Below are 72,089 nucleotides of genomic sequence, written 5' to 3'. Positions count from 1 at the left end.
GAGATCGGGAGGTGGAATAGAAGTTGGCGGTTCAGCGAAACAGGCAGAAGTGGGGCAAGGGAGGGGGAGAGGTTGCTCAGTAGCAGGAATAGTGGTGGAGAAGTTTGACTGACAGGGTGTGGAGTGTTGCGCAATGCTATCAGAATTTAAAGAGGGGAACGGTCGAGTAAGCGGCGGACGGCCCCAAGAAAAAATAGTGCATTTGTTTGTGCATTCATAGAAATGTGTGCGCTCGTGTCAGTATGTCGTTTCGCACTTTGTCGATCATGTTGCCGATTATTCGAGTATTATATGTGTTGATGTGAGTGCGAGTCTGTGTATATTCAAGGTACCTATTTATCCAGAAGGGGCTCTGTGCGATTCCATATATGTTCGGTCAGAGAGTGATATTAATTGATAACTATGCAAACGTGAGAGATACGGAATGTGGTTGAAGGTACGTGTGTGAGATGGGGAATATGGAATCTTCAAAGTCCAAACTTTGAAAGAAAAATGTTTAATCGGAGTACATACATGTCACCACATGCAACCCTGAGATTTTTTTTTTCTATGGGCACACTTAGCTAATCTATAGAATAGTAACAGAAACAGGATCAATGGACAACAAACTGTGCAAATGCCGATATAAATAAATCTCAATAAACAACGAGAATGAAATAAAAAAGGTGTATTTCAATTAGAGCAGTTATCCCTTTTTGTTCAAGAACCTGATGGTTAACTGGTATCAGGCGCTCTTGAACCTGGTAGTGCGAGTCCAGTAGTACTTGCACCTTCTACCTGATGGTAGCAGCGAGGAACGATCACGGCCTGGGTGGTGAGAATCCCCAATGATGGACGCTGCTGTCCCACGGCAACGTTTTATGGAGATGTGGTCAATAGTTGGGAGAGATCCAGCCGGAATATACTCGACCGAATCATTCCCCCCGACGGATTTTCCGCTCAATGGCATTGCTGTTCCCATACCCGGCCGCATTCAATGCAGTCAGTCAGCACACCCCAGACCCCACGGAAGTTTTCCAATGTTTTTGATGACATGCCGAATCTCCGCAGACCCACGGGGACGCAAAGGCGACGCCGCGCCCTTTTGGTATCATACTTGTATGATAGGTTCCGGACCGGCCTTCGGACAGGATTTTAATGTTTATTTTTGAATGAAGTAGAGGATCTGAGATTGGATATGTGGCAGGCTGCGTGTAAATAGGTAACACGAAGAAGGTAGGAAACAGTGTATATGCCTGCTCGGGTAATGGGGTGGTCACTAAACACAGATGAAGGTGCACGAGAAATGGCTTATGTGTGCAGGAAAACTGGAAAGGGGGCTGAAAAGAGTGGTAAAATGTATCTGTTATTAGATGGAGAACTTATGAATTTACGCCCCGCTCCCTAATCAATAACTCAATCAGCCCATCCTTACCTACCTCGCAAACTCATGCTCTATCCCGACGTTCTAATACGACCAACTCTGCACTCGTGTAAAGAAGGAGTTAAGTTTGATTCCTGTTTGAAATATGCCAAGACATGAACAAAAAACATCGATCTTCGTAAGCCGTTCTTTTTCAGTCTGTAAAGTGGGAATGTTTTACAAGAGTACACCAAAGACTATTGCAGAGTGATATTTTGCAACTCAGTGTGAGTACGAGTTTATAGACCGTAGGTGTCCATAGACGCACTTTCCTGATGTTAGATACAGGAATCATAATTTATTTCATATGGACATGTTGTCCTGTTTCTAAGTGTTGTATCTTGGACCCGTTCCCGAGAGATACGATGGTACAGACTCTGATGGGGTAATCCGTATTTCCCGGAAAACTATTAAAACGAAGGCTCGTGCAGTGGGAAACGGGGGGGGGGGGGCGGACGGCAGTCTTCGAGAGAGAGTGAGGGAGAGAGGGAGAGGGATAGAGAGAGGGAGAGAGAGGGAGAGAGAGAGAGAGAGAGAGAGAGAGAGAGAGAGAGGGAGAGAGTTTATTCCGTATATCCGTGCATTTCAATATAAAACCTTCACTCCTGTATTGATCATCCTTTTCGATCTTGTCGACCTGTTACACCGCAACTTATTCCACTCTTGTCGTTTTGCCCTGTCACCTGTCTGTCCTTCCTGGCCGTCTCATTAACCACTCCCTCTGCTTGCATACCTACTGCCCTATCCTGAGACCAATCAGTCAGCTACCCATACCCCTATGATATTCGCCTGTAACCCTGGAAGGGTACATACTATCGCAGTGGCTCGAATGCATCCACAGAATCTGATGTCTACTTCTCTTACTATGCAATTCCCGATGACAACTGCATTCCCCTTCTCTCCCACCCCCACCCCCGTCCCGTCTGAGCAATTGTGTCAGATTCAGAGCCAGAGATCCGATCGCTGTGGCTGCACTGGTAGTTCGTCCTTCCCTGCAGTCTCCAAAGTGGTATACTGATTACTGAGGTTGATCACGGTTGTAATCTACACCGGCTGCTCTGTTCCTTACAGCTGCTGACACTCACCCAGGTGCATGCCGCCTGAGACTTTGGGGTGATTATCTTCTTGCAGCCTTATCTATCACCTCTTCAGTGTCTCTTGTAACGCGACGATCATCAAGCTGCAGTTCCACTTCCTTATTGACTTGCGTGAAGAAATGCCGCTCGGTGCACCTGCTGAAGATGTCATTATCCGGGAGAATATAACGGAATATCTACATCTCATAAAAAGAGAACAAAATTGCACCAGGACCATTCGCACTGACAGAGGAAGAATGAAGAATAAACTAATCAGATACTTGCCAGACAAAGCTTGTTCTCGGTGAAGCCTCTCCACTCTAACAAGGGAACATCTGCAGATGCTGAAAATCCGAGCAACACACACAAAATGCTGGAGAAACTCAGCAGATCAGGCTGCATCTGTGGTAAATAAAAGTAGTCGACGTTTCGGGCAGGACTGGAGAAGAGAAGGTGAGGAGTAGATTTGAAAAGTGGGGAGAGGGGAGAGAGAGACCCCAGGCGATAGGTGAAACCCGGATGAAGCATAAAGCTGGAATTGGCCGTAGGAAAACACCGCAAGACCGTGAGAGCAGCTTTATTCTTAATCACCCTTACCGTCCCGAGAGTAGCCGCCTCTCTAAGTCCCAATTCAACTGGGCCACAGGACAAAGCGGAAAGCCCTCGAACTTTCCTTTCGTAATCGCACTCGCAGGCCTGTGAATTGTCTCCTCTCCCGCTCCCGATTGGAGTGGGCTGTCGGAAAAGTGAAAACACACATATAACTCCACAGAAACCATGTATGCCTCATGGAAGTATCGTTGTCATAATACCTCTCAGCTCAGTGCAGTTTGTTCAGGAAGGGTGGGAAAATTTGAAGACACAGCCTTGACCAGGCTGCCTGACAAAGAAAGTCGCCGGAGAGGTATGACCGCCAGGGCGGCCTCTGTGACGTCACCAGGCAACCTGCTTTAGTGGCTGCAACTGGAAATGAATTTCCTGTCCTCACCATCAGAGCAAGAGTATTTATGAAAAGGTAACAATGAAGAATCCCCGGCATTTTTTTAATGCTCACCAGTACACGTGAAGACTTTGGGGAGGATAAAAAAAAACAGACGGCGAGAGGCTGGAGAGAGAGAGAGAGACTGGAGAGAAAGGCGAGGAGAGTAGGAGGGAGAGAGACTAGGGGAGCATGAATGGCAGACGGTTAGAGATCGAGGGGGAGAGAATGGAAGAAGAGTGGGATTATGGGCTGAGAGAAGACGGGCAGAGAGCGATGCTGGAGAGAGTGGCTAGGAGAATGGGAATCGGGGAGAGAGACTTGAGGAAGACTGGGAATGAAACTGGAAGATAAGAGACAGGGGAGAGAGACACGGGGAGAGCGAGATTGTGGTGATTGGGAATGGGGGAAGAGACACTGGGGAGAATGAGAGACACGGGAAGAGCGAGAGAGACCGAGAGAGAGACGCTGAGTAGACAGTGAGACCAGGGGGAGAGAAACTGGAGTAAAACTAAGAGAAAGAGAGAGTAGGAGGGAGGAGAGTCTGCGTGGAGAGCGATCCAGCGGGGAGGGTGTTACGGGGAGAGACCCGTGGGATGGTGCGAAAGACCGGGGTTGGGGTCCCGGAAAATTGACTGTGGGAAGAGGGGAAGAGAGAGATTGTTGTTTCCCCTCAGCTCACTATGTGTTTGCCTGCATCTGTGTTGGTTGCCTCATTGACTAAATCTCCCGGAGGATTTAACCACCTTACTGCTCTTTGACCTAAAGTTTCCTCCTCTTTGTTATCCACACGTCTGAGAATACATCCATACCCGCCTCCTGATATAATTCGCTCTATCTGTCTCTCTCCTGCTCTCACTCGCCTGCTGTCTCTCACTTCGGCTCTCTGTTGCGCTCCCTCCTGGCGCTCAATCACCGCTCAATTACTGACAGCAGTTAAAAGGTATGTACCTTTACGGTATCTTGCTAGATGTTGTGAGGCTATGCACCCTCCCGCTCTGGCAGCGGCTGTAGTAAATATCTGCATTGTTACGGCACGGCGCTAGGTGTTCTAAAGCTCAGTTAAACTTCTCTAGCTGTAAGACAGCTGAAGGTGGCAGAGGGAATGAGGACCTACCGTTAGGGAAGGAGGAAAAAAAGAGCGTGTCGGTAAAGACGGGTCACGACGGGAGCGGGAGTGTTTGATACAGACGAAGTTACACTCGCGGATCAGGCTATGTTGTCAAAACCGAGAAGCAGGGGTAACAGGCTCACCTGAACTTTCAATTTATTAAGAGAGGGAGGATTTGTGCAAAGCTAAATTCTGTGGAAAAGAGTAAACAGGGGCCGACACCATTCATCAGGACTCTGAGTTTATGTGTGTTGTTTTTGTAATTCGAGGATCTGAAGATTTTCTCATGTTTGTGTTATATCTCTGTTCATCACGTGGTTTGTTTTCTAACTCTGTTCAGAAAAATCAGATCCAATGGGTATTTCACCGCATTCTTTAGTTCCTCTCGGAATTTGCTCTGAGTCAGTCCGTAAATACAAGTGTTGGTGCAGGAACTGAGAACCTGCAGCATCGCTGAAACCTCATCTGCGATGTAACGGGGATCGGTGACAGAATAAACAAAACTCAGTGAAATCCGCTGACAGATATAAAATACCACCTGTGTTAAACACAACAATATGAAACTACCGGATACACTGAAGAGCAAAATTATGGATTTGCGACGGTTCTCCATCTCCCGGTCCTTATCGTTCTCTCCACTCTTTTGTCTCCGAAGCTCCTTACGGGCTCGACTGGCCGCTAGAATTCGCCTGACAGTCAGTATATTGAACAGTAAAATCAGAAAGAATGGGGCACAAGGGGTTAAAATGCGGTGAAACAATTCAAATGCGGCCCATGCGGGAGAGTTTTCGAAACTCGATGTAAGACCGCAATACCAGGGAACATTATCAATCGGTACCATAGGCTCGTATGTAAACCCCCACGGGACACTCTCCAAACAGGTCAATACACTCACTGTCCCGATAACCACAGTCGCCGTTCCCTCGGTGCAATATTTTGTTTTCAGCTTGTCGTAGCAAATAGAAACGAATCGATCGACGGTGAAAGCAACAGTCAGCCAGGCAGAGGACGCAGTGCTCGCGAAAACCAGCCATCCACTGAGACTGCACACAGGAGTGATGAAAAGGAATGATCGGGGGAAATAAAACGATGCGGTCCACCTCAGCAGCGGATCCGAGATAACGACCAGTAGATCGGCCGCTGCCGTTCCCACCAGGTAACGAGTGACACATTTGGAGAGACCACACTTTCCCCGGGACAGAATCACAATCGCCATCAAGTTCGCTGGAAGAGAGAGAGGGAACAGCAAGTTGAGAAAAATAACTCCTCAGATTTGCCAAATTGTTACTACCAAAAGATAGTTTTATTGTTACACCTAACTCAACATCCGTTCAAATACAACTGCAGACAATCAATTCGTTTAATCTCAGCGGGATGTGTAAACCCAATATTCCCAAATACAGGGCAGCAGCTATAAGACCAAAAGCACAGAAACCTGAACATCACATTGTTGAACACAAACAGCTGGAAGAACGCTGCCTAACCCGTTCAAATCCACAAATGTTGGCCGATTCGCTAAATTACTGCCGTAGTTTGTTTTCGATCCGGATCCCAGAATACACAATCCCGGTGTTTCCATTCTATCCCTGAAATGCAGGACACCGGGACTGGACATGTGACAGTGGAAACCAGCGACAGGAGCGATCACAATATCACAATTAACCTTCAATTTCCACCAACGGCAGTTGACACTGCGGCCTACCGGGAATTCCAAAGGCTGAAATAAAAGGATAGTAGACGAACTCTATCTGACAGATGAGAGGATAATCCATTTCAGTGAGAATGTGTGAATTCTGTTACTCCCGAATCCACAGCTCGGGCAGACACTTTGAGCTGATTTCGTCAAAACGGCGCTGATTTATACGAAGTAGCGGTCTCCTGAGATATTCTTGCATCCCTGACTAACCTTCTTAGTTCCAGCTACTTGAACAAACACTTTAATCAAAACCATTGTTTCTGATGAAAGTATCCGGCCGATTGAAGACAATACGCCAAAATTCTTGGGTATTGTCTCAGCAGTGATTCATCTATTTAAAACAATGCGGGAGCTCTAATGACAAAGACTGACTTCATCACGGAACAGCCACATTTACAGATTTCAGGGTTTTGTTGACTAATTGTACATCTGTAAACGATGTGCACCCACGCCACCCGACCGAACCTCTGCCCCTGCGGTTTCCCATTTTGAACTGCCCTTCAGTGCTTCAACACGTTCCTGGCCAACACAAGCTTGCGCACACACACATAGACCCACACATAGACCCACACGTACACACACAAACACACACACACACATACAAACACACACAGACACACACACACACACACACACACACACACACACACACACACACACGCACACACACACACACACACACACACACACGCACACACAGAAACACAGATACGAACGGAGATACAATAGACAGATCAACATCGGACAAATGGTCACGTTGCTGATGTACAAAAACACGAAAACATCTGCAGATGCTGGAAATGCAAAACAACACACACAATGTTCTGGCAAATCTCTGCTGAGTTCATCCAGCATTTTGTAATTTTGCTGCTGTAATATAATTGTATACACATCTGAAACCTGTCAGAGGTCAAACGAAACTGAGAAGAGTTATTTCAAGCTGCAAATAACTGGGCAGACGGGAAACTAATTAAAAATAGTCTCTCCCACTATAAGAAGCATCCGCTCCAAATCCTCTTTCTCTAAGCTGTTCAATATTCGATAGGTTTCAATGAGATCCCCCTTCATTCTTCTAAACTGAAGTGAATACAGGCCCAGAGCCATCAAATTCTCCTCATAGATTAACACTTTTATTCCCATGAACCTCTCTAGACCATCTCCAATGCCAGCACATCTTTGCTTAGATAAGGGGCACAAATTTACTCACAGTGCTTAAAGTGTGGTCTGACCAATCATTATAATGCCCCTGGATTACATACTTGCTCTTATATTCTAGTTCTCTTGAAATAAAAGTGACCACAGACTCAGCCTTCAAGTTAACCTTTAGATAATCCTGAGCAAGGAATCCCAAGTCGCTTTGCACATCTGATTGTTAAATTTTCTCTCCATTTAGAAAATAGTCTGTGCCTTTAATCCTTCTACCAAAGTGCATGACTATATATACACTTCCCTGCACTATGTTCCATCTGCCCATTCTCCCAGTCTGTCTAAGCCTTCTGCAGATACTTTGTTTCCTCAACTCTACCTGCCCCTCCAACTCTTGCTGTGTAATCCTGAAACTTGGCATAAAGCCATCAATTCAGTCATCCAAATCATTGACATATAACGTGAAAAGAATCGGCTCTGACAAAGACCACTGTGGAACACTACTAATAGACTGCGGCAAACCAGAAAAGGCCCCTTATTCTCATTCCTTCTCTTCTGCCAGTTTGCCAACGTTCAATCTATGCTATTATCTTTCCTGTAATGCCATGGGCTCTTAGTTTGTTAAGCATACTCACGTGCGGCAACTTGTCAAAGCCCTTCTGAAAATCCAACTAATCAACATCCACTGATTTTCTGTTGTCTATCGTCATTGTTATTTCCTCAAAGAATTCAAACAGATTTGTTCGGCATGATTTCACCTGAATGAAACCACTCTGACTTTGCCTGCTTCATCATGTGCCTACAACTACATCAAAACCTTATCCTTAATAATAACTCCAACAACTTCCCAACTACTGAAGTCAGGATAATTAGCTTATTTTGCCTCCCTCCCTGAAAGTGTGGAATGATATTTGCATGTTTCCAATCTTCCAGAGCCATTCTCGAACCTAATGATTCTTGAAGGATCATGACTAATGCCTGCATAGTCATAGTCATAGTCAGACTTTATTGATCCCGGAGGAAATTGGTTTTCGTTACGGTTGCACCATAAATAATAAATAGTGGAAAAAACATAAATAGTTAAATAGTAATATGTAAATTATGCCAGTAAATTATGAAATAAGTCCAGGACCAGCCTATTGGCTCAGGGTGTCTGACCCTCCAAGGGAGGAGTTGTAAAGTTTGATGGCCACAGGCAGGAATGACTTCCTATGACGCTCAGTGCTGCATCTCGGTGGAATGAGTCTCTGGCTGAATGTACTCCTGTGTCCACCCAGTACATTATAGAGTGGATAGGAGACATTGACCAAGATGGCATGCAACTTAGACAGCATCCTCTTTTCAGACACCACCGTGAGAGAGTCCAGTTCCATCCCCACAACATCACTGGCCTTACGAATGAGCTTGTTGATTCTGCTGGTGTCTGCCACCCTCAGCCTGCTGCCCCAGCACACAACAGCAAACATGATAGCACTGGCCACCACCGACTCGTAGAACATCCTCAGCATCGTCCGGCGGATGTTAAAGGACCTCAGTCTCCTCAGGAAATAGAGACGGCTCTGACCCTTCTTGTAGACAGGCTCAGTGTTGGTTGACCAGTCCAGTTTATTGTCAATGCCTTCACAACCTCCGCTCCTACCTCTTTCAGAGCCCCAGAGTGTAGTCCATCTGGTCCAGCTGACATCTAACATTCAACCTTTCAGCCTCCAAAGCACCTTCTCCTTGGGAATAGCAACAGCACTCAATTCTGCCCCCAATACCTCTGGATTTTTGGCATATTCCTGGTGTGTTCCACAGTGAAGACAGACACAAAATAGGCATTAAGTTTGTATGCCAATTCTTTTCCCCCATTACTACCTCTCCCGCATCATTTTTCAGTGGTCCAATATCCACTCTCGTCTCTCCATTACATTTTATAGTTCTGAATAAAAAATAGTTTTGGTATCATCTTATTATTGGCTAACTTATGTTTATATTTCATCTTTTCTCTCTTTATGAATTTTCAGTTGCATTTTGTTAGTTTTTAAAAGTTTCCTACAATTTTTGCTGTATTATTTGTTCTCTCTTTTCCCTCTATGCTGTCTCTGACTTCCCTTGTCAGCCACTGTTACCTTATCCTCCCTTTAGAATACTTGGGGATGTATCTATCCTGCGCCTTCTGAATTCCTCCAAGAAACACCAACCATTGCTGATCTGCTATCATCCCTGGCACTGTCCCCTTCCAGTTAAATTTGGCCAGCTCCTCTCTCATGGTTTAGTTACAGTAACCCCTTTTTATCCACTGAAATCCTAATATATCTGACTTCATCTTCTCCCTCCCAAAGTGCAGGGTGGATTTAACATATTATGACAACTGCCTCCTAAGGTTTTCTTTACCTTAAAGTCGCTAATGAAATCTGGTTCATAACACAACACTCAATCCAGAATTGCCTTTCGCCTGGTGTCCTCAACCACAAGCGGTTGTAGAAACCCGACTTGTACGCTTTCTACAAATTCCAACTGTTGGGGATCGGCACCAACCTAAATTTCTCAATCTACCTGCAAATTGAAATTCTCCATGACTATTGTAACATTTCAATTTTTATATGCCCCTTCTGTCTCCTGTTGTAATTTGTACCCCATCTCTAGGCCACCGTTCGAATGTCTGGATATTATTCCCATCAGGGGCTTTTTACCCTTGCAGTTTCTTAACTCTACTCACAAGGATACTCCATCTTCCAATCCATTGTTTCCGATTTCTAAGGATTTGATTCCACTTTTTACGAACAAATCCTTTCCACCCCGCCCCCCCGCCTACCTCTCTGTCCTTTCCATACAATGTGTCTTTTGACGTTAACCTCCCAACTATGATTTTCTTTCAGCCACGATTCACTGATGCCCACAATGTCATAACTGCAATCTCTAACCTCTACCTTATTGCATATACTGTACAGTGTGCATTAAAATATGACACCTTCAAACTTGTATTCCTTACCCTTTTCGATTCTACCACTATGTTAGATTTCAACTCATCCCAGTCACTGCAACTTTGCTCTATCATCTGCCTGTCATTCCTCACAGTGTCACTACACATTGAATCTACTTGTATACCAACTGTCCCGTCTTCAGACCTATCATTCCAGTTCCCATCCTCCCTGCCTAATCAGTTTAAACCCTCCTCCACAGCTCCAGCAAACCTGCCCACAAGGATATTGCTGTCACTTGGCTTCCGGTGTCACTAATCTTTTTTCTGCAGGTCATAACTTCCCCTTTTAGGCTATTAGTTTCAAGAATATTAGACCATCATTGTTTAGAGTTCTCATGGGTTTCATAACTAGGGTAAATCAATAGTGTTAGGCCACCATTAACATGGTTCTTTAGCATTCTGTTTTGAAACACTTGTTGTTGATCTGACGTAACTCAGTCCCAGATTCTTCTCTCCCTCCTGGACTTTGCTTCATTTCTACTTCTGACTGCAAGTTTATTGGATTGCATGGTTGTTCCTCCTTTAGGTGAGGGATAATTATGTGTATCTGTTTTTCTTGCGTCATTTCTGTAGGCAATTGGGATTTCTTGTGTTCATATAGTTTTTGCTTTTAAAGCACGTGCACTGAAGGGAACCAAGGGATCAGAGGTTTCCCATCATTTTATGTGCATAAAGGTGGACCAATGCAATGAAAACATGTTTGCAATGTCGGGCATCAACACCGTCATTCAGTTAGGCACTAGTAACTAACTATTAATTCATACTTAGTTGTACGTACAAAAAGTGATCTCTGTGTTTCCTGTTTAAAAATTAATCTCTCAACAACAATCTTGAATTTTTTTTTTTACAGCAGATGGTCTTGCGTGTTCTTGATGGTGAGACTTCAATTAGAAATCCTTTAATGCTTGTTTGCTAATATTTTCTCCTTTTTCTCTTATTTTCTACGTTTAGACCGTTTCAGTGCTAACTCAAAGGGAAAGGATGGCTAATTCAACACAGGCAAATGCATCTCTCAGCAACCTAACAGACATTGAAAGAGGAAGCGCTTACAAAACAGTTGGAGTAATCTTCATTGTGACTTCAGCATTATCTTTGAGTCTGGTCACCATTATCGGAAACATTCTGGTTATGCTTTCTATTAAAGTAAACAGACAGTTACAAACAATTAACAACTATTTCATTTCCAGCTTAGCCTGTGCTGATTTGATTATTGGTGTGTTCTCTATGAACCTTTACACCACTTACATCGTCATTGGCTACTGGCCCATGGGCCCAGTGATGTGTGATTTATGGCTGGCTCTAGATTATGTTGCAAGTAATGCATCTGTCATGAACCTTCTTATCATCAGCTTTGACCGATACTTCTGTGTGACAAAGCCTCTCAGCTACCCTGCGAAGAGAACCAGCAAGATGGCAGGGATGATGATTGCAGCTGCTTGGCTGCTGTCATTTATCCTGTGGGCTCCTGCTATTCTCTTCTGGCAGTTCATTGTAGGTGGGCGGACAGCTAAAGAGGGTGAGTGCCATGTACAGTTCTTCTCAAATCCAGTTGTCACTTTTGGCACTGCAATAGCAGCTTTCTATCTACCGGTTATTACCATGACTATTTTGTATGTGCAAATATCCCGTGCTAGCAAGAGTCAGATCAAGAAGGATAAGAAAGAGCCCGAGTCAAACAAAGACACCATTTCTCCCAGTCTAGTGCGGGTCAAAATAATGAAACCGAGTAACAACAACGTTTCCAGTGCACCTGATGGGTTGCAGAATGTCAAAGTACAAAATGGCGAGGCAGCTGGGGAAGTAATGACGGATCATTGTGGCCAAGGAGAGGAAAAGGAGATCTCCAATGACTCGACTTCGCTCAGTGTGGTCCCTTCCATCCAGGAGGAGGAAGGAACGATTGATGAGAGCACACAGGTCTCCACTGCACAAAGGCATTTTAGCATCGGCAGCTCCAAGCTCTCCAGCATAAAGGTTGTCACTAAATCCCAAAAGAGTGAGTACTGCGCTACCACAGTTGAAATAGTGTCAGACAACAGCACCAAGAATAGTAAAGACAGAAAGCTCACCGCAGCCCACAAGATTATTAAAATGACAAAGACCCCTGCTAAGAAAAAGAAGGGATCTGTTACCCGGGAGAAGAAGGTGACCAGGACCATCCTGGCTATTCTGCTGGCATTTATCATCACCTGGACCCCATACAATGTCATGGTACTCATTAACACTTTCTGTTCAGTCTGCGTCCCTAACAAAGTATGGACTATTGGATACTGGCTCTGTTACATCAACAGTACTATCAACCCAGCCTGCTATGCACTATGCAACACTACCTTCAAGAAAACCTTCAAACATCTTCTCTTGTATCAATATAAAGACATTGGTGCATCAAGATAAAATCAGCAACAAGCTCATCTCCATGAACACTATATACATGTTAAAGATGACTTTCATAATGTTTATCTATAAATGTATGTAAGTAAATGTTCAAAATGCAAATTTATGGTTCAAGTAGACATTATATGTAATATGGTGAAAGCACACGAGTTATGTCTAATGAATTTCTAACATCTGCTTAAATGAAGAGTGTTCTGATTATTATGATGTTTCGGAGTGAAATCGTAAATGAATCTGCCTAAATTGCAAATACAATGCGTTCCAGTTAATTGGGGCACACTGGGATTTGTACATTTTGGCCCGATTACATGGTTGCCCCAATTAGCCGAACTTTCATGGAAATAGTTAACAAAGTATAAAAAAGACAAATTACCATTTAAATAAGTAACACATTATGTATTGAAATGAAATACAGAATAAATTAGAACACAACCAAAATCACCACAGTATATAAAACTGTATTAGCTCCTAATTATTACGCTGGAATTCATTAAGTGTACCCTGACGTGTTCTTTTGATTGACTGTAAGTAAACAACTTCATCACAGACACCAAGTGCAGATAGTGGACAGCTTTCAAACAGTGCTTTCGATGATTGGGACCTCCAAATCCTCATTTTAATTCTAACATTCAACATGATTGCTGATACCTTCAAATTGATCATAGTGCCTAACTTGTTGAAGTATTGAAATTGTTTCATTTCACCCCAGCCGTTCTGGCGTCCGCAAGTCTGAATGTTTGAAACCGCAGTGAGTAAAACAGTTCCAAACTGTCTTACCGTTTATCATTTGCCTACGATCAATGACAAAAAATCACTGCTTTTTGAACACAAACACACAAGTAATGCTATTTAAAACGGTTGTTTTAATTACGGCATAGTGTATAACGGCCACATAACTTTCATGTGACTGACGCTAGTTAGAAACTGTTTGGCAACAGATTCCTGCCCCAATTACGAGGCATAGCTTCCCAAATGAACAAAGGAATCCCATTTTTTCCGTTTTTATTTTCATTAAGTATTGTCCTAAAACAGCGGCTGCCCCAATTAACCAATGGACCAATTAATCCCATTTCACTGAATAATAAAAGTCAACATAGACACATTCAAGCGGTAACGTTCATTTTTATCATATTACTCAGTATCAAAAATTGTATCTTGTCCTTTTATTAACTTCGTGTTTCTAATGGATACACACTTCATTACATTTTAGTTGGTAGTTGTAATTGGTTGCTTCGAAACTTAATCACTTGTCATAAGGGAGCCATTGTTGGCGGACCCAAATGCAAGACACAGACACTGAAGTACTAGGAACAGGGCTAGTTCTGTCAAGAAAGCAAGGGAAGACAGGAATAAATGACCCTTGACATTGACACAGGCCCTGGACGAGAATAGGATTCTGGGCCTGGGCTAGGACTTGGACGAGAGACAAGGGACCCGGACGTGGATCTAGGAACTTGGAGCCTCAGCCAGGGCTCCGAGCCAGAGACTGGACAAGGACCCGAAACCTGGGTCTTGACTTGGGCTCGGACCCCAGTCTAGGCGAGGACAAGACGTGGCTACAGGACTGGACGTGAGACTCCAGGACAGGACGAGGGAACTCCAGAACTATGGTTTCAGTCGAAGCAAGCAGCTGAAGAAGGGAGTGGAAGAAATCGAGTAGAAAAAGCAGTTTTTTTTAAACACTGCTCAGGGAGAAGGGTCTGCATTGCGCAGGCGCGTGACGTAGCGCGCCAAGGTTTAAAAGCAGACCACCTATACAGAGGCCATCGTCGGAGTGGACTGAGTCAGAGTGGGATGGCTTTGGCTCAACAGGCTTCGGCGAGAACGGGCAGAGGCCAGGGTAGGCTCCGATTAGTTTTTTTGTTCAGATTGTCTAGCGTAGAGAGAATGCCAGGCAGGATGTTGGAATGCTCCTCTTGCAGGATGTGGGAAGTCAGGGAGCCCTCCAGTGTCCCTGACAACCACACCTGCCAGAAGTTCATCCAGCTGCAGCTCCTAACAAACCGCGTTAGGGAACTGGAGCAGGAGCTGGAGGACCTGCGGATCATTCGGGAGAATGAGGAGATTATAGATAGCAGCTACAGGGAGGTAGTTACGTCAAAGGAGCAGAGGACAGGAAATTTGGTCACTGTCAGGCGAGGGAAGAGGAAAGGGCAGGCAGAGTAGGGTTCTCCTGTGGCCATTCCCCTCAACAAAAAGTATAATGCACAGGATACTGTTGGGGGGGATGACTTACCTAGGACTAGCTGCAGTAGGCGGATCTCTGGCACTGAGTCTGGCTCTGCAGTGCAGAAGGGAGGGGGGAAAAGAGGAGAGCGGTAGTGATAGGGGATTCGATAGTTAGAGGTACAGATAGGAGGTTCTGTGGTCGTGACATCGAATCCGGGATGGTTTGTTGCCTCCCAGGTGCCAGGGTCAAGGATGTCTCTGATCGATTGCATGACATTCTGAAGTGGGGGGGGGGGGTGTTGATCAGCCAGATGTTGTGGTGCACATCGGCACCAATGACATAGCAAGGAAGAGTGAGGAGGTCCTGGAGTGTGAGTATAGAGAGTTTGGTAGGAAGCTGAAAAGCAGGAACTCGAGGGTGGTAATCTCAGGATTGCTACCTGTGCTACGTGCCAGTGAGGGTAGGAATAGGATGGTGTGGAGAATGAACAACTGGCTGAGGAACTGGTGTAGGGGGCAGGGTTTCAGATTTCAAAATCATTGGGACCTCTTCTGGGGCAGGTAGGACCTGTACAAGAGAGACGGGTTACACTTGAACTACAGGGGGACCAATATCCTTTCAGGGAGGTTTGTTAGTGCTATTGGGGAGGCTTTAAACTAGATTTTCAGGGGGATGGGAACCAGAGTGCCAGAGCTGACAGTGTGGCTGGGGTGAAAGCAAATGATGTTAACAGTTCAAGCAAATCCGCTAATAGAAAGGTTGTGAGTGGTGGTAAAAATCTTCTGAGGTGTATATATTTCAATGCTAGGAGTATTGCGGGGAAGGCGGATGAGTTGAGGGCGTGGATTGACACGTGGAATTATGACGTTATAGAAATTAGTGAAACTTGGCTACAGGAGGGGCAGAACTGGCAGCTTAATATTCCAGGGTTCGAGATGTTTCAGATGTGATCGAGGCAGATGAATGAAATGTGGAGCAGTAGCATTGCTTGTTAGGGAAAATCTTACAGCAGTGCTCAGGCAGGACAGATTAGAGGGCTTGTCTACTGAGTGCTTATGGTTGGAGCTGAGAAACAGGAAAGATATCGCCACATTAGTGGGGTTGTATTACAGACCACCCAATAGTCAACGAGAATTGGAAGAGCAAATCTGCAGAGAGATAGCAGGCAACTGCAGGAAACATAAATTTGTGGTGGTAGGGGATTTTAGTTTTCGATAGATTGATTGGGACTCCCATACTGTTAGGGGTCTAGATGGTTTAGAGTTTGTAAAATGCGTTCAGGAAAGTTTTCTAAATCAATATATAGAGGGAATGCAATATTGGATCTCCTGTTAGGAAACGAGTTAGGACAAGTGACGGAAGTGCGTGTAGGGGAGCACTTTGGTTCCAGTGATCATAACACCATTAGTTTCAATTTGATCATGGACAAGGATAGATCTGGTCCTAGGGTTGATGTTCTTAACTGGAAGAAGGCCAAATTTGAAGAAATCAGAAAGGATCTAAAAAAAGCGTGGATTGGGACAGGTTGTTCTCTGGCAAGGATGTGATCGGTAAGTGGGAAGCCTTCAAAGGAGAAATTTTGAGAGTTCAGAATTTGTATATTCCTGTCAGGATTAAAGGCAAAGTGAATAGGAATAAGGAACCTTGGTTCTCAAGGAATATTGCAACTCTGATAAAGAAGAAGAAGGAGTTGTATGACATGTATAGGAAGCAGGGAGTAAATGAGGTGCTTGAGGAGTATAAGAAATGCAAGAAAAGTCTTAAGAAAGAAATCAGGAGGACTAAAGGAGGACATGAGGTTGCCTTGGCAGTCAAAGTGAAGGATAATCCAAAGAGCTTGTACAGGTATATTAAGAGCAAAAGGATTGTAAGGTATAAAATTGGTCCTCTTGAAGATCAGAGTGGTCGGCTATGTGCGGAACCAAAGGAAATGGGGGAGAACTTAAATAGGTTTTTTGCGTCTGTATTTACTAGGGAAAGTGGTATGAAGCCTATAGAATTAAGGGAAACAAGTAGTGAGATCATGGAAACTGTACAGGTCGAAAAGGAGGAGGTCCTTGCTGTCTTGACGAAAATTAAAGTGGATAAATCCCCGGGACCTGACAGGGTGTTCCTCGGACCTTGAAGGAGACTAGTGTTGAAACTGCAGGGGCCCCGGCAGAAATATTTAAAATGTCGCTGTCTACAGGTGAGGTGCCGGAGGATTGGAGAGTGGCTCACGTTGTTCCGTTGTTTAAGAAAGAATCGAAAAGTAATCCGGGAAATTATAGGCCAGTAAGTTTAACGTCGGTAGTAAGTAAGTTATTGGAGGGAGTACTAAGAGACAGAATCTACAAGCATTTGGATAGACAGGGACTTATGAGGAAGAGTCAACATGGCTTTGTGCGTGGTAGGTCATGTTTGACCAATCTATTGGAGTTTTAATAGGAGGTTACCAGAAAAGTGGATGAAGAGAAAGCAGTGGATATTGTCTACATGGACTTCACTAAGGCCTTTGACAAGGTCCCGCATGGGAGGTTAGTTAGGAAAATTCAGTCTCTAGGTATACATGGAGAGGTGGTAAATTGGATTAGACATTGGCTCAATGGAAGAAGCCAAAGAGTGGTAGTAGAGAATTGCTTCTCCGAATGGATGCCTGTGACTAGTGGTGTGCCACAGGGATCAGTGCTGGTTCCATTGTTATTTGTCATCTATATCAATGATCTGGATGATAATGTGGTAAATTGGATCAGCAAATTTGCTGATGATACAAAGATTGGAGATGTAGTAGACAGTGAGGAAGGTTTTCAGAGCCTGCAGAGGGACTTGGACCAGCTGTAAAATGGGCTGAAAAATGGCAGATGGAGTTTAATACAGACAAGTGTGAGGTATTGCACGTTGGAAGGACAAACCAAGGTAGAACATTCAGGGTTAATGGTAAGGCACTGAGGAGTGCAGTGGAACAGAGGGATCTGGGAATACAGATACAAAATTCCCTAAAAGTAGCGTCACAGGTAGATAGGGTCGTAAAGACAGCTTTTGGTACATTGGCCTTTATTAATCAAAGTATTGAGTATAAGAGCTGGAATGTTATGATGAGGTTGTATAAGGCATTGGTGAGGCCGAATCTGGAGTTCTGTGTTCAGTTTTGGTCACCAAATTACAGGAAGGACATAAATAAGGTAGAAAGAGTGCAGAGAAGGTTTACAAGGATGTTGCCAGGACTTGAGAAACTCAGTTACAGAGAAAAGTTGAATACATTAGGACTTTATTCCCTGGAGCGTAGAAGAATGAGGGGAGATTTGATAGAGGTATGTAAAATTATGATGGGTATAGATAGAGTGAATGCAAGCAGGCTTTTTCCACTGAGGCAAGGGGAGAAAAAAAACAGAGGACATGGGTTAAGGGTGAGGGGGGAAACGTTTAAAGGGAACATTAGGGGGGGCTTCTTCACACAGAGAGTGGTGGGAGTATGGAATGAGCTGCCAGACGAGGTGGTAAATGCGGGTACTATTTTTAACATTTAAGAATAAATTGGACAGATACGTGGATGAGAGGTGTATGGAGGGATATGGTCCGTGTGCAGGTCAGTGGGACTAGGCAGAAAATGGTTCGGCACAGCCAAGAAGGGCCAAAATGCCTGTTTCTTTGCTGTAGTTTCTCTGGTTTCTATGGCTTCTAACCGGGCTGGGTGAGGTACTCCTGGGCTGGGCGGGGCACAGGGACAGGACGAGACACCTGGACTGGACGAGCACACGAAGCGGCCGCACTGGGAGCACTGGACGCAGTAAATCTCATCAGTTGACTCTCAGATGAAGTGTCGCCTCACGTGGAAGGACTGTCTGGGGCCCTGAATGGTGGTGAGGGAGGAAGTGAAAGGGAAGGTGGAGCACTTGTTCCGCTTACAAGGATAAACGCCGGGAGGGAGTTCGGTGGGAAGGGATGTGGGTGGGCGGGAACGAATGGAAAAGGGTGTCGCGTAAGGATCGATCCCTGCGGAAAGCAGAGAGAGTGGGGGGGGGGGCGGTGGGGAGGGTAAGGTGTGCTTGGTGGTGGGGTGCTCCCGATGCAGCCTTCTATATATTGGTGAGACCCGACGCAGACTGGGAGGTCGTTTTGCTGGACACCTACGCTCTGTCCGCCAGAGAAAGCAGGATCTCCCAGTGGCCATATATTTTAATTCCACGTCCCATTCTCATTCTGATATGTCTGTCACAGCCTCCTCTACTGTCAAGATGAGGCTACACTCAGGTTGAAGGAACAACACTTTAAATTTCGTCTGGGTAGCCTCCAACCTGATGGCATGAACATTGACTTCTCCAACTTCCATTAATGCCCCACCTCCCCTTCTTACCCCATCCGTTATCTATCTATCTATTTATTTATTTATTTATTTATTTATTTATTTATTTATTTATTTATTTATTCATTCATTCATTCATTCGTTCATTCATTCATTCGTTCATTTATTCTATTTCCCAGCTTTCTCTCTCTCTCTCTCTCTCTCTCTCTCTCTGCTCTGTCTGTCCCTCTCACAATAACTGCTTGCCTGCTCTCCATCTTCCTCCGGGGCTCCCCTCCCGCTTTCTTTCTCCCTAGGCCTCCTGTCCCATGATCCTCTCCCTTCTCTAGTCCGGTATCCCTTTTCCCAGCTCTTAGCTTTATCCCCTCCCCCTCCTGTCTTCTCCTATCATTTCGGATCTTCCCTCCCCTCTCCCTCCTTCAAATCTTTCACTATCTTTTCTTTCAGCTATTCCCGACGAAGGATGTCGGCCCGAAACGTCGACTGTGCTGCTTTCTGTAGATGCTGCCTTGCCTGTTGCTTGAATTTCCAGCATCTGCAGATTTCCTCGTGTTTGCATCAGACATCCTCTGTGCCCCACTGTCGCATTAACCATTGTCTCATTGATCACTGCCTGCCAACCAGGTTCATAACTAGCATTCATACACTCAGTAACACAGTTGAACATGTAGTAAGTCTCGTATCTATTGTTCATAGGTTGCACACAGTTCAACAATAACAGACACAATATTCAAATAGTCTTGTATAAATCAGAATAATTCATTCTATCTCATTCCATCCGGGACATTAGACAGGGAGCAGTGGTTAGAATGGCTGAGATATTCTATCACATGTCCTCAAACAGAGAGGTGCTGCTTCATGTTAGTGGGACAAACTTATTGGGTCAATGGTCAACCCACGGCTGAATGGCTAACCCTTCCCAAATTCTACTTTTCCCTTAATCCACAATTTCTCCTGCTTTACAAAATGCATGTGACAGGAAAATGCATATTTTACATTCGCCCGTGTCCCTCAACACTTTGCAGCATCCGTGGGATCCATTTCAGCTGGACAAGAATAACACTCTAGTAAAGTGGTGATGGAACGGAATTTAACTGATGGCACAAATTCACTCAGTCTGTAACCAAACCAAGTGCATTATTTAGAGATGGGCTCAGCGGTGTATCTAGCATGTGGAGTGACCCTGGGCACGCACCTTGGGCAGGGTATGTACGAATAATTCAGTAGAATACAGACAGGTTCTAGAAAAGAGGGGTTAAGTAAGGACTTTCGTAGATAAGAAGGATAAAAAAGGTGAAACTCTTGATTCTAGAAAACCTGTGAGTAATGTCAAAGAGCATGGAGGAATCCACGTCAAACTTGCAAATGTATTGGAGCCCATCCATTGATTCGCAGAAGCGCTGAGAACTTCATTTTGGGTTGAAGACCCAGTGCCTTGCAGCTGATATCTCAGATCCTGACGCAGCACAGGCGGACTCCAACCAGGTGTATGTGTGTCGATGTGGAAGCTCAGATTTTCACTGACTAAACTCAGGATGTGGCCAGCATACTGGGAATACTAATGTTCAAAAGAGATGACAGAATGTTGTAACAATACAATATTCTCACCTCGTTCACAGTACTGGGGTAGCTGGGCTGTCGTGTGGAGGGAGCAGCGGTGACGTTGTGCAGTAAAGACTGCATTCATTATCCCACCATTATCATTCTGCCAGTTATCTTGTCATTATGAGAAAGGATATCCAAGCCTAACAGGATAAGCAGAAGCCCTTCTCATCAGAAATGATGCTAATCCTGATGGGAGGATACAGTATAAAGACAGCCTTCCAGAGACATACTTGCACACCAAAGCCATTTGCAGTCTCCTTCACTAAAGTTCCTCGACCAGGCTACATTCAGTCCAGCCAGCCCTACCGCTGATTTTGCTCTGCATGAATCTCCTCCCAACTTGCTTCAATAATTCCATCAAAGGTTCAAAGGTCCAATTTAATGTCAGAGAAATACGTACAATATACATCCTGAAATGTTTTGTGTTCGCAAACATCCACCCAACCAAAGTGCCCCAAAGAATGAACGACAGGTAAACATAAGAACGCCCAAGTCCCCACCCCCAGCTCCCCCCTGCCGTGCAAAAGCGGTTGCAAGAAACAATCCCCCCTCCCGCCACCGACAAAAAAGTAAGAATCGGCACCGCCACCAAGCAGACAAGTGTGAGTAAAGCAATTGCAAAGACACAGACTTGAAATGACCGCAAACACTTCGAGTTTCACCTGGTCTTCGACATACCACAGGTTCTCTCTTTCCTTAATATGGGAAAAGGAGGTGTCTCGATCAGCAGACAAATGTATTTCCTTCTTCACAAACTCTATTCAGTCTCCACTTAAGTGTTTCTGTATTATTTACTTAAGACACCTCCTGTCATGGCAATTTTGATTTCTACCTTCTTACCAATCTTTGGATAAGTAAGTGAGATTTTTTGGAGACTAACTTGTGTTGTTGGCCTTTGTCTCCCCCAGCTGACCAATGGAGCATTCTGTCGCCATCCACTTAGGTAAAGACACTAAGGGTGAAAAAATGTTCTTATTCCACTTGCCAAGATTGGATTGATAAAAGCGGTTTGGAATATTTATTTTGTTGTTTTGTATTTCGTGTTGCAGCTAAATACATTTTTGAAGAACAGTGAATTAGGATCTGCTTTACTGCTGCAGTTGGATGAATTGGTACTGTAACTGGGCGAGCATTCAACCTGGCCAAGCATGCCGCTACTTTTTCTCTTTCATCTTGTTCCCTTTCTGCTTCTGAAACCAACCCCCCCCCCCCCGGCCAAACACACACACACTTTTTCTGAGTGTCTAGCTGCTTCACACGGAGCTGGTTAACAAAAAGCAGAGCCCCTGCAAAGGGAAGCCTGTGTGGCACACTGCGGAATTAGAGCCATAGAACCATCAAAAGACAGCACAGAAACAGACCCTTCAGCCCATCTAGAGGGGCCGAAAATTCTTAAACTGCTTACTCCCATCGAATGCACCAGGACCATAGTCCTCCATACTCCTACCATCCATGTACCTGTCCAAACTTCTCTTAAATACTCAAATTGAGCTTGCATGTACCTCCTGAGCTGGCAGCTCGTTCCCCACTCTCACAGCCCTCAGAGTGAAAAAGTTTCCCTTCATGATCCCCTTAAACTTCCCCCTTTTTTCTTCTGCTGTGTATTGCAGAGCTCCTCCTGGGTGGTGGAAGCTGTAGAATCTTTGTTGCAGCTGAACATTTCTTTGCTCTTTTACAATTTTGTTTGGTAACCACGTGGCATTTGTGTGTGCAGGAATCCCTGTATTGCAGACCATGTTGTAGGCATTAACCCTTGAACTCCCATAACTGCGTTTTGGATAGTTGTGGTGGTTCAGCTGCAGACTGCAGCAGACCATTACAGAACACAAGCATCTTCGACAGCTCCAGGCACCAGCATTGATTTGTGTCAATTCACTGATTGGTCACGCACTGTCTTGCCACCAAGAGGGTGTTTATTCCTTTTGCTCAAGTTGCACCAAGATCGGGGGTCCCCAGCCTTTTATATGCCAGAGACTGATACTATTAAGCAAGGGGTTTGTGGTTGCCAGGTAGATATACAGAGCTTTAATGTGGCATCTGCAGAGTTGTGGTCTGATCACCCTGCACAGTGAAGAAGCTTGCACAAAGCTATTCACGAATTCCATTCTTGCTTCTCTGGCATTGGAGACTCTCACTTAGGAAAGTGACAGCCAGTACATTGCCTCTCCAGGTTTGAGCTTCTAATTATGGCTGGAGAAGGTGACAATTTTGAGTGAAAGAGTCTTTACTGAACCATCAACGCCTGGTAGATTGTTCTCTCACTGAGTTTCAGAGAAATGTTCCTGAAGATTTTGTGTATGAGAGCCCTTCTTCCAAGAGAATTCCCTCAGTGTCCCCCGCAGCTTCCTGTCTCATCAAACAGCTTGTCCTTCTCTCTATGCTCTCTGTTCATTCTGCATGCAAGAAGAATACCTGCTTGTCCACGCCCCCGTCCCCCATGTCTGGGAGAAACTGGTGCCTGCAGAAACCTTGAAGTCAAACCAAAAGCTTAGTGGCTTGGCACATCATTCCCTGTACACTGCCCAAGTGTAAATATTAGAAACAACCGAAACTTTGTGGATTTCCAGTTCACCAATCAGAAATAAATCAAATCTCTCAGCGTAGTGTCAACTAACCTGAGTTTTTCAAAAAAAATGTATGAGTATTTCAAGGTAGCCTGCTGTGCTAAAAGGGGTAGTGTTACCACTGCAAGTTGTTTGGGATAAATAGGAATGCATCACAACACTGTATAGACACGTATCACAATGATGAAAGAATTGAAACTTTGTATCGGTAGAACTGTCTAAAGGAATGAAAGATTTTATGATTACCATTGCACATAAGGATATTTTGAAATAGCTGTACAGTTTTGAAAAGGAAAGTCGGTCCTGAGGAGTCTCAAAACTGTTGATTGATTTCTGCTTGCTGTGAATAGGATGTCTCAGGGGTTTGTTTGTTTCTTGAATTCCTAGACTTGGGCTAGTGCACAGGGATTGGTGTGCCTGTGCTTTGTCTTTTATTTATGCAGAAACCAGTTTATCCCAGATATGACAGGGATTTGGGGCCATTCTTCTCTTGTGATGAAGAATGAGGTGAGGGCCTGGAGAAAGAGGGCAAGCAACTCAAAGAGAGAGAGGAAGGAATGAATACTAAGGAGCTTTGATAAGAAGCAATTCATCCACCTAAACATCAATAAGAAACAGTGTATCAGACGTCTGTGTATCAGGAAGGATTTTCTCTCTAAAACCTGCCACCTGTTCCAAATATGGATAAACTAGTTATTGTTTTCAGTTGGCAATGAAGGGACTGTAGGTTTGTCATGCTGCAACTGGCATGGAACTTTAATTCCCACATACATTGGAGCTCATTTTACCAAACCCCAGGAAGAGATGCCGCATGCAACATAAAAGAAAACAGTTGTTATTTTTTTAATAAGTAGATTCCAAAAAATAAATACCTTAAAGACTACGCATTTAATTTGTCTCCTTCAATAATATTAAGAAAGAAAAATCTGTTTTGTTTCCAGTAACTTGACTATATCCTTACTCAATATCCAGCTGAGATTTATGATCTAATAGAGAATACCACTGTAATTTGCTGATTATGTCTTGTTTTAAAATATCAAAGACAAAATATCTTTTGAACTATTATGGTTTTTAGAAATTCTCCAGCTTGATTACCTCTGATTTTGAACGCTGGAAGCTATGCTGAATTATAGCTTACAAACTTCTCAGTACAAATGATCAGCACGCTCTTAATATACGTAATTATTGATTCCTCTATGATTACTGCCTTGCTGTTAGTCAAGGTCATTTGCAGAATGCTTATTTTATTCAAATATGTGTCAAAGTGGAAATGTCTTTCCTTCGGGTCAATGCCAGTGAATCATTAACCTTACCTTACAATACCTTACTATTAAAATTTCATGGGACAATGGGGCTAAAGTAAGGTGCCTGTTGCATCTTACATTCCGCATCATTGCCTTCCTTTAGTTTTTCTTCATTGAATGAAATGAATGTAAAACTGACATGTAGCACCCTCATCTTTTTGGTAACACTATCATGCTCTCTAGTGTCTCTCTGATTTATATTAACGTCATTTGACATCTGTATTCGTTAATACCCTCAATATGCATGCACAGAAACTGTATTAACTTCTCATTTCATTGCAGTACCTTTGTTTCAAATGGTTGCCCTACATTGTGAATCCATGAATGAGACAAAGTCTTCAGGATGGATTTTGGGCACTGTGGTATGAAAATTACACAATGTTCTGGTTAAGAGATGCAGATGCATTGCAGCGATGCAGCCCTTGACTAGTGATGGTACAGTGGCTTAGTGATGGATCTATCAGGCAAACCTGTCTGGAAAAATAAAAAGAATGGAGAAGATTGGGGGCGAAGAAAAGTGGATCCAACACGACCAAAGGGCTGAATTCCGTTTGGTGGCCGAGACTTGATGAAAACATCGAGCACATAGTTGGTGCACGCGACCCCTGCCAGCAGTCTCGAACTGTAAAACCTCCCGTCCCATGGCACTGGCCGACCTAAACTTGGAGACGTTTAACGTTGACTCGCCAGTCCTTTGGCGGACACGAATCATTGGCAGTAGTCGATGCGCATTTTAAATGGATTGAGGTCAAAACGGTGAAGACTTCGACGATAAACGCTTCACGCATTTTTTACGCATGGAATCCCTGATACTGTAGTCTGTGATAAATGTCCCGCGTTTACAAGTAAGGAATTCCAAGTACTTGCAGAAGATAATGTAGTTCGATCGCAGCATACGTCCCTTTATCGCCCATCTTTAAACAGTATGGCTGAATGAGCTGCTCAGATGTCACGCAGGGGACTCAAAAGTTTCATGAGGAGATGCACCACAGGATCTACTGACTGTTTTTTTTCCGGATGCCAGATAACTTCACTAACCACTGCAGAGGTATTTCTGGACCGCAGGTTGCATTCCTGATTAGATTTATCGCGCCAGATCCGGACGAACGAGTAAGAGAGAAAAAGACATTGAAAGTGCGTTACGACTGAATTAGGCAACATCGGAACATTGAGGTGGGAGATCCGGTTTATGTTCGCCGGAACCCTGAGAGCCGAAGGTGGATGAAAGGAGAAGTTGTGGTGAAGGAGGACCAGCAAGTTCCTTCAACGCTTGAGGATGGTTATTTGAGCATTTGAGTGTATGCCGCCGACATCCAGACTACCTCAACAGATGGCCGAGTGAATCAGCCGTTCCACAACGGGCTAGTGAACAAGCCGGGTTAGCCCCGCAACTTGTCGAGAAGAATCCCCAGTTGCAAACACTGAACCCGGATCATCACTCGAGCCTGGGGTTTCTGGATTCCGCCTATCAGTACGGACCAGAAAACAGGAGGAATATTATCAAGTTGGCTTCGCCTAAAAGCATATAGGGTGGAGAGATGTCCGATCCACAGGGCGACTCTTTATGGGTGTGTCATGTGACATCACGGGATTGGGATATTATTCCGTTAGGTTTGGTCTACTAATCCTGTCCGTGTGATCGGGTTCATTATATCCGGGTGACTACGAGTACGACAAGCCTATTCGGCTGCTTCGTTCTTTAATTGTAACAGTGGCATAGGCACAGCTCAGACATCATCTATAATTTTGCTGATAATACAACTGTTGTAAGCAGGATCTCAGAGGGTGACGAGGAACGGTACAGGAGTGAGGTAGATCCGCAGGGTGAGTGACGTCACAACAACAGCCTTGCACCCAACATCACCGAAACTATTGAATTGATTGTGGTCTCCAGGAAGTAGAAGTGGGAAGAGGCGGAGAAGCTTCTGGTTTAAGATGGTGCTGGTGCAGCTCAGTGACCTCCTATCGGCGGCAATAAAAAACAAAGAAAACAACTAAATACGTTATTAATAACTTTATTCTGGTAAACGATCGCTGCAAACAAAAGCCTCTAACTTTCCATTCGGAGTTGAGCTTTTAAATCGCTTGCATGAACTGGCATTTTTGCGGTGTGAAATGAAATCTCGAAAGCGCTGTATGCTGCTGCCTTGAAAGCTGAATCAAGCCGTCGGGGTCCGGGTCGGAGATCCGAGAACGAGCCGCTGTACAGCCATCGCTGGAGCGGACTGAGACGATTCGATGTGGCAGAACAGAGCCGAGCGGAGGCGAGACAGAGCCCGGTCCCGTGCCCGTGACCGAGGACAGATCCGAGATTAGATCGATTTTAAAGTGGGGCCGAATTGGAAAGTTCGGAAGCAGAATCGAGGCGGTGAGGCCAGGCCCGAGAGCGTATCGAAGCAGCAGAGCCCGGGTCCGAAAGCGAGGAACGATGCAATGTTTGGACGTTTTCATCGACGGACCAGTCTGGACGATGGGCGCTGCTTTGTACTGGGGCAGGGACATGTTCTTCAATCGGTTCTTGCAACGTCTGGCTTCCTGTCTGCGGCGTGGTGGGGGGGGGGGGGAGGGTGGATTGGCTGGGGACTCATTTTCCTGACCTTCAGTTCTGAATGTTTATCGTTTGCAGCATTGGTCCTTATGTTTTTCACCCTGCACATCGGGTGTTTGACTGTTTTCTTTCTTAGTCGGTTCTGTCGGCTTTCTTTGTTGTGTGGTTATTTGTAAGGAGACAAATCTAAATGTTGAAAACGTATACATTGATAATGAATGCACTTTGAATTTTGAACTGTAAACAGGTACATCTCCATCGATGGGTCAGCAGTGGAGAGACCGAGAAGCTTCCATTTCCCACTGGTCCACAGCTCTGTAGATGATGGATTGGGAGAGAAGAATTAATGCAATTACGAGAAAGTTTGAGAAGATTTATGTTGTCTCAAAAGTCTCCAGAACATTCATACACCTGTACCTTGGACACTATGCGGGCTGTTGCATCCCGTCAGGTGTGGAGGCACTAATACAGCAGATCGGAAAAAAGCCACAAAGAGTTGTAAATTCAGTCATTTCCAACAACGGCATCAGGTTCCCCACCATATTCAAAAAGCAATGACTGAAGAAGACGGCATCCACCATTAAGGACCCTCAAGGTGCAGAATACTTTGCATTACTGTCATCAGTAAGGAGGTACCTGGTCACAAGTCTCACCCTAAACGTTTCAGCAACACATGAGCGCATAATGCGTACAGCAATATGGCATAGAAACATAGAAACATAGAAAATAGGTACAGGGGTAGGCCATTCGGCCCTTCGAGCCTGCACTGCCATTTATTATGATCATGGCTGATCATCCAATTCAGAACCCCGCCCCAGCCTTCCCTCCATATCCCCTGATCCCCGTAGCCACAAGGGCCATATCTAACTCCCTCTTAAATATAGCCAATGAACTGGCCTCAACTGTTTCCTGTGGCAGAGAATTCCACAGATTCCCCACTCTCTGTGTGAAGAAGTTTTTCCTAATCTCAGTCCCAAAAGGTTTCCCCTTTATCCTCAAACTCTGACCCCTTGTTCTGGACTTCCCCAACATCGGGAACAATCTTCCTGCATCTAGCCTGTCCAATCCCTTTAGGATTTTATACGATTCAATCAGATCCCCCCTCAATCTTCTAAATTCCAACGAGTACAAGCCCAGTTCATCCAGTCTTTCTTCATATGAAAGTCCTGCCATCCCAGGAATCAATCTGGTGAACCTTCTTTGTACTCCCTCTATGGCAAGGATGTCTTTCCTCAGATTAGGGGACCAAAACTGCACACAATACTCCAGGTGTGGTCTCACCAAGGCCTTGTACAACTGCAGTAGTACCTCCCTGCTCCTGTACTCGAATCCCATCGCTATAAATGCCAGCATGCCATTCGCCTTTTTCACCACCTGCTGTACCTGCATGCCCACTTTCAATGACTGGTGTATAATGACACCCAGGTCTCGTTGCACCTCCCCTTTTCCTAATCGGCCACCATTCAGATAATAACCTGTTTTCCTATTTTTGCCACCAAAGTGGATAACTTCACATTTATCCACATTAAATTGCATCTGCCATGAATTTGCCCACTCCAAGTCACTCTGCATCCTCTTAGCATCCTCTTCACAGCTAATACTGCCACCCAGCTTCGTGTCATCCGCAAACTTGGAGATGCTGCATTTCATTCCCTCATCCAAGTCATTAATATATATTGTAAACAACTGGGGTCCCAGCACTGAGCCTTGCGGTACCCCACTAGTCACCGCCTGCCATTCTGAAAAGGTCCCGTTTATTTCCACTCTTTACTTCCTGTCTGCTAACCAATTCTCCATCCACGTCAATACCTTACCCCCAACACCGTGTGCTTTAAGTTTGCACACTACTCTCCTGTGTGGGACCTTGTCAAAAGCCTTTTGAAAATCCAAATATACCACATCCACTGGTTCTCCCCTATCCACTCTACTTGTTACATCCTCAAAACATTCTATGAAATTCGTCAGACATGATTTTCCTTTCACAAATCCATGCTGACTTTGTCCGATGATTTCACCGCTTTCCAAATGTGCTGTTATCACATCTTTGATAACTGAGTCCAGCAGTTTCCCCACCACCGACGTTAGGCTAACCAGTCTATAATTCCCCGGTTTCTCTCTCCCTCCTTTTTTTAAAAAGTGGGGTTACATTAGCCACCCTCCAATCCTCAGGAACTAGTCCAGAATCTAACGAGTTTTGAAAAATTATCACTAATGCATCCACTATTTCTTGGGCTACATCCTTAAGCACTCTAGGATGCAGACCATCTGGCCCTGGGGATTTATCTGTCTTCAATCCCTTCAATTTACCTAACACCACTTCCCTACTAACAAGTATTTCGCTCAGTTCCTCCATCTCACTGGACCCTCTGTCCCTACTATTTCTGGAAGATTATTTATGTCCTCCTTAGTGAAGACAGAACCAAAGTAATTATTCAATTGGTCTGCCATGCCCTTGCTCCCCATAATCAATTCACCTGTTTCTGTCTGTAGGGGACCTACATTTGTCTTTACCAGTCTTTTCCTTTTTACATATCTATAAAAGCTTTTACAGTCAGTTTTTATGTTCCCTGCCAGTTTTCTCTCATAATCTTTTTTCCCCTTCCTAATTAAGCCCTTTGTCCTCCTCTGCTGAACTCTGAATTTCTCCCAGTCCTCAGGTGAGCCACTTTCTCTGGCTAATTTGTATGCTTCTTCTTTGGAATTGATACTATCCCTAATTACTCTCGTAGGCACTCGGTTGTGCCCATGTTTTAGCCTATGCCAAGATCAATCTGACTCTTCAATGTCAAAAATCAGGAGTTACTTCAATACATTTCGTGCTGCCCTTGTCAATCACGCCTGCACAATGGGTTGGTGAGTTCAGTGTGACTGAAGAAGTGTGGACAAAGTTGGAATAAGGTGATGAAATCCGTGTGGTCTACAATTACATTGGACAAATAACGCAGACTGTGCAAGCTCGCTTTAATGTTCATACGATGTGGGATTGGTTTCAGGATAAATCGTGAGCTAACTCAAAGCTAACATTGGCTTTGTGAAATATGGAGCGAGATGTCATACAATTAATATCAAATAAAATGAATGTGAAGGCAACAATAGAAGTAGGTGATAGGTCATGACTGGCATTTCAATCCAGAATGCGCGGAACAGCTTTAAAGACTTTCTGATTGTCTACTTTACTAGACGGTGTTATGGACTGAGCTTCAAGTATTCCCCGAGAGAACACAGAAATAGAAACGGTACCTTGTTTGTTAACTGACTGTAACTAACTCGAGTTGTTGTGCAAACTTTGTTGCTGTTGGTGTTTTTTTTTAACCGGGGAATAGATTAATATATAAAAGGGCAGCGAGATCAGAACGCAGGCGACTGGCGCTTCCTGCAAGGAGTGCGGTTCATTGTGTACAATACCCGAAAATGGCTCTACCGACAATCCGGCATGTAAGGATTGTATTTTACCCTATTCTCACAGCTTTCGGTGTTCCGGGTAAGTCGACACATCCTCTGTCTGAAATGTAAGGGACTGTCTTCTATTAACAGTCATTTCACTGGGTGTTGTTTATCGGCGAAACCAGCCCAGCGCGGAGACACGGCAGACTACTGCTGCTGAACGGTTCGTCTCCGCTCTATGCGCTGATGCAGGGTCAAGTTCACTGCCGCTGCACTCCCTCCAAAGTTCAGCGCAAACGATGCTGCTGAAATTCAGAGAGATCAATCCTCTCCGCTGTAAACCACTGTCAGCGTACATTTGATACCCCGGATTATTGCAGATTGAAATATATTTTGTGACCTAACTTTTGGTGAAAGAGCAGTAGAACAGTACGAATTGTGGGAACATTGTGGATTGTACCAGCTGCCGCCGTAGCTAAATTCTCTCTCTCTCTCTCTCTCTCTCTCTCTCTCTCTCTCTCTCTCTCTCGTTCTCTCCCCCTCTCTCTCTCTCGTTCTCTCCCTCTCTCTCTCTCTCTCAGACACACTCACTCTCTCTGTTTCTGTATCTCTGTCTCTGTGTCTCTCTTTCTTTCTCCCTGTCTCTCTGTCCTCTCTCTCTCCCCACTCTCCGACCCCCCCCCCTCTCTCTCTCTCTCTCTCTCTGTCTTTCTCTCGCTCACCTGCTCTCTCCCTCTCCTTCCCTATACCTCTTTATACCTCTTTGTGGATTTCCGATCAAACATTTGATTATATGTCATACCCGTACCATTTGCGGATTATAGTAAATATAGCTAGCACAAGAATGTGGTGTCCAGCTGGGGATTTGAATTAATTTCTCCCTATCGCACCTTTAAGATGATAATGAATGTGATCGAAAATGGCTGATATATCCAAGTGGAAGAGCTTATTTATTGATGGACGATTCTGAAACTATTCGAGTTTAAGCTAGATTGTGTACAAGCGACACTGGACGAGTCAGTGAAGTCCGATTCTGTTCACCAGGCCCTACGCTCATTCATTGACTGAACGGAGGGAACGAGTACATCGGTTTCACCCTGGAACTGATGACCGACAGCGGGCACGGCCCCAGTTACTCCGGGCCAGTACCGGCTCAATAATAATGAGAGTTTCTTTGAGTGGAATCTGCCGGCTGCACATCAGCCGATCCTCCTACAGCTACTGTGTTGAGCTCTCTCACGGCTCTCATTCCCTCCGGCTGGTGCCTGAATGGGGCTTCGAGGGTAAGAGCCATTGAAATGATGGTCGCACGGGTAGGGAATGTAGTGCGCAAGGGAGGTACGGGAGAACATGGTGATCTCCCCTATTTTTCTGCGTTGTGATGACGAATGAGCAGCAGTGCTGCCCCCTCTTGGTTACATCGCCAAGGTGACATCGAGAGCACGTCACCGGCAACTTAACCAGGAGCAGTGCTGCCCCCTAACGGTTACATCGCCAATGTGACATCGAGAGCACGTCACCAGCAACTTAACCAGGAGCAGTGCTGCCCCCTCTCGGTTACATCGCCAAGGTGAAATTGAGAGCACGTCACCAGCAACTTAACCAGGAGTAATTGCGTACTTCGGCTCCGATCATCTTTAGTTCACTGAATAAAGAGTTTTTATTCTCTCTTGGAACATATTTCCCCGGTAATTTTGCCGATCACTATCGGAATAGTATTTTCACATTGGATTCCGAGAACGCTTCTCCTCGCCCTGTATGTATCTCACAATTTGGACTCTTTCCTTAGCGAACCTATTGGCAATCGTGGTGCTCCTCCGAGGGAATTGCGGCCTTTCCAAATGTATATCGCTCTACATGGCAATGGTAGATCTCCTGGTGATGATGTTCTGTGTAATCGGGTACCATATCATCATGTATCAGTTTCCAATCTCCTTCCTGTCCTACACGTCCGCCTATAAGGTCGTCCTGTATTTCACATTGACCAGCCTGCTAACCTCCGTATGGTACACTGTCCTGTTCACAGTCGATCGGTTTGTAGCGATCTGTTACCAGAAACTGAAAGCGAAATATTGCACAGTTAGGACAGCTGTTGCCAGTATTATAACCGTGGCGCTCCTGGGGCATTTACAGAGCGTTCCGCTTCTATTTGAGCATAAACCTATGGGTATAGTTAAAGGTATTCAGTAGGGCTGTCAGCTGAGTTCGTGGTTCATGACGTCTCTTGTGGGAATCGCATTCTCCTTTCTGCAGAGTATTTTAACGGTTATATTACCTTTTGTTTTGATAACCCTGTTTAACTGTCTGACAGTGAGGCGCAATTTATTAGCCAGTAAAGTGCGCCGCGGACTGCGCGGTCACAGCAGTCAACACAGAAGGATCCGGAGATGGAAAGCCGCCAGAAATCCATCATTTTACTCTTTAGTGTGTCCGGCAGTTTCATTTTGTTGTGGCTGACGGCCGCCGTGAGCTTTCAGACCACCCGAATCACAGGAACCGCGCATTACGACGGCGATTACACCGACTCTGCATATGTCGCCACTGAAGCCGGCTACATGCTCATGTATCTGAGTTCCTGCACGAACGCCTGCATTTATACAGCGACTCAGAATAAGTTTAGAGAAGAAATGCTGCTGGTGTTAAAATCTCTTTGGACTTTGTTTTTAATATTGTTTAAAAAACGCAGGTAAAGCAAAGCACATGTTCCTAAAGGTCGAGTTATCTACTAATGCCCCGCATCGGGCATCCGTCATTGGGTCGCGATGTACATCTGAGTTTGGGGTGTTTAGGTATAATGCGTCTCGCTATTAAATCGACATGGAATAAAATAACACTCAAATTCATTTCCGTACAGGAGCGTCCTTGGTTGCCGTGACGTCGTCAACAATCCCGGTATCCGATCGCTTAGTTGATTTCATTCACTCGTTGCGTTTGACAGCTGCGTTGACACTCAGGGCTCATTCGGCCGCAGGGTAACCCGGGTAAAGGTGGAGCCATCGCAATGACTTTCATGCTGGCACTGGAGATTCAGTGCGGTCAGCGCTGTGACAGAGCTACCTTCTTGTAGATTGCAGTGGGAAATCAATATTGCAGAGATTCTGCCCCAGCCCGACTATGGCGACCTATGCCAATCCCCTGAGCCATAGAACAGCCCGTGTCCCTCGCTACCTTTGTTAACCAAGGGTTGTCTAGACACGTTTCCATGATTTTATTATCACCTGCATCCAGCACGTCTGCTGTACACATAACCACGCAGCACTGGGAGATAAAAGAGTGCCTTCAGATCTGTGTCTGCATGCGCCTGTAGTTTTAGCCACTGCTGACATAAGAAAAGACAAAATTGTTGGCTATCTGTACAATATTTACCTCCTCATAATTGTATACACTTTTACAAGGACCCTTCACTTTATTTTCTATTTCAGACAATCAAACTTCTCCTTATAGTTTATCCCCTTCCCCACAGTCCAGTAAACAATCTGGTGAATTTGATCCACCATCTCTCAGTTCTTACAAAATCCTTCCCATGGCGTGGCAACCAGGATTGCACCCATTGCTCTCAGTCTGTTTAGCCAGTGCTCCGTATAGCTGTAAAATTGAGTCGGAATTCTTCCACTCAAACCCTCGGTGAACAAGGCAAGGATAACAAAATCCACTTTCGCTGTACTGTCTCACTGCATTCAGAAAGGTATAGCCTAGCATTGAAAGGTTACAACTAGAAACGAACCTCTGAAGGTCTATATGTCCTCCCAGACTTTTATTTCACAATTTGGATTAAGTCACATTTTGTTTCATATACACTTTTACAAACAATAAAGGACCCTGCAGCAAATGTACAGCTCGCCACTTATTGCCGGCGTCCGGGAGGAGAGACACGCTGGCACACTACCATTTGCATCCTTTTACCAAGCTAATTCTGTTACTAGTTTGACAATTCATGTTGGCGTCCCTGTATCTGTATGGGTGCCTTGTTAGAAACATAATGAAAGTCGATCCAAACTCTATCTACCTTCCTGCTTCGTTAAATAGTCGAGATTATTCCTTTAAAATCACAGACATATTTGTGACACATGACGTGACCGGCACGACACCACACTGACTCCTTATTCGCTTCGATGAACTGCCTTCCGAGCTGTACATACATACATTCTGTTGACAGAAATTTTCTCGCATGACATTCCCATACCGATATAAAGAAAAATGATCCCAATATTCAAGAAATGAAGTGATAAGGGGTGCGCTGTGCAAACGGTGAAGAAGGGAGTCAAAGACATTTCAGGCAGCACAGACGGTAAACGAGGTTTGGGGGATAAATTGAAGGCACGTGTTTGCATAACTAAAGACACAACTAAATCGACATAGTGGGTTTATAATTATATGCACTTATATCCAGATTACTCCAATGTCCCGTCCGAATCAGTCCCTGATGCCAGAGTTCAGCGCTCTTTCAGTCATGTCCGCATGGTCCTCCGTCCACTGCGGACGTCCATCCTTCAGCCACCTGAGGTGAAATTTCCGCGGTACCATCCGTCAGCTCTGTAGCCTGTCTATTCCTTCCGCTTTTGAGCATTCTCTCGGTGGAGAATTGGGCAAGATACGCATCCCGTCAACAACTCATCCACAAGAATGCTCCAAGCCGTCTGATAAAGGACACGTAAGTGAAAGCGTTCCAGGAGAACGAAACCGGGCAAATAGAGCATAGCCTCCTGGGTAATAACTGGAAATAGCGATCACACTGCGAAAATTCTCTTAGACCATAAGACCATAAGACAAAGGAGCACAAGTCGGCCATTCCGCCCATTGAGTCTGCTCCGCCATTTTATCATGAGCTGATCCATTCTCCCATTTAGTCCCACGCCCCCGCCTTCTCAGCATAACCTTACAAGCTCTGGCTACTCAGGTACCTATCAATCTCTGCCTTAAATACACCCAATGACTTGGCCTCCACTGCTGCCTGTGGCAACAAATTCCATAGATTCACCACCTTCTGACTAAAAAAAAATCTTCGCATTTCTGTTCTGAATGGGCGCCCTTCAATCCTGAAGTCATGCCCTCTCGTACTAGACTCCCCCATCATGGGAAACAACTTTGCCACATCCACTCTGTCCATGACTTTCAACATTCGAAATGTTTCTATGAGGTCTCCCCTCATTCTTCTAAACTCCAAGGAATATAGTCCAAGAGCGGACAAACGTTCCTCATATGTTAACCCTCTCATTCCCGGAATCATTCTAGTGAATGTTCTCTGTACCCTCACCAAAGTCAGCACATCCTTTCTTAAATAAGGAGACCAAAACTGCCCACGGTACTCCGTGAGGTCTCACCAGCGCCTTATAGAGCTTCAACATCACATCCCTGCTCCTATACTCTATTCCTCTAGAAATGAATGCCAACATTGAATTCGCCTTCTTCACTACCGACTCAACCTGGAGGTTAACCTTAAGGGTATCCTGTACGAGCACTCGCAAGTCCCGTTGCATCTCAGAACTTTGAATTCTTTCCCCATTTAAATAATAGTCTGCCCGTTTATTTCTTCTGTCAAAGTGCATAACCATACACTTTCCAACATTGTACTTCATTTGCCACTTCTCTGCCCATTCTTCCAATGTATCCAAGTCTCTCTGCAGACTCTCCGTTTCCTCAGCACTACTGGCCCCTCCACCTATCTTCATATCATCAGCACACTTAGCCACAAAGCCATCTGTTTCATAATTCAAATCGTTGATGTACAATGTAAAAAGAAGCGGTCCCAACACGGACCCCTGTGGAAAACCACTGGTAACCGGCAGCCAACCAGAATTAGATCCCTTTATTCTCACTCTCTGTTTCCTGCCAATCAGCCAACGCTCTATCCACGCATGTAACTTTCCCGTAATTCCATGGGCTCTTACCTTGATAAGTAGCCTCATGTGTGGCATCTTGTCAAAGGCCTTCCGAAAATCCAAATATACAACATCCACTGCATCTAGCCTACTGGTAATTTCCTCAAAAAATTGTAATAGGTTAGTCAGGTATGATTTTCCTTTAAAGAATCCATTCTGAGTTCTGCCTATCTTGTCATATGCCTCCAGGTACTCTGTAACCTCATCCTTGACAATCGACACCAACAACTTCCCAGCCACCGACGTCAAGCTAACAGGTCTATAATTTCCTTTTTGCTTTTTGCCCCCTTCTTAAATAGCGGAGTGACATTTGCAATCTTCCAGTCCTCCGGAACCATGCCAAAATCTATCGACTTTGAAAGATCATCGCTAATGCCTCTGCAGTCTCCACAGCTACTTCCTTCAGAACACGAGGATGCATTCCACCTGGTCCGGGAGATTTATCTACCTTTAGACTATTCAGTTTCCTGAGTACTTTCTCTGTCGTAATTGTGACTGCGCACACTTCTCTTCCCTGCCATTCTTGAGTGTCCGGTATGCTGCTGATGTTTTCCTCAGTGAAGACTGATGCAATAATCTCGTTCAGTTCCTCCACCATCTCCTTATCTCTGCATCTCCCATTACAATTTCTCCAGCATCATTTCTATCTGTCCTATATCTACTTTCACCTGTCTTTTCCTGTTTATATACTTGAAAAAGCTTTTAGTATTCTCTTTGATATTATTTGCTAGCTTCCATGCATAGTTAATCTTTTCCCTCTTAATGACATTCTTAGTTTCCTTTTGTAAGGTTTTAAAAACTTCCCCATCCTCTCTCTTCCCACTATTTTTTGCTTCTTTGTATCCTTTGCTCTAACTTTGGCTTTGCCTTCTCTTGTCAACCACGGTTGCATCCTTTTTCCGTTCGAAAATTTCTTCTGTTTTGGAATATACCTGTCTTGCACCTTCCTCACTTCTCGCATAAACTCCAGCCACTGCTGCTCTGCCGTCTTTCCCGCCAGTGTCCCTTCCCATTCAACTTTGGCCAGTTCCTCTCTCATGCCACTGTAATTTCCTTTACTCCACTGAAATACCGACACATCAGATTTCGGCTTCTCTTTTTCTAATTTCACAGTGAACTCAATCATGTTATGATCACTGTCTCCTAAGGGTTCCTTCACCTCAATCTCTCTAATCACCTCCGGTTCATTACACAATACCCAATCCAGTACAGCCGATCCCCTAGTCGGCTCAAAAACAAGCTGTTCTAAAAAGCATCTCGCAGACATTCTACAAATTCTCCCTCTTGAGATCCGGTGCCGACCTGATTTTCCCAATCCACTCGCATGTTAAAATCCCTCACAATTATCATAACACTGCCCTTCTGACAAGACTTTTTTATTTCCAGTTGTAATTTGTACTCTGCATCACTGCAGCTGTTTGGCGGCCTATAAATAACTGCCATTAGGGTCCTTTTACCCCTGCGATTTCTGAGCTCAACCAATAAAGATTCTGCACCTTCCGATCCTATATCACCTCTTTCTAATGATTTAATATCATTTCTTACCAATAAAGCCACGCCTCCTCCTCTGTCTACCTTCCTATCCTTCCGATACACCGTGTATCCTTGGACGTTCAGCTCCCAGAGACATGCATCCTTTGGCCAGGTCTTAGTGATGGCCACAATATCATACCTGCCAATCTGTAGCTGTACGACAAGATCATCCACCTTATTCCTTATGCTGCGTGCATTTAAGTACAACACCTTGAGACCAGTATTTGATACTTTTCACTTTGATTTCACTGCAACTCATCCCAATGGCTACAAATTTGCTCCATCACCTGCCTGTCTTTCCTGACATCTTTACTGTTCACTATCTTAGATTTATTTCTGTTTTCCCCTTCCTCCGCTCTATCATTCCGGTTCCCACCCCCCTGCCAAATTAGTTTAAACCCTTCCTAACAGCTCTATTAAACTTTCCCTCCAGGACATTGGTCCCCTTCGGGTTCAGGTGTAACCTGTTCATTTTGAACAGGTCATACTTCCCCCAGAAGAGATCCCAATTATCCAAGAATCTGAAGCCCTGCCCCCTACACCAGTGTCTCAGCCACGAATTCATCTGTCTGATCCTACTATTCTTGCCCTCGCTAGCACGTGGCACAGGTAGCAATCCCGAGATTACTACCCTGGAGGTCCTGCTTCTCAGCTTCCTTCCTAACTCCTCCAAATCTCTCTTCAGGACCTCCTCCTTTGTCCTATCTATGTCATTGGTACCAACATGTACCAAGACAACTGGCTGCTCACCCTCCCCCTTCAGAATATTCAGGTCTCAATCCGAGACATCCCGTACCCTGGCACCTGGGAGGCAACGCACCATGCGGGTATCTCTATCAGGCTCACAGAATCTCCTGTCCGTTCCCCTGACTATGGAATCCCCTACGACTACCGCATTTCTCTTCTGCCTCCTTCTCTCCTGCACAACAGCGCCAAGCTCAGTGCCAGAGACCCCGGTCACCATGGGCGTCCCCTGTCAGGTCATCCCCCTCAACAGCATCCAGAACAAGATATTTGTTGCTGATATTTGTTCCTTGGAATATAAATGATTGAGGGGAGGTTTGATGGAGGTGTTTTAAAATTGTGAGGGTTATAGATGGGGTAAATGCAAGCTGCCTTTTTCCACTGAGATTGGATGAGACTACAACCAGAGGCCATGGATTAAGTGTGAAAGGTGAAATTTTAAGGGGAACATGACGGGAAACTTCTTCACACAGATGAATATCCGCGTGTGGAATGAACAGCCCGCACAAGTGGTGAATGCAAGCTCAATTTCATCATTTAAGAGGTTTGTGTAGGTACCTGGATGGTAGAGATATGGGAGTAGAAAGTTTAAATAGTTCAGCACAAACTTGATAGGCCGAAGGGTCTCTTTCTGTGTTGTACTTTTCTATGACTGTGACAAGAACCTAAAATGATACTAATATTCACTCTAATTCCTTTTAACAGCTGTGCAGACCAACCATACATCTCAGTCAGAGTCATTTACAGGGTGTTAAAACTGTGGCACTTTAAATTAACAGTACATAAAAGAAAATCCCAGCAGTACGTCAACAAAGGCTATTTGTGTGAGAATGTTTCAGTTACTGTGGGGCCAGGCACCCATGCAGCTCAGTGGGAACAGGGAATAATACGAATGGAGAGAGTCAAACTGAGCCAGGTCACAGATTGGAGATGGCAGAAATGCCCCATTCTTGTAGAGACAGGAAGAGCATCAGAGAATTTGATGGTCATTCCAGATACCAGCACTGTGCCCAGATAGAAAATGATTTCTCTCTCCAAGTTGGGTTGAACTTCACTGTAACAGTTTGATGTCAGATCACACCTTGACAACTCAAGTGATCTCATCTGAAATGTTATCCTGCACCCATTGATGGATTTTGTAAATCTTTTTACAGGTTAAAAATGACAAGGAATTTGTCTACAGGAATCTTGAACACAACACGCCAGTTTTGCTGTCTCTGTCCAGATATTTAAGAAGTGGAGCAAGGGATTCACTTGATCATCCTTCCTGCTCAGACTGTGGGGAGAGATTCACTCAATCATCTGACCGAATGGCACGCCCGTCATTTTACATAGGGGTGAACCCATTCATCTGCTCAGACTGTGGTAATGGATTCACTTGGTCACCTCAACTGAAGGTACATCAGCAAGTACACACTGGGCAAGGCCATTCGCCTGTTCTGTGGGTGAGAAGGGATTCAGTCGGTCTTCCCACCTGTGGATGCACCAGTCAGTTCACACTGGGCAGAGGCTGGTCATCTGCTGAATTTGTGGGGAAGGATTCACTCGGTCATCTGACCTAATGGCTCACCAGCGAATTCACACTGGGGAGAGGCCGTTCATCTGCTCGGACTGTGGGAAGGGATTCACTTGGTTATCTAATCTGAAGGTACACCAGAGAGTTCACACTGGGGAGAGGCCGTTCACCTGCTCAGTCTGTGGGAAGGGATTCACTCAGGCATCAAACCTGCAAGAGCACCAGAGAATTCACACTGGGGAACGGCTGTTCACCTGCCCGGACTGCGGGAAGGGATTCACTTGCTCATTCCAACTGAAGGTACATCAGCGAGTTCACACTGGAGAAAGGCCGTTCACCTGCTCAGACTGTGGGAAGGGATTCATTCGGTCATGGCAACTGAAGGTACATCAGCGAGTTCACACCGGGGAGCGGCCATTCACCTGCTCAGACTGTGGGAAGGGATTCATTTCATCATCTAAACTGAAGGTACATCAGCGAGTTCACACTGGGGAGAAGCCTTTCACCTGCTCAGACTGCGGAAAGGGATTCACGCGGTCATCTAAACTGAAGATACATCAGAGAGTTCACACTGGGGAGAGGCCATTCACCTGCTCAGACTGTGGGAAGGGATTTACTTCCTCATCTCAACTGAAGGTACATCAGCACGTTCACACTGGAGAGAGGTCGTTCACCTGCTCAGTCTGTAGGAAGACATTCACTTTGTCACCTCACCTACTAAGACACCAGTTAGTTCATACCGGGGCGTGGCCATTCACCTGCTCAGTCTGTGGGAAATGATTCACTGAATTATCCTTCCTAGAGACACCAGTCAGTTCACACTGGGAAGTGGCAGTTCACCTGCTCAGTCTGTGGGAAGGGATTCACACGGTCATGTCAACTACAGAGACACCAGCGAGTTCACACTGGATAGAGGCCGGTCTCCTACTCAGACTTTGGGAGGAGATTCTCAGCCAAATCAACCAAATTTGTATCATTGAGTTCACAGTGGAGAGAGGCCATTCACCTGCTCAGACTGTGGGAAGCGATTCACTTAGTCATCTAACCTTATATAACCCCCACTTCGGCTAGCTGCTTAATATAGGGGATGATAGTCCCTCAGTCTGGCCAAACTTAAGAAATCTCATTTGGGTGGATACTGCATGATGTGTTCCCTGTTACAAATCAGTACCCCAAAATAACAAACAGTAAACAATATGTGATTAAGTGATTGAGCTTTATAATTCTTACTTTGACTATATGGTTAGTGATGTAAACAAAAAAAAAGGGCCCACTCTCTCCATTCATGTCTTCTCATCTCTCCCCGACAAAAGACCATGAAAATCTCTTTTCCAGACTCACAAGAAAGAACACTTCTGTCATGGTATAGCCTGCACTCCAAAACCCTGTTGTCTCTAGTCATAACCTAAACATTGCTGCTACAGAGAAACCATTACCTCAGCAGTGAAACGTTACAGAGAGGCCATTACATTAGCAGTGAAACCTTACAGCTTGTGACACACTACCGGGTTTACAATGGGTAGAAAGTTTCAATAAGCTGCATGCTGGATATTTGTACATCACCGTTGCTGATTGCAATTTCGAGAGTGACTGTCGGTGCTGACTCTACAATTATTGCTGCTGCTCACCACACCCAGTTCTGCACCCTGGTCACTGGGCATGGGAGGAGTTTCTTCTGCTGCATATTCACCTTTAATGGGACTGGAGTTTAATATTCTGGATAAGAGACCAATAAATCAGTTCTATTTTAACCTCTGTCTATGGTACTTAGTGAATTTATAACACAACTAGTGTACAGTAGAGAGTCAACTCAGGCCGTCTGGACCCTGCCAGTGATTCAGTTGCACAAGTCCTTTTAAATCCTCCCCTGTTGTTCATCTCTCGCTCTCCCTGTGGGATAGGTTCCAGTCACCACTCTGTGGGTGAAGAGGATTCCATTGAACTTTCTGCAGACTGAAGAAGTCGAGGAGAAGGGAATCAGCAGCGGGGCATGGCAACGAATGACTGAATAGCAACATTTGGAAGCTGATTGACAGAGAAAATCTTTCGGTTGTCTGACTGATGACACAAACAATACCCATGGTGAGGATGTGTTGGGAATGGTTTTATTTATTGAGGGAGCTGTTCCTGCTTGTTTATCCTGTAACATTATGTCCAAATGGTTATTATGGATTATCCTATCTGAAATAATGTATTGATTATCAAATAATTTGTAAGATTTTGACTATAAAACTGGATCAGGCTTGAATTTATGGCGCCTTTATGAAGTGATGGAGGGCATTCAGGAGTTTAAATTTTAAAGCAAGATTTTGGTGAATGATATTTGCTACTTGATTGTACCTTTGTAGGTAATCAGATTGTGTTAAACTGCTGCAGGATCCTGAAATGTGTTGGATTGTTCCTGCTTTCTCTTGGCATTTTCTGCACTTACTCCCTTGTTTGTTTGTTCTCATTTCATGTATTTTTGATATTTTTTTCCTTTTGTTAACCATCCTGTCCTGTACAGGTGTCCCCTGCTTTTCGAACGTTCGTGTTACGAAACCTCACTGTTACAAAAGACTTACATTAGTTCCCTGTTTTCACTAACAGAAGGTGTTTTCACTGTTACGAAAAAAAATCAGTGTGCACCCCGAGTAGCTGCTCTCCCCCCGGATTTGGAATGGTATTCTCGTCGGCACTGCTTAATCACGTTGCATTGAGCAGCCATTAGCAAGATGAGTTTTAAGGCGTTGGAAAAGCTTGAAAGAGCTCGTAAGGGTGTTACACTTAGTGTAAAACTAGACATAATTAAGCGTTTTGATTGTGGTGAACGAAGTAAGGGCAACATGAGTTTGGCTTGTGGAAGCTGATGAAGATGATGTTGAAGAGGTTTTGGCATCCCATGACCAAGAACTGATAGATGAAGGGTTGATGCAATTGGAAGAGGAAAGGATAACAATCGAAACCAAATTCATTAGCGAAATGAACATGAAGCAACTGCGTGAGATTTTCACTGCAATGATAAAGTACGACTTTAATTTTGAAAGGGTACGTCGGTTTGGGGATATTTGCAGGATGGTTTGAGTGCTTACAAAGAACTGATGATCTAAAAATGCACGAGGCTCAGCAGTCAAGCAAACGTTCCACACCAGCCGATGAATCTCAACCTTCAATATCGAGGTGGGCAGACATAGGAGAAGATGAGCTGCCTGCCTGATGGAAACAGACGACACCCCAGTGTCCCACCACCCCAACCCCCAGACCGCGGACAGATAGTGATTCGCGGAGAATGCAGCGGTAGCTGGGGGGGGGGGGGGGGAAGGAGGCACACAGCACATCTTTAAGAAAAAAGCCAAAATAAACATGATAATTAGGTGCCGCCGACACGTAATTGTCGGCCCAGATCACGGAGGGTCATACTCATTCCACTGGTTAATGTTTTCTTCCATAGTAATGATTCATTTTTCTGAGTTAGTATCTCATTTAAGTTTTCTGGCCTGTCTTTCTTATCACGACTGCTTATCAGATACTTACATGCTTCTTGAAAGAACAAGCTGGTCGTGGGGTTGTGTGGCTCTGTTGGTAAAATATTAAATAAAATCATTAGAAAGAGGTGGCATAGGGATGGAAGATATAGAATCTGTGGGTAGGATTAAGGAACAGCAAATGTAAAAAAAAATCTGTGGTGGGAATTGTATAGAGACCTCCAAACAGTAGTAAGTATGTGGGCCTCAAATTACCATGGGAGATAGAAAATGGGTGCCAAAAGGGCAATGTTACAATAGTCATGGGGAATTGTCATGCAGGTGCTTAGGAAAATTAGGATGGTGTTGGTCTCAAGAGGAGGAATTCCTACAAGGTGGTTTTTTGGAGCAGCTCGTGGCTGAGCCCACTTGGGGATCAGTTATTCTGGACTGGGTGTTGTAATGAACCAGAATTAATTAGGTCACTTAAGTTCAAAGATCCTTTGGGGCAAGTGATCTTAATATGATCAAACTCACCCTGACATTAGAGAAGGAGAAGCTAAAGTCAGATGTGAAATAAAGAGAATTAGAGAGGTATGAAAGAAAAATTGGTCAAAATTGTTTTGCAAAGAACACGGGCAGGAATTTCTGGAAGCAATTCAGAAGGCACAGGATATATACAGTGGCATGTAAATGTTTGGGCACCCATGGTTAAAATTTCTCTTACAGTGAATAGCTAAGTGAGTAAAAGATTACCTGATTTCCAAAAAGTAAAAAGTTAAACATGACACATTTCTTTAATATCTTAAGCAAAGTTACATTTTTATTTCCATCTTTTACAGTTTCAAAATAACAGAAAAGGAAAAGGGCCCGAAGCAAAAGTCTGGGCAATCTGCATGGTCAGTACTTAGTAACACCCCCTTTGGCAAGTATCACAGCTTGCAAGTGCTTTCTGTAGCCAGCTAAGAGTCTTTCAATTCTTGCTTGGGTAAATTTCTGGGTTCTATCATTAGCAGCAAAGCACTGACTGTGGAAATTACAGATCAGAATATTATTAGTCACAGAGCCCAGCAGCACTGAAACAGGCCCTTCGGCCCTTCTAGTCAATGCTGACCTGCTTTTGTTTTTACTGCCTCGTTCCAACTACCTGCACCATAGCCTCCATAAACCTCCCATCCATGTCATCACCCAAATTTCTCTTTAGTATCTCAATCAAACCCACATCCACAACTTCCACTGGCAGCTCATTCCACACTCCCACCAAACTCGGAGTGAAGAATTCCCCTTCAGGCTCCCCTAAAAGAATTCACTTTCACCAGGACCTTATGTCCAATGTGGGGGTGAGAGGGAAGACGGGGCAGAGAGGGAAGGCAGTAAGGCGAGTGGGTGGGTGGTCGATTGCATAGAGGGAAACAGTGGAGAGTTTAAACTTAATATATTTCAGAAAAAGTACGTGTTTGAACTTACTTCCTGCAAACCTACCATCCATACCCTGTACATGGTCAACCAAATTATTGATCTAGATGACAAGATGATCAATGTAAGATCAAGTAGAGCAGAGAATTCAACAACTGTGTAAATGCAATTATAAGTAAATATCAATAACTAATGACAGCAATGGTTGTAACCCTGGGGAACATTACTAGACACAGGCCTTGAGTCCCATAAACAGCCTTTCACTATCACTCTCTGCTTCCTACCATCAAGACAACTGTGTATCCAGTTAGCCAGCTCTCCTGGGATCCCATGTGATCTAACTTTCCACAGCAACTGGAGTACTGTGTCCAGTTCTGGTTGCTTCACTATAGGAAAGATGTGGAAGCATTGGAAAGGGTACAGAGGAGATTTACCAGGATGCTGTCTGGTTTAGAGAGTATGCATTATGATCAGAGATTAAGGGATCTAGGGCTTTACTCTTTGGAGAGAAGGAGGATGAGAGGAGACATGATAGAGGTGTACAAGATAATAAGAGGAATAGATAGAGTGGATAGCCAGCGCCTCTTCCCCTGGGCACCACTGGTCAATACAAGAGGACATGGCTTCAAGGTAAGGGGTGGGAAGTTCAAGGGGGATATTAGAGGAAGGTTTTTTTATTCAGAGTGGTTGGTGCGTGGAATGCACTGCCTGAGTCAGTGGTGGAGGCAGATACACTAGTGAAGTTTAAGAGACTACTAGACAGGTATGTGGAGGAATTTAAGTTGGGGGCTTAGATGGGAGGCAGGGTTTGAGGGTCGGCACAACATTGTGGGCCTGTACTGTGCTGCACTATTCTATTCTTACCATGCTGAACCTTGTCAAAGGCCTCACTGATGCCCATGTCGGCCACGATCCTGGGACAGAAGTGTCACTGATCAGAGGGTACAGATTTAAACAGAGGACGAAGAGGTTTAGAGGGATCTGAGGAAGTGATTTTTCACTCAGAGGGTAGCTGAAATCTGGAACACACTGCCCGAGGTGGTGGTGGAGACAGGTCCCTTCACAACATTACGAAGTGGATGAGCATTGAAACTGCCGAGATACAGTCGGCTATGAACCGAGTGCTGATAAATGGGACCAGTGTGGACAGTGAGTGGATGGTCAGAACAGGTATGGCTGGCCAAAGGCCTGTTTCCGTGCTGTGTGATCCACCACTCCGGACATGACAAATTAACGATGGTGACACCGCAAGGCATTGATTTCAAAACTCCACACCCCTCTCCAACCTGAAATAAACCAGACTGAACCCCTTTGTCACCACTGTGAATATCTGTTTCTGTCGAGGTAACATACAAATTGGTCACTTCTGCTAAACAACTGGCAATTGATGAAGTCCCGTGTCATCTTCCATTAACGTTGCTTCCTTACAGCAAAACTAACCCTCTCACTGTGTCAGAATCAATGATTAAATCCGACACCAAACACTGTGTTTTCATTCCTGCACATTGTAACTTGAACCATCTCACCAAGGGTCTGATGGAGACACAACCTCTGCCTTCTGCACATGTGATCACATCTCCCCTGATTCTGACATTTCAAATACCCTCAGAATGGTTTTCTGATTCAATCTGAAGGTTATGGTACATTCAGCTCATCGTCAGACCTGACAAACCATGTCTTCCCACAGCTGGTTCCACCTGTTGGTGTGTCCTCTTTCCTCCACCTCCAGGGAAGCTGCATCTCCACACAAATTCCTCACTTGAGACGACTGTCTGTACCCGTGACACAGGAAATCACATCACTGTCACTCTCCTGATACCATCCGGGAAGCGGTACAGCAACATAAAAGCCAGGACCAACAGGCTCCGGGACTGCTTCTTCCACCAGGCCGTCAGACTGATGAACTCACGCTGACTTGAGTGTCCTCTATATTACATTGTCTGTTTTATTTATTATAAACTGTTATAAATTACTATGATTGCACGTTGCACATTAGACAGCTTCTGTACCCCTCCACCCCTGTTAAAACTCTCTGCTCAGCCCCTTCCCTATTCCCTTTCAGACTCCCGATGTGCCAGCAGATCCGAATTCACCGTGTGGACATTTCTACCCCACAGGAGGCTGTACAAACCCATGTCCTTCTCTGATGCACAGCTCAGTGACCCCAATCCCTGTCTGCACTCGCAGCCCATGACGGTGACAGCTGTCCTAGACTCTGTAACTCACAATCTTGTAACACAATCTTGTTCATAGCAAGTTTAGACAGTCATTAATATGAAGAGAGAATTGTTGTTTCCTGAAAGGACAGGCGAGCGAAGCTGTCTGATCCAATTCACCAGATGGTCCGGTGTTTACAAGTTAATTTGTCCCGGGACCCACACCCACTGTCCCTTCACCCCAAACCCCCTGCAGAACCACAAGGAATTGATCCACGGCCCGGACTCGGTCGCAAAGTGAAAACCGGGGCTGAGGAGAGCCCGGAGACAAACACCCCACTGCCCACTCCACCAACAACACGGCACAGCCGGACACATCTCACAACACCGGATCCGGTCCCGATGAAACCCGAATTTAATTTTGTTGTTCCAGATCGGACCCAACAAAAGGTGTTTTAAAATTGAAGCGCTCCCCGTCACGTGACGTCACACATCAGCCCCCCCCCCCCACGCGCCTGACGTCACCCATGGTCTCCCCGCATCTGTATCTGCTGTCATGAGCACGGTGCCTTACATCACACACACGCTGCTGTGCTCGAGCTTCTTCGGTTTAATGGCTGAGCACGAGCCTGAAATGTCAACTGTACCTCTTGCTAGAGATGCTGCCTGGCCTGCTGTGTTCACCAGCAACTTTGATGTGTGTTGCTTGAATTTCCAGCATCTGCAGAATTTCTCGTGTTTATGTTTTTAAAAAGACATGTTGAGGTGAGTTTAACAGGTGTCATTTGTTCATTAGCATAGCCAACGTTATTTAAACTACACAAACACGAGGAAATCTGCAGATGCTGGAATTTCAAGCAACACACACAGGCTGGCTGCTGAGGAGCTACGCTATTGATGTCCTACGTGATGAGGCCGAACTCCTTGTAGACTTGCTTAAAGTTGTAATAGAATAAACATGATAATATAATATAAGTACATATTTTAAAGTCACATTTTCTGCATATACCCAACTTGGTTTACAGATTAGACAAAATGACTAAACAAAGTATTACATACACCCTTGGAGGTCGACCGGGGGTGGGGGTGGATATGGGGTTGCGGGGGGCACTGGCGCTACCTCCCTGAAATGAGTTTTGCAGGGTGCGATGTCTGTCATTACCGGTTGAACCAGGGAGCCCAGTCTCTGAAAAAGGGGGTGGACTGTCCGGGACTGAGATGAGGGGAAATGTCTCCACTCTGAGGGTGATGAATGTCTGTAAATCCCCACCACAGAGGGCGGTGAAGACTCAGTGATCGTCCTCACATAAAACAGAGACCGGCAGATGAGTGGAGACCGAAGGGATCGAGGAAATGAGGATCAGACAGAAACATGTGGCTGAGATGGGAGAGCAGCCATCATCTTGTTGATGGTTAGAGGGGCTGAATGGCCACCTCCTGCTGTTTCTCACTTGGTGTTTCAGTGCTGCTGTCATAGTCATGTCATAGTCATACTTTATTGATCCCGATAAATAATTAAATAGTAATAACACCATACATAGTTCAATAGTGATATGTAAATTATGCCAGGAAATAAGTCCAGGACCAGCCTATTGGCTCAGGGTGTCTGACCCTCCAAGGGAGGAGTTGTAAAGTTTGATGGCCACAGGCAGGAATGACTTCCTATGGCGCTCTGTGTTGCATCTCGCTGGAATGAGTCTTATCAAGTCTCACGAGGATGTTATCAGGAAAGTGGATGAAGGCAAGGCATTGGATGTTGTCGACATGGCCTTTAGCAAGGCACTTGAAGTCTCATATGGGAGGTTGGTCTAGAAGGTGCAGTCACTCAGCATTCAAGATGAGATAGTAAATTGGATGAGACACTGTCTTTGGGAGAAGCCAGACTGTGGTAGCAGATGGTTGCCTCTCTGACTGGAGACCTGTGACTAGTGGTGTGCCACAGGGATCAGTGCTGGATCTGTTGCTGTTTGCCATCTATGTCAGATATCTGGATGACAGTGTGGTTAACTGGATCAGCAAATTTGTGGATGACACCAAGATTGGTGGTGTAGTGGACAGTGAGGAAGACTATCATGGCTTGCAGTGCGATCTGGACTCACTGGAAAAATGGGCTGAGAAACAGAAAATGGAATTTAATGCAGACAAGTGTGAAGTGTTGTATGTTGGTAGGAACAAGGTCTTACACAGTGACTGGTCGGGCACTGAGGAGTGATGTAGAAGAAAGGGATCTGGGAACACAGGTCTGTAATTCACTGAAAGTGGTGTCAGAGTTAGATAGGGACAGAAGGAAAGATTTTGGGACATTGGACTTTATAAACGCAAGTACTGACTACAGAAGATGGATGTTATGTTGACTTTGTAGAGGACATTGGTGAGGCCTAATTTGAAGTATTGTGTGCAGTTTTGGTCACCTACCTACAGGGAAGATGTGAAAGAGGTTGAAAGAGTTCAGAGAAAATTCACAAGGATGTTGCCACGTCTGGAGGACTTGGGTTATAAGGAAAGAGTGAACAGGTAAGGACTTTATTCCTTGGAACATAGAAGATTGAGGGGAGATTTGATGGAGGTGTACCACAATTATGAGGGGTATACATAGGGTCAATGCAAGCTGGCTTTTACCACTGAGATGAGGTGGGACCACAACCAGAGGCCATGGGTTAAGAGTGAAAGGTGAAACGTTAAGGGGAACATGAGGGGAAACTTCTTCACACAGATCATCATCTGGGTGTGGAATGAGCAGCCAGCACAAGTGGCGAATGTGAGCTCAATTTCAACATTTAAGAGGTGTGTGTAGGTACCTGGACGGCAGAGATATGGGAGTCGAAAGTTTAAATAGTTCAGCACAAATTAGATAGGCCGAAGGGTCTCTTTCTGTGTTGTACTTTTCTATGACTGTGACAAGAAGCTTAAATAATACTAATATTCACTAATTCCTTTTAACAGACCAACCACTCATCTCAGCAGCAAATTTTTATATGGCGTTTAAACTGTGGCACTTTAAATTAACAGTGCGTAAAAGAAAATCCCAGCTGCAGGTCAACAAAGGCTATTTGTGTGAGTGTTTCAGTTACTGTGGGGCCAGGCACCCATGTAGCTCAGTGGGAACAGGGAATAATACCAATGGGGAGAGTCAAACTGAGCCAGGTCACAGATTGGGGATGGCAGAAATGCCCCATTCTTATAGTGACAGAATAGCATCAGAGAGTTTCATTCCAGATACCATTTAATTCCAGATACCAGCACTCTGCCCAGTTAGGTGATTTCTCTCTCCAACTTGCGTTGACCTTCACTGTAACAGTGTGATGTCAGATAACACCTTGACAACTCAAGTGATCTCGTCTGAAATGTTGTCCTTCACCCATTGACGGATTTTGTAAATCTTCTTACAGGTTAAAAATGACAAGGAATTTATCTACAGGAATCTCAAACACAACACGCCAGTTTTGCTGTCTCTGTCCAGATATTTAAGTGGAGCAAAGGATTCAATCGATCATCCTTCCTACTCAGACTGTGGCAGGGGGGGTGGTGGGGGGATTCACTCAGTCATCTGACTGACTGGCACGCCTGTCATTTTACACATGGGGAGAGGCCATTCACTTGCTCAGACTTTTGGAATGGATTCATTCGGTTATCTCACCTGAAGTTACATCAGTTTGGGCAATGGCATTCACCTGTTCTGTGGGTGAGAAGGGATTCAGTCGGTCTTCCTACCTGCTAGCATGGAGATGACTGCAGTTATTGAAGAATGTGCACATCTCAGCCTGTTACGTTGCTAGAAATCCTTTGCACACTGAACAAAGAGAACAAAGATACAGAAAGGATCACTGACTCAAGACCCATTCAGCTTTTCATCACTGTCAACTGGTACGAATATTGTTGCTGAGGGCTTGAGTATAGTTCTAAAAATAAAAGAGAAGTATAACATAGCAAAGACGAGTGGGAAGACGGAGGATTGGGAAACATTTAAAGGGCAACAGAAGGTAACTAAAAAGGCAATACGTGGAGAAAAAATGAGGTACAAAGGTAAACTAGCCAAGAATATAAAGGAGGATAGTAAAAGCTTCTTTAGGTATGTGAAAAGGAGAAAGATAGTTAAGACCAAAATTGGGCCCTTGAAGACAGAAGCAGGTGAATTTATTATGGGAAACAAGGAAATGGCAGATGAGTTGAACAGGTAACACACATCAAAGTTGCTGGTGAATGCAGCAGGCCAGGCAGCATCTCCAGGAAGAGGTACAGTCGACGTTTCAGGCCGAGACCCTTCGTCAGGACAGGAGTTGAACAGGTACTTTGGATCTGTCTTCACTAGGGAAGACACAATCTCCCAGATGTAATAGTGGCCAAAAGACCTAGCGTAATGGATGATTTGAAGGAAATTTATATTAGGCAGGAAATGGTGCTGGATAGGCTGTTGGGTCTGAAGGCTGATAAGTCCCCGGGACCTGATGGTCTGCATCCCAGGATACTTAAGGAGGTGGCTTTAGAAATTGTGGATGCAGTGGTAATCATTTTCCAATGTTCTATAGATTCAGGATCAGTTCCTGTGGATTGGAGGGTGGCTAATGTTGTCCCTTTCTTCAAGAAGGGAGGAAGAGAGAAAACAGGAAATTATAGACCGGTTAGCCTGACGTCGATGGTGGGAAAGATGCTGGAGTCAATTATAAAAGATGAAATTACGACACATCTGGATAGTAGTAACAGGATCGGTCTGAGTCAGCATGTATTTACGAAGGGGAAATCGTGCTTGACTAATCTTCTGGAATTTTTTGAGGATGTAACTATGAAAATGGACAAGGGAGAGCCAGTGGATGTAGTGTACCTGGACGTTCAGAAAGCCTTTGATAAAGTCCCACATAGGAGATTAGTGGGCAAAATTAGGGCACATGGTATTGGGGGCAGAGTACTGACATGGATTGAAAATTGTCTGGCTGACTGAAAAGAGTAGTGATTAACGGGTCCCTTTCGGAATGGCAGGTGGTGACCAGTGGGGTACCGCAGGGTTCAGTGCTGGGACCGCAGCTGTTTACAATATATATTAATGATTTAGATGAGGGAATTAAAAGTAACATTAGCAAATTTGCCGTTGACACAAAGCTGGGAGGCAGTGTGAAATGTGAGGAGGATGTTATGAGAATGCAGGGTGACTTAGACAGGCTGGGTGAGTGGCAGATGCAGTTTAATGTGGATAAATGTGAGGTTATCCACTTTGGTGGTAAGAACAGGAAGACAGATTATTATCTAAATGGAGTCAAGTTAGGAAAAGGGGAAACACAATGAGATCTAGGTGTTCTTGTACATCAGTCACTGAAAGCAAGCATGCAGGTACAGCAGGCAGTGAAAAAAGCTAATAGCATGCTGGCCTTCATAACAAGGGGAATTGAGTATAAGAGCAAAGAGGTCCTTCTGCAGCTGTACAGGGCCCTGGTGAGACCACACCTGGAGTACTGTGTGCAGTTTTGGTCTCCAAGTTTGAGGAAGGACATTCTTGCTATTGAGGGAGTGCAGAGTAGGTTCACAAGGTTAATTCCCGGAATGGCGGGACTGTCATATGTCGAAAGCTTGGAGCGACTGGGCTTGTATACTCTGGAATTTAGAAGGCTGAGGGGGGATCTTATTGAAACATGTAAGATTATTTAGGGATTGGACACGCTGCAGGCAGGAAGCATGTTCACGCTGATGGGTGAGTCCAGAACCAGAGGCCACAGTTTAAGAATTAGGGGCAGGCCATTTAGAACAGAGTTGAGGAAAAACTTTTTCACCCAGAGAGTGGTGGATATATGGAATGCACTGCCTCAGAAGGCTGTGGAGGCCAAGTCTCTGGATGCTTTCAAAAAAGAGATGGATAGAGCTCTTAAAGATGGTGGAATCAAAGTTTATGGGGATAAGGCAGGAACTGGGTACTGATCGTGGATGATCAGCCATGATCACAGTGAATGGTGGTGCTGGCTCGAAGGGCCGAATGGCCTACTCCTGCACCTGTTGTCTAAATGTCTGAAATGCTGTGAATAAGGCATAACAATACCCAATTTTTGTTCTATTACACAATAAAAGTGAAGAGATTTGCATCCTTATACCTTGGTCACCAAGTAACAGAGTCCCTGGCTTGATGCCCCTGTGTGTAATTCCATTGTTGTGAAGATATTCCTGAAAGTAGGCAAAGACAAATATAAATCAGGTATTCTGAATTTACATCTTTTTCTAATTCTCCAAGTCCACAAAATATCAATTGTACAAATGGAACAGGTTTCTGGCAGAATTAGTCAGATACAATTGCTGGACAATCGGTTCAGAGAATATTTTGTCACTTAATCTGGGTGCACACTAGACTTCCAGTGCCGATATGAAAGTTGAGTATGAAGGCTGGCCTGGAAGAATGATGAAACTTCTGAAGATGCTTTGGGAGGTCACCCATCCATGAACAGCATTTTACTGTCAAAGGGAACTATGGTGAGCTCCAAAATTGATCTCATTTGAAAATTGGGACAAAGCACTGTTAACCTCCTTACTGCTGGTTATAGTGCTAGTTCAATTCTGGCAGACAAAGCTCTTCGAGAGCAAACATGGGCAGGTAAATCCATCTATGATCATGCTCAGTAATGTACGTCGAAATAGAGAAAACTGCTGCTGCATGTCATAAACACTCACTTAAAACAAAGGGATAAATGATGAGGAGCACTTACCACTCCTGCTATCAGCTGCTGGAAAAACCCATCAGCATCTGCCTCGGGCATCCCCACGTCAGGCTCTGTGGGAAGGCAGATCACATTAATCAAAGGCTGAACTTGGGATCAGTTTGCAAATCATTAATATTGTCTGAAATTATGTCATTTTACATCACGCTTAAATTTAATCCCAAATCCCAGGCCTCATTTCACTGAGGTGCCCAAGTAGATGGATTCTCCAACATGCCCTATTTAGACCACAGACAAAAAAACCTAGGACAGCTGAAGCAGCTTACATACTGAACTTTAAAGCCTGTCCTACTTTGTCCCCGTAACATCTGGAAATGTATTATGTACAACTTCAGATGTTCCATTTCTCCCATAATTTAGTTTTCTGGGTGTTCTATAGGGAGAATGTCTGGGAGTGGATGCCAGCTTTTTCCAGCTCAGGACACAAAGGTGCAGTTACTAAAGAACCCACACAATTATATCTGTAAAAGTGACAGCAACAGTACAACCAAAATTATTAAAATTAGCCAATCCGTATACAAAACATCTTTAACCCTTTCCCCCCTCAGCCCAAACTTCTCTAAGCACAAATCCTACCTACTCTATCAAAGAGCTCTCCTCCACTGCAATACTCCAAAAACAAGTATTGGATATGGGCCTCGACGATGCCCATAAAAGCCAACAGTCTTTTCATGGTTCAACATCTTATTGATGCAGATTTCTCTCTTGATGTTATCAGGGTAGTCACGAGCATGTGTGGTGACCACTTTCTTCACTGTCACTGCTTCCTCTGTTCGTCAACTAATTGCCAGTTGTACCCTATGATCAAATACAAAACCGTTGTCTACATTGCAAAACTTCTCAATGCTCCATTGAGTTAAATGCATCAGAAACAGAGCATGAGCCAAATGGCTCTTCATCCCCGCTACCCCATGCAATAAGATCATTATTGATCTGGTTTTGGCCTCAACACCACTTTCCAACTCTCCCTCTGCACCTGTAGATTTCCACGTAGTTCATATGCCTGCAATATATTGTATATTCTATGGCTCTACCACAACTCTTAAAGTGGAGAATTCCAAAGGATCACAACCTGCAGAAGAAATTCTTCTTCATCTCCTGATCAATGGGAAACCAGTTACTCAAACTATATCCCATTTTCTCGATATCCTCACTTGGAGAAACATCGTCTCAGCATCTTGTCTGACAACACCCTCAGAATCTTGCTTCAGTAAGATCACCTCTCTTTCTTCCCTACTCGCTCACCCCTCGCCCCCATACGTGAATCCCGATTCAAATATATCCTTCCTTAAAGACGAGATCTAAACTGTACACAGATCGCCAGGTGTTGTCTCACGAGCTCCCAATAAATTTGCTACAAAACATCCTTACCTTTGTTTTCCATAATCCTTACAATAACCTACACACCACTCTTGTGTGCTAGAGATTGAGTTTGCACTGCAACATTCTCTAATCACCTCTCTATTTAACCATCAAGTTTTTCATTCTTCCTTCCAGGGCAGGCAGGCAACTTCATATTTTGTTCTACATTATATTTCAAAGGCCACTTTTCTGCTCGTTCACTTAACCTGTGCTCATCACGTCGCAGGCTTGTGTACTCTGCATCACCGGATAAGCCACTTATCTCAAATTTGTTGAAAATATAAAGAACACACATCCGGTCTCCTCAGATTACAAGCAATGCATCCACTATCTCTGATGCCACTTACTTGTAAAGACACAAATTTGTCCTGTACTTTTTCACTGATAAAAATAAAAATTTCTCTCTCCCTACAGACCTTTGCAATCTGTTATTATTTTCACTATTTAGAATCTGTACCTTCTCATTCCCAATCTTACAATGAGCCTCAAAAACCAACATTACTTTTGGCTTTTTGCTTGTATTTCTGTAAAAACCCCATCAATATTTTTAATAATTTTCTTATATGTTCCACATTCTTTACAATTTTTGTGGCATACCTTGTAGTTTTAAACTTTCCCAGTCCTCTTGCCTACCGTCAATTAATTAATCCTCATTATAACACATGTTATTATCACCCTAACTTCCTTGGGAATTCTCCACAGATGGTGCACCCTTCTCGTGGGGCGTTTCTTTCTCCAGACTTTTGCTGCAAGTTAAGAAATACCTCCTTAAATGAGTGCTATTGCTAATCTACCAAACCAGTTTTTAAGAATTATTTTTTGAACTGCATGACTTACTCACCATATGCTCCTTCACCCAAAGTCTGCAGCAGATCCCAATCTTGCACAAACGGAACTGCCATCGTCCTGCACAATCACGAATGATGCTGAAAAGGGGAACGCATGATCACAAGCTGAAGTCATCTTCAGGTACACTTGAAGGACAGCCAGAGACCTTTCCTCCCAGTGCAGAAGTGGCTGATACCAGAGGGCATCATTTTAAGGTGACCGGAGAAAAGTACAGGGGGATATCAGGTGTAAGATTTTTTTTTATATAAAGCACAGAGAGTGGTGTGTGGAACACACTGACTACCAGAGTGTTGGTAGAGGCTGATATATTCTGGACATGAAAGGGATTTTAGAAAAGTAGAGGGTGATTTAGGAGGGAGTGGTTAGCCCGAACGATCTGCACTGTGCTGTAGTGTTCTATAAGGCTATTTTTAGTTATTGGCTTTTCAGAATCCACACTTCATTGCCAATGTGAGATTTCACTGCACATCCATCATTGCCCAAAGGAAGTGACAGTGAATGCGTCTGGAACAACCGCACTTCTTCTGGTTAAGGATCTCTGTACTCCTGATGGGGAAGGCGTTGGTGTTCCAGGATTTCGATCCAGCCACCACAATGACGGAACGGCAATATCTTTTCAATGAAAATAAGTGCTGGGGATACTTGTCACTTCATTCAGCATTCTGCAGAGAAACAGAGCAAATGTGTCAGGTTAATGGCTCTTCCTTAGAACTGATGAAAGATCTCTGCCATGATTAAGAATCACATCACATCTGAATCATTCTCTACAGAATGCTGCATTACCACCGAATCCTTTTCGGTATTTTATGCCTCTTTTCCTCAGATTTCCACCTTTTTCTCTCCTTGGAGATGTAGTAAGCCATAGGTTGGAGAACGTTGTTAAATGCTGGATGGAGCTGCACAAATTTAGGCAAATGCGGAATATTCATAAATATCTCCAGTATTTGGCTTGTGGCATATGGCAGAAAGACCTTGGGATATCAGGAAAGCAGTGTACCCACATTCTCCCGATTATCACCAATTTCTTAACGGAACCAGCTCTGGTCAAAAAGCTGAAGTCCAGCCGGACGGTTAGATTTTTTTTTCTGTGGAAATAATCCATTGAATGCTATGCCGTTATTTGCCACATGCCAGCTCACATTTAAATATTGTCAAAGTTGCAACCCTACCCCCTCCCTTTTGTCCGACTCTACCCCGTCCCTCTCCCCCCAACTACCCATCGTCCCTCATCAAACAGCCTCACTTCCCCCATTTACAACCCCAGCCATCGCTTCCATCCGATGTTCCTATCCACACTCCTCCCGTTTCCGGAGGTCCCCCCTCCCCAGTCACCTGCCACGCCGGGCCCGCCGAACGACTCGGCCCAAACTTTGCTTCTCTCGCTGCAACGCCTTCCGTAAACGTCATCACGCTTGCACTAACATCAGACGCTAGAGAGGGCGGGTGGAACAGTTCGACAGGACTATCAGCTGAGAAGAGGAGTATTCATACAAACCAGGGCCGCCTCTCTCATTTGGTTGGTGCAATATCAGCTATTTTACACGATCAGCTGTATTCCGAGAGAGATTTCGTGACAAGAGAGAAAAATACAACTTATGTCAAAGATTGAGAGAAATTACACCAAATCTACTTCAAACGTTGGAGAGAAGTAGGATAAATCGGTGTCCTGTAGACAGTCGGCCCAACTTAATAGAGGGAAGACTAGCAGGATCCGAAAGGGTCCGGACAGTTGTGGGTATCGCTTCTCGGCCTCTTGGCTAAGATCAAGTGTCGTGCTGCTGGTGACGACCCAGCCGGTCGTTCTGGCCGGAGACTTCAATTGCACCATTGATGCGGCTGGAGGACCCGGCAGTGCCGACGGCAGGCTAGACAGTACCTCTAGACTCCTGAGGGAAATGGTGAAGATAGCCAAGCTGCGCGACGCCTTTGGTACCCCCACAGGTGGAGCACAGCCGCAAGCCACCTGGACACGATCGGACGGCTCAGCCCGCTCCCGGATCGACTTCCTCTTCCTGTCTGAGTCCCTCACGGTCAGGTCCACCGATGTCACGCCGGTGTTCTTCTCTGACCACTGCCTTCTGAGAGCCACCTGTCACTTACGGGAGGACCAGAAGGCAGGCAGGGGGACGTGGAAGCTGAACGTAAAGCTGCTGACCCCAGAGAACATCGAGGAACTAGAGAGGGAGTACACAGGTTGGAGAACCTTGAAAGCCTTCTTTGATTCCCCGGTTCACTGGTGGGAAGCCACCAAGGAGAACATTAAGAGGTTCTTCATCCGCAAGGGTATTCAGAAGGCAAGGCAGGAGCAGAGGGAACTGCGTAAACTCCAGACAGAGTTGCAGCAACTTCTCCTTCTGCAGTCGAAGGGGGTGGATGTCAGGGAGGAACTGCGAGAGGTGAAGGGCCGGCAAGCCCAGCACCTCGCCGCTGAATCCTCCAAGATCATCTTCCGATCAAGGGTCCAAACCGTGGAGCAGGACGAGACGTGCTCACGCTTCTTCTTCCAAAAGGTGCACAGGGGGAGCTCTGTGATCCACAACCTTAAGGAAGAGGACGGCTCAGTCGCGTCCTCGCAGACCGACATACTGAGGATCTGCAAGTCCTTCTATGCCGGTCTGTACGAGGAAAAGGCCACAGAATCCACAGCCTCCCGCAACTTCCTGTCATCTATCACGCAGGTCTTAGACGACGGCAAGCGGGAGAGTCTGGATCGGCCACTGACCCTGGACGAGCTGACAGGCTCCATCCGTTCCTTCGGGTCGGGTAAGACTCCCGGAAGCGACGGCTTACCGGCTGAGTTGTACTCGGCTCTGTGGAACTGGATAGGCCCAGACCTGCTGGAAGTGTACAACGCTATGCTTCTGGCCGGCAGTATGTCTGAGTCCATGAGGAAGGGCATCATCACCCTCATCTACAAGCAGAAGGGGGAAAGGGAGGACATTAGGAATTGGAGACCCATCTCTCTCCTGAATGTGGACTACAAGATCCTGTCCAAGGCTATCGCCAACAGGGTCAAGTCTGCTCTGGGACAGGTGATCCACCCGGACCAAACCTGTGCTGTACCGGGCAGGAAGATCTCAGACAGCCTCGCGCTGCTGAGGGACACCATCGCCTACGTGCAGGACAGGGGGGTGGACGCCTGCCTGGTCAGCTTGGACCAGGAGAAAGCCTTCGACAGGATATCGCACACGTACATGGCAGACGTGCTCTCCAAAATGGGATTTGGGGAGGGAATCCGGAATTGGATCAGACTGCTCTACACAGACATCCGTAGTGCAGTCCAGGTCAACGGGTGGGAAACAGACAGCTTCCCCATCAGGTCTGGAGTCAGGCAGGGCTGCCCCCTCTCCCTTGTCTTGTTTGTCTGCTGCATAGAACCCTTTGTGGAAGCCATCAGGAGGGATGAGGGCATAAGAGGGGTGACGCTGCCAGGCAGTGGAGGGACCCAAGTGAAAACCTCCCTGTACATGGACGACATCACTGTCTTCTGCTCTGATCCGAGGTCAGTTCGCAGGTTGATTGGCACCTGCGAACAGTTCGAGCTAGCGTCGGGGGCCAGGGTCAACCGCACGAAGAGCGAAGCCATGCTCTTTGGCAACTGGCCCGACCGATCCAGCGTCCCCTTCACCATCAGGTCTGACCACGTGAAGGTGTTGGGGATCTGGTTCGGAGGGGCTGAGGCGTGCAACAAGAACTGGCAGGAGCGGACTGCCAAGGTGAAACAGAAACTGGGACTGTGGGGAGGGCGCTCCCTGTTGATAACGGGCAAGAACCTGGTCATCAGGTGTGAGGTGCTCTCAGGGCTGCTGTACTTGGCGCAGGTCTGGCCCATCCCCCGCTCCTACAGCTCGGAAATCACCCGAGCTGTCTTCAGGTTCGTCTGGGGATCCAAGATGGAGCGGGTGAGACGGACCGCCATGCACAAGTCCCTGGACAACGGGGGCAAGAACGTCCCCAATGTCGCCCTCACCCTGATGGCCAGCTTCGTATGTGGCTGCATCAGGTTGTGTGTAGAGCCCAGGTATGTGAGCACCAAGTACCACTATGTGCCCAGGTTCTACTTGTCGCCCTGGCTACGAAGGATGGGTCTGGCCCCACTCCCGCGCAACGCCCCAGTCAGCTGGTCGTTGCCGGCATACCGATCCCACGTAGCAAAGTTCTTCCAGGAGAACGCCTTTGACCACAAGGCCATCAGGCAGTGGTCGGCACGAAGTGTCCTGCAAGCACTGCAGGAGAAGGACGTGATGGACACAGTGGGGTGGTTCCCTGAGCAGACTGTCCAGTTCATCTGGCAAAATGCCTCATCGCCAGATCTCACCAACAGGCACCAAGACCTCGCCTGGCTGGCGGTGAGAGGGGCCCTCCCAGTCAGAGCCCTCCTGTACGCCCGGAACGTCGTCTCCGCACCCCACTGCCCACGGGAGGACTGCAGTGAGGAGGAGTCTGTGACCCACCTCTTTGCACACTGCCAGTTCGCAAAGAGGGTGTGGAGGAGGATGGACGGGCTAGTGTCACGTTTCATCCCCAGCAGCTGCGTGACAGAGGACTCTCTGATCTACGGGCTGTTCCCGGGGACGCACACGGAGACCAACATCCGGTGCTGCTGGCAGATCATCAACTCGGTGAAAGACGCTCTTTGGTCAGCCCGAAACTTGATGATCTACCAGCACATGGAGATGTCCGTGGGAGAATGCTGCCGACTGGCACACTCTCGGCTGCAGGAGTACGTGCTGAGGGACGCACTGAAACTTGGTGCAGCCACCGCAAGGGCCCGGTGGGGAAGGACCACAGTATAGGTTTCTCCACCCGTGGGAGTGGGAGGGGTCGGTGGGTGGGGAGTATACCCCTCAACAATGAGATGCTAAGCTGAACTACTGGAGTGCCACTTGGGTGGCTATAAACACGGGTATTTTACTGAGTATAATGGAAACGTATGTAAAGGATGGAAAGTTATTGAATGGTTTATTGTATATATTTATTTTTGAATAAAGTATATTTTGAAATAATAAAAAAAAAAATCTGTTCTTATCAGTTTAATATCTGATACGTCCCTTATCTGGGGACCATATATTAAATTGATTTTTGGAACAGGGAGATGGAATAGGGGCTTGCTCCGTCCACTCCGCGCATCGACCCGGTATTGCAGTGCCTCTGGGAACGGTGCACCTCCCTTCGGGGAGACTAACAACAAATAAAAAATACAATTCCGTTACTCGCAGGCAGGCTATGGGGTATATTTCTTCTTTCTGCCTCGTACTTCTTGCAGGCTATGTTTGTTTTTAAATGAGGACACACGTAGGCTTGAGTGGGTAAAGCAGTTTATTTACAGAATATTTAGGAGCCTCTTGGACCACCACATGGAAGAAAGAACTACAAGCGAGGAAACGGATTCTTCAGGTCTCAAAGGCAACAGAAACAACACGCACACAATTTACAGCAGTCGTGGATAAAGTCGGATCGGCAGTAAAACACACGCAGAGAATTAAAAAAACGAACCTGGGAATAAAGTACATACATATCCAAGGGAAAAGTCAATACGATGCCCCTTCACTGTACAGGCACGGCTCAATGCTATCAGGGACAATCACCAACCCTATTCAATGCACAGCCTACCAACAATTTTCTCCAGCGCTGTTCCAAGGTTCTCAGCCTAAAATGAAGCAGAGTGGTCCCTCAGAAATGGCAGAGAGAGCGTCCAGCACACGGGGCGCCCTTTTAATGCAGGAAGGCTGAAGTGCCCGGCCCAGGTAATTCACAGGAACGCTAACGGCTCGGTGCCGGCAGAGTTAGGCTACGTCCACACTACGCCGGATAATTTTGAAAACGCCGGTTTCGAGTAAAAACGACAGGCGTCCACACTAAGCGTTTTTGAAAATATCTCCTTCCACATTAGACGGATATTTGGGCGAATCTCCTCCTACTGGGCATGCACAGGACACACAGAAAACAAGCGAAGAGGAAACGGTGTACTTAGTGCGCGTTTGTCCAGTTACAGACTAGAGAAACTTGAAAGGAATTGCTCTTGGCTCTCGCGCAGGACTTAAAACTTATTTAAAAAAAACAAATACTGGAGCGAATGGAGGCAATCAGCAGGGAGTTCACGGACAGTATGACCCAGCTGACGACGAACATTGAAAAACTGACTAACGCTGTTGCATTAATAAAGCACCTTGTTAAATGTATAAAACGTCTGCATCAGCGTTATTTCCATACAATGTTACATTAGGCTGTTACACATTTATTGTCAGAGAAGTACTTGCATAAATAGGTAAACTACCTTCATACAAGCAAGGACAGAAAACAGGGCGAAGTGAGAATACGTATTTATTCAGTAAGTTATGGGTCAAAGTATTTGGTGAGTACATTTCTAACCCTTATGGCTTCAGTCTCGTCCGTCTGTTCTGAAGTTGTTAGGTGGCGGCGTTCAAGAAAACAACGAACATCTGTTCCAGCACGTCATGACAGCGTTTTTAAATAGTCAAAAAAGATCACTTTACAATTTAGCTCTCACGCCGTTCACACCGACTGCGCGTTATAACAGCTTGCGCAGTACCAAGCAGAAGCAGAAAAAAGCATTGTTATTGTGGTGTTGTCACGACAACGTTTTTAAATCTCTCCGTTTACCCCGTACGCACTACGCCGGATATTAAGCGTTTTCAGATTTATTCACTCTGGAGAGTGTTTTCGAAAATTTCCGTTTTCGGGGGCTGAAAACGCCGGCTCAGTGTGGACGGGAGGGCAAAACGAAGAGAAAAAGCTTCGTTTTCAAAATTATCTGGCGTAGTGTGGACGTACCCTAAAGCTGATTACAAAGGCCAATTACCCGAGGCCATATCCAAGGCTAACTAAAGAGGCCAGTGGTTAGGTGCGCAGTGATGGGCGAGGAGGGGTCAATCCTTGATTGGCAGGGGGCGTGTCTTCTGACCAGGAGTGGGCAGTGCTGTCACGTGACAGTCACGACCCCTCCAGTACAGTCCACCCCTCGGTAGCCACGCCACTCACCAAGCGTTACCACAGTGAAAAGGAAAGGAATATATCTTAATGGAAGTCTTACACTAACTATTTCTAAGGTTAACGCTTTTTGTGACTAAAGATAGGCAGACGTGCTCTTAATAATTGGGCAGACACAACATAATATACACACAGCGATGATAACGAGAATGGGTGCAATCGACCAGTTGCCCACCACCCTACCGCCACAAAGCTCCTTCCACAGGGTGTAGAGGTCAGGGTTGGGGATCCATGTCCATGTACAGCTGCCTGCGCGTAAAACGGGGAGGGGTTGTATCTCCAGCCCTTGCCTCTGCCCTACGGACCAGGGTGGGTGCCCCCCGCTGCATCTATTCAAGCCCTTCCAGGACGGTGATGGCATCCCGCACGGTCCTCCCGTTAGCTGGTGCCATGAGGGGCAGTATCACTGATTTAAATCGGGGTGCGCGGTGGTGACCAGTATCCTGTTAGGGCACCGGTCACCCGGGTGTTTGCTAAAAAATTACAGTCGCAGGCTCCCTGGTAGATGCCGTTGACCAGCGCCCACTCTTTAACAGCCCGGGTACCCTCACTGACCGTACCCCATTGCGGGCGCCGGTGTAGATCCCACTCCAGGAGGGTGGGGTACCGGACCCTCACAGCGGTCACCAACCGATCCCACAGGGTACAGCCTTCCCTGATCTCCGGCTTCGGCACCCATAGGGCGTTGTTGATGCGTTCTTGGTCAGAGAGGCTCCCCAGGGCGCTCGCGTCTCGAAGAGAGAGGTTCATGTTGCCTCCCCCCCCACCCCCTCATCCCACAGCCGGAGCAGCCCAGCGGGCAGGTGCTCGCGACGTGGGTCCCACTGCTCGGACCAGTCAACCGGTTTACAGTGGTCTGCCAGCGCTCAAATCCCTCTCTCGTCGGTCCACCCGGGAATCCTATGCTCGGTGCCTGTACTGGCTTTTTTGCCCGTTCCAGAACACTTTCCCCACGCAGCGCCAATTGTTGTAAGTCAGGAAACAGATTCTGCAGGTCTCAAAGTCAAGGGTTCTGGGCTCACAGTCTGGGTAGTGAAGGATTTTATTTACAGAAGGCAAACGGGGGAAAATGGCAACAGAAGCAACACGCGCACAATTTACAGTAGTCGGATCAGCAATAAATCACATTAAATCGCGTGGGGACAAAGTACACACACACACAACCACCCTTGACTCTGTGCAGGCACATCTCTTCTGCTTAGGGACAATATCCACACTCCCAACCCTATTCAAAGCACAACTCACAAACAGCAGGGTGGTCCCTCGGAGGCAGCAAAAAAGAGAGAGGGTCACGCACACGTGGGCTCCTTTATAGGACTGGAAGGTCCAGCCCAGGTGATTCACAGGGAAGCCAATGGCTCGGTGCCAGCAGGGTTAAGCTGATTACAAAGGCCAATTGCCCGAGGCCAAGTACAAGGCTAATTAAAGGGGCCAATGGTGAGGTGCGCATTGATGGGCGGGGTGGGGTTAAACCTTGATTGGCAGGTGACGCGCCTTCCGACCAGGTAAATGGGCAGAGCCGTCACGTGATAGTCCTGACCCCAGTACAGACGCCAGCTGCGTTTCATTGGCTTTGTATCTGTAGTCGCCACAATGACAATAAAGTTGCGTCTAGTCTGATCAAATCACTCAATTCAGACCCAAACAGGAAATGTGCAGGTTTCATTCAAATCAGTCTGTGTTTATAAACACTCATTTCTATTTACATTCCTCCGGCCTCACTGGACTGGAACACTGAAACACCAAGTGAGAAACAGCTCATTCAGCCCCTCTAACTATCAACAAGATGGCGACTGCTCTCCCCTCTCAGCCACATGTTTCTGCCCGATCTTCATTTCCTCGATCCCTCCGGTCTCCACACATCTGCCAGCCTCTGTTTTATGTGAGGACGATCACTGAGTCTTCACCGCCCTCTGTGGTGGGGATTTACAGACATTCACCACCCTTGGAGTGGAGACATTTCCCCTCATCTCAGTCCCAGACAGTCCACCCCCTTTCTCAGAGACTGGGATCCCTGGTTCAACCGATAATGGCAGACATCCCACCCTGCAAAACTCATTTCAGGGAGGTAGCATCCCCGCCCCCTGCAACCCCATATCTACTCCGTCCCCCCCCCCCGCCCCCCGTCGATCTCCAAGGGTTTATGTAATACTTTGTTTAATCATCTTGTCTAATCTGTAAACCAAGTTGGGTATATGCAGAAAATGTGACATTAAAATATGTACTTATATTATATTATTATGTTTATTCTATTACAACTTTAAGCAAGTCTACAAGGAGTTCGGCCTCATCACGTAGGACATCAATAGCGTAGCTCCTCAGCAGCCAGCCTGTGTGTGTTGCTTGAAATTTCAGCATCTGCAGATTTCCTCGTGTTTGTGTAGTTTAAATAACGTTGGCTATGCTAATGAACAAATGACACCTGTTAAACTCACCTCAACATGTCTTTCACATTTTGGCCCACCATGGGCAATAGAAAAGTCACTGTTGCAAACAGTGCAGTGAGCAACATTGTCATTATTTTTGAGGTCGACTGTAAAGCCCATCCACAGAGAAAACTGATAGGTCTACTTAACAGGGGTCCCCAACCTTTTCTGTACCGCAGACTGGTTTAATATTGACAATATTCTTGTGGACCAGCCGACTGGGGAGGGGATGTGGTGTTAATCACGACCGGAATATTGGTGATAAGTCAACCATAAGTCACTTATAAGTGGCTAATACACTCAATTTCGTTTCTAAAAGGGGTTATCTAATGAATTTAATATTAAATACACAGCGCATATTTTCCTCACATTAATAGAGTGATAAATCAATTATAAGTCAATAGCATCATAACATTTTAAGTAACGTTTGGATATTAAACAGCGCATATTTTCCGCGTGTGAACATATAAAATCATTGCAACACACCAATATCACTGAATCAGTGGGAGCCCTGGGCTTGTTTCCCTGCAACAAGACGGTCCCATCGAGGGGTGATGGGAGAGCGTGATACTCGAAGGGAGTTCCTTATGTCCAGTCTATTCTGCAATTTTGTTTTCATTGCAGAAAACCCTGCTTCACAGAGATATGTTGGAAATGGAAGCAATGTTTTCAGTGCTTTCGTGGCTATCTCAGGATATTCAGCCTTGACTTTGATCCAGAATGCCAGCAAAGATGTTGCGTCAAACATACTTTTCAGCCCGCCGTCATTTGCAAGCTCGAGGAGTTGATCTTCCCGCGCTGACATGGATGACGCGCAGGTAATGACCTCGCATGCGTTCGAGTTCAACAGTGGGCGTGACAGGGAATGAGGAAAGGTGCAGCGGGCTCATATCGCCATATCATATTGTTTCCACCACTCTTAGCATGAAGAGAGACCAATCAGGATGCTCGCTCTCCCTCTCAATAAAATCAATTTCCAGGATATTGTATATAATTTCTGGGCATCAGGGAGCCACTATCAATATGCGGGTGACTCCCGGAACTTCCGGGAGAGGTGGGACGTCTGTAATGATGCTGTGCATTTCAATGTGTTCACCTCTCAGTCCTCCATTCTCTAAATCAGCAGTCCCCAACCACCGGGCCGGGGACCAGTACTGGGCTACAAAGCATGCGCTACCGGGCCGCGAGGAAACAACATGATTTGGCAATATGAGTCAGCTGCATTCCCTGTCACGCCCGCTGTTGAACTTGAACGCACGCGAGGTTATTACCCTCACGTCAACCATGTCAGCGCGGGAAGGAGATCAACTCTTCGAGCTTGCAAAGGACGGCGGGCTGAAAAGTATGTTTGACATAACACCTCTGCCAGCATTCTGGATCAAAGTCAAGGCTGAATATCCTGATAGCCAAGAAAGCACTGAAAACATTGATTCCATTTGCAACATATCTCTGCAATGAATGCAATGAAAACTAAATTGCAGAATAGACTGGACATAAGGAACTCCCTTCGAGTATCACTGTCTCCCATCACCCCTCAATGGCACCGTCTTGTTGCAGGGAAACAAGCCCAGGGCTCCCACTGATTCAGTGATATTGGTGTGTTGCAATGATTTTATATGTTCATAAGAGGAACAACATGAGAGAGGTCTGGAGGGAGATGAGGACCATCACTGGGTTCCGGCAAACTAGCAACAGAGGAGTGGAAGGCAGTGTGGACAGGGCCAACAAACTTAAACTCTTCTTTAACAGATTTGACATTGTGATCCCTGCCCATCCCCAACATGAGCCATCTGTTGTCGGCCCCCAACCAACACATATTCCACTCTCCCCTCCTACCCCTCCTCACAGTCCCCCACCCTGCTCTCATGACTATACCCCTTCCCCACACAAAACCACCATGGTGGACTTCACAGCTGAACAGGTGAGAAGACAGCTGAAACATCTCAACCCAAGCAAGGCTGCAGGACCGGATGGTGTCAGTACCAGGGTGCTCAAAGCCTGTGCCCCTCAGCTATGTGGAGTACTTCGCCATGTATTCAACATGAGCCTGAGGCTCCGGGGGGTTCCTGTACTGTGGAGGACGTCCTGCCTCGTCCCTGTGCCAAAGACGCCCCGCCCCAGCGGCCTCAATGACTACAGACCGGTGGCATTGACCTCCCACATCATGAAGACCCTGGAGAGACTTGTTCTGGAGCTGCTCCAGCCTATGGTCAGGCCACACTTAGACCCCCTCCAGTTCACCTACCAGCCCCAATCAGGAGTTGAGGATGCCATCGTCTTCCTGCTGAACCATGTCTGCGCCCACCTGGACAAGCCAGCGAGCACTGTGAGGGTCATGTTTTTTGACTTCTCCAGTGCATACAACACCATCCGCCCTGCTCTGCTGGGGGAGAAGCTGACAGCGATGCAGGTGGATGCTTCCCTGGTGTCATGGATTCTAGATTACCTGACTGGCAGAACACAGTACGTGTGCTTGCAACACTGTGTGTCCGACAGAGTGATCAGCAGCACTGGGGCTCCACGGGGGACTGTCTTGTCTCCTTTTCTCTTCAAAACTTACATCTCGGACTTCAACTACTGCACAGAGTCTTGTCATCTTCAGAAGTTTTCGGATGACTCTGCCATAGTTGGATGCATCAGCAAGGGAGAAGAGGCTGAGTACAGGGCTACGGTAAACTTTGTCACATGGTGTGAGCAGAATTATCTGCAGCTTAATGTGAAAAAGATTAAGGAGCTGGTGGTAAACCTGAGGAGAGCTAAGGTACCAGTGACCCCTGTTTCCATCCAGGGGGTCAGTGTGGACATGGTGGAGGATTACAAATACCTGGGGATACGAACTAACAATAAACTGGACTGGTCAAGGAACACGGAGGCTGTCTACAAGAAGGGTCAGAGCCGTCTCTATTTCCTGAGGAGACTGAGGTCCCTTAACATCTGCTGGACGATACTGAGGATGTTTTACAAGTCTGTGGTGGCCAGTGCTAACATGTTTGCTGTTGTGTGCTGGGGCAGCAGGCTGAGGGTAGCAGACACCAACAGAATCAACAAACTCATTCGTAAGGCCAGTGGTGTTGTGGGAATGGAACTGGACTCTCTGATGGTGGTGTCTGAAAAGAGGATGCTGTCTAAGTTGCATGCCATCTTGGTCCATGTCTCCCATCCACTACATAATGTACTGGGTGGGCACAGGAGTACATTCAGCCAGAGACTCATTCCACCGAGATGCAGCACAGAGCGTCATAGGAAGTCATTCCTGCCTGTGGCCATCAAACTTTACAACTCCTCCCTTGGAGGGTCAGACACCCTGAGCCGATAGGCTGGTCCTGGACTTATTTCATAATTTACTGGCATAATTTACATATTACTGTTTAACTATTTATGGTTCTATTACTATTTATTATTTATGGAGCAACTGTAACGAAAACCAATTTCCCCCGGGATTAAAGTATGACTATGACTAATATGCGCTGTGTGCTTAATATCGAAATGTTACTTAAAATGTTATGATGCTATTGAGTTCTAAGTGATTTATATAACCATATAACCATATAACAATTACAGCACAGAAAGAGGCCATCTCTGCCCTTCTAGTCAGTGCCGAATGTTACTCTCACCTCGTCCCACTGACCGGCACTCAGCCCATAACCCTCCATTCCTTTCCTGTCCATATACCTATCCAATTTTTCTTTAAATGATAATTATCAAACCTGCCTCTACCACTTCTACTGGAGTTTGTTCAACACTTACTTCAAGCTCCCCTGTCCTCCCCTGATAATTGACTTATCACTATATTCATGCGAAGAAAATATGCACTGTGTGTTTAATATTAAATTCGTTAGATAAACCCTTTTAGAAATGAAATTGAGTGTATTAGCCACTTATCACCTATATTCCGGTCGTGATTAACACACCTCCCCCGAGCAGAATTGCCAAAAACGATTTGTAGAAAAAAATGTGCAGGTCACGCATGCACACTGGTGCCCGCTCAAGGCTTCATGGTCATTGTAGTCCTTCACAGGGTAAACACCATGTATTTGACTGCTACTCTTGTCCATTGGCAACCCTACACCCCCCCACCCCGGGTTGGCCGGTCCGCAAGAATATTGCCAATAATAAACCGGTCTGCCGGTCTGCGGTGCTAAAAAGGTTGGGGACCCCTGCTCTAAATGAAAGGGTTATCATATTTGATCGTTCTTCATATGATGACCCCACCATTCCAGGGATCAGTCTGGTGAATCTTCATTGCACTCTCTACAGCAAATACTCTCTAACCTCTTTGTTAATCCTCTGTGGAATTAATTTCCATCTTCTGCAGCCCTGTGTTGCCCCAAACACTCACCTCCCACCCCTGTCACTGTTTCCACCTTCCCACCTCCCCCGCACCTGGATCCACCTCTCACTCCCCAGCTCTTGCCCCATCCCCACCCCTCACCTCTTTTCTCTGACTATATCCCATCTACTCTCATTCCAAAGAGAGGATCTCGGCACTAAATGTTGACGTATAATAAAACCTAAAATTCGGTGAAGCTAAACCTCCATTCTTTTTAGCTTTTTGAAGGTGAACTTTATTTAGTTGAGAATGTTTGTTTTTCCATATATAAGGAGACAGAGTAGAATCAAGAGAGTCAAAAAAGTTCTCAGGAATAAAAATGGGTAAGGCCTGAAAAAGATAAATGAATATAGGCAAGATATTCATTTTAATAGAATTAATTTGGCCAATCAATGATAACAAGAGGGGCGACCAATTTGATAGTGCCCTTTTTACATAATTCAGTAGGGTAAGAAAATTTCCTTTGAATATGTGTTTATAATTCTTAGTAATTGTTACACCCAGATAGGCAAATTGATTTCTTACAATTTTAAAAGGAAGGTTAGTGTTAATAGATACCAAATTATTCAAAGGGAAAAGTTCACTCTTATGTAAATGCAATTTATATCCTGAAAACTGGCTGAAACAGGAGAGTAAAGAAAGCACAGAAGGTAACAAAGTCTCAACATTAGAAATAAAAATCAATAGGTCATCCACATGGGGCAAAACTTTATGGGTAGTACTTCTTAAAATACCAGTGATATCACCAGATTCTCAAAAAGCAATAGCTAAGGGTTCTAAAGCCGGTCTGGTTCCACATTGGAGTTTAAATGGTTTAGAATTCTGAAAATTAGGAAGAACCCGAGCAGAGGGAGATAAGTAAAGTAATTTAATCCATTGAGTGAAATCGGGCCCCAAGTTAAAATTTTCTAAGGTTTCAAATAAATAATTCCATTGAACCCGATCAAAAACCTTCTCAGTGTCTAAAGATATCACGCATTCCAATATCTCCTTATAAGGAGAATAGATAACATTAGGTAAATGACGAATATTAAAATGGGAGTACCGATTTTTAATCAATCCAGTCTGATCATCAGATATAACCATATAACCATTACAGCACGGAATCAGGCCATCTTGGCCCTTTTAGTCCATGCCAAACTCTTACTCTCACCTAGTCCCACCAACCTGCACTCAGCCCATAACCTTCCATTCCTTTCCAGTCCGTATAGCTGTCCAATTTAACTTTAAAAGACAACATCAAACCTGCCTCAACCACTTCTGCTGGCAGCTTGTTCCAGGCAGCTACAACTCTCTGAGTAAAGAAGTTCCCCCTCTTGTTACCCCTAAACTTTTGCACTTTAAATCTCAACTCATGTCCTCTTGTTTGAATCTCCCCCACTCTCAATGGAAAAAGCCTATCAACGTCAACTCTATCTATCCTTCTCATAATTTTAAATACCGTACCTCTATCAAGTCCCCCCTCAACCTTTTACATTCCAGAGAATAAAGACCCAACTTGTTCAACCTTTCTCTGTAACTCAGGTGATATAATAGCTGGTAAAATATTTTCAATCCTACGAGCCAGAATTTTGGATAGAATTTTAGTATCAACATTAAGTAGAGAGTTTGGTCTATATGAAGAGCATTCAGTTGGGTTCTTATTCTTTTTAAGAATAAGCAAAAGAGAGGCTTCATAAAAAGATTGTGGCAGTCTACCCAGCTTAAAAGAATCCCAAAAGACTGAACATAAATGAGGTATAAGCAGTGAGGAAAAAGCCTTATAAAATTCTCCAGAAAATCCATCAGGACTTGGATCCTCCCCTGAGTGCAATGAACATACAGCCTCAGTAAAATCCTCATAAGAAATAAGTTGATCCAACTGTTTTCGGTTATCAGCAGAAAGTTCAGGGATGTTTAATGGTCTAAAAAAAAAATCATTACAGTATTATCTTTAAGAGGGTCAGAACTGTAAAGTTAGAATAAAATTCTCTAAAGGTATCTTTTATTTCTAAATGATCAGTTGTCTTATCACCATCAGCATTACAAATTCCTTTAATTTGCCGTTTAGATATAAAGGTATTTAATTGGTTAGCCAATAGTTTACCTGTTTTGTCTCCATGAATA

General features: G+C 45.4%; 1 protein-coding gene, 1 long non-coding RNA gene and 1 pseudogene across 2 annotated transcripts in view; 2 read left to right on the top strand and 1 right to left on the bottom strand.

Annotated features, from left to right (window-relative positions):
* Positions 1 to 13,196, top strand: part of LOC140207554 (muscarinic acetylcholine receptor M2-like) — a 40,840-nt gene extending 27,644 nt beyond the window's left edge. The window contains exon 2 of the mRNA XM_072276091.1: positions 11,327 to 13,196. Coding sequence (XP_072132192.1) covers positions 11,357 to 12,769 — 1,413 coding nt within the window. The 5' untranslated portion in view covers positions 11,327 to 11,356 and the 3' untranslated portion in view covers positions 12,770 to 13,196. The remainder of the gene's footprint in view (positions 1 to 11,326) is intronic.
* A 40,185-nt stretch (positions 13,197 to 53,381) lies between these two features.
* Positions 53,382 to 56,880, bottom strand: LOC140207553 (uncharacterized). The gene is made up of 3 exons (XR_011888583.1): positions 56,209 to 56,880; positions 53,994 to 54,058; positions 53,382 to 53,457 (listed from the first exon to the last, which is right to left on the bottom strand). It is a non-coding gene; the product is annotated as an uncharacterized lncRNA (long non-coding RNA).
* Positions 56,881 to 61,208: 4,328 nt separating this feature from the next.
* LOC140208872 (U2 spliceosomal RNA) lies at positions 61,209 to 61,387 on the top strand (annotated as a pseudogene).
* Positions 61,388 to 72,089: the final 10,702 nt, after the last annotated feature.

Source organism: Mobula birostris, chromosome 13 (assembly GCF_030028105.1).
Source record: "Mobula birostris isolate sMobBir1 chromosome 13, sMobBir1.hap1, whole genome shotgun sequence".
Taxonomy (NCBI): Eukaryota; Metazoa; Chordata; class Chondrichthyes; order Myliobatiformes; family Myliobatidae; genus Mobula; species Mobula birostris.
The sequence above is the reverse complement of the archived record's forward strand: the minus strand, read 5'-3'. Positions and strand labels throughout refer to the sequence as shown.